The 72089-nt window shown below is 42.5% G+C and overlaps 1 protein-coding gene and 1 pseudogene across 8 annotated transcripts; both read right to left on the bottom strand.

The window, feature by feature from the left end:
* Positions 1–14277: 14277 nt before the first annotated feature.
* ZFP42 (ZFP42 zinc finger protein) lies at positions 14278–24030 on the bottom strand. Of its 8 annotated transcripts, none has more exons than XM_019025096.3 (4): positions 23904–24027; positions 20528–20695; positions 20118–20194; positions 14278–16788 (listed from the first exon to the last, which is right to left on the bottom strand). In XM_019025096.3, the coding sequence occupies exon 4, from the start codon at positions 16736–16738 to the stop codon at positions 15761–15763; it is 978 nt and encodes a 325-aa protein (XP_018880641.3). In that variant the 5' UTR covers positions 16739–16788; positions 20118–20194; positions 20528–20695; positions 23904–24027; the 3' UTR covers positions 14278–15760. The 8 variants fall into 8 exon arrangements, with proteins under 8 accessions (XP_018880641.3, XP_018880639.3, XP_055240156.2 ...); XM_019025094.3 differs by having other exon boundaries at positions 14278–16791; positions 23904–24013; XM_055384181.2 differs by having other exon boundaries at positions 14278–16806; positions 23904–24007.
* A 25734-nt stretch (positions 24031–49764) lies between these two features.
* LOC101148040 (peroxiredoxin-6-like) lies at positions 49765–51760 on the bottom strand (annotated as a pseudogene).
* Positions 51761–72089: the final 20329 nt, after the last annotated feature.

Here is a 72089-nt window from a genome sequence, read left to right as displayed (position 1 = left end):
TGATTCGTTCTAAGGCACCAACTGGTTTATCCGTTATTGCTTTTGCACCGTGAATGTCCATGTCCACACTGTGAAAAAGGCAAAGAATGCATTAGAAAGCTCCTATTCATCACTTAAGAAAATGCTTTAGAGGAATTTCCTTGCTTTGGAAAACTGTTCAAAAACATCCTTTAAAGCTGATCATATATACATCCAAAGAATGGGCAATTCTAGTTATATACAGAAGAGACTGGGCATGGTGACTCACACCTGTGATCCCAGCACTTTTTGAGGCTGAGGCAGGATGATCATTTGAGCTCAGGAATTCAGGATGTGCCTGGGCAACATGGCGAGAGAGACCCCATCTCTAAAAAATTTTTTCAAATTAGCTGGGTGTGGTGGTGTGTGCTTGTAGTACCAGCTACTTGGGCGGCTAAAGTGGGAGGATCACTTAAGCCCAGGAGATCCAGGCTTCCATGAGCCATAATCATGCCACTGCATCCAAGTCTGAGTGACAGTGAGACCCCTCCTCTAAAACAAAATAAAAACAAAAAAAACAAAATATTCATCACAGCACTGTTAGTAATAGCTGAAAACTGGAGACTTAGACGCCATCAACAGCAAATATGGCGTTAGAGGTTAGTAGAAAGATTATCTTTTGGGGTAGGGAAGGTAAAGTCTGGAAGCAGGTAAGGGGAATATAAGAGCATTTATGACTTATTTTTCTGTCTCTAATATTTCAATAAAGAATTTATATTAAAACGAATTTGATGAATGAATGGAGTTCTTGTACTATTTTAAGAATATTTGTTACTTCTTGTCTATACACGTTTCAGAATTGATCTTTCCCAAGTACATTCATTCCACATATGTAGTTAGTTTCTGTCTACTTACTACGTGCTAGACAACTTACATTAGGCATTGGGAAAACAGAGGTAAGCAAAAAGGTACAACTTCTCTCTCTTTATGTGGTTGGCAATGCAGTTTATTTACTTTGAGCAAAATAATATTAGTGTCACCACTTCTAAACAAACCTGGACAATAATTCATTGATGGAATGTTCTGTGACCCAGTTGTTTTTTTTTATTCCTTTCAAATATTTCCTTGATCAGGAAGTCCCTATATCCAGATAAAACTTTACATGTAAAAAATTCATCTTAATCTTTAGTGGTTAAAGATGTCAAACTTCCTGATTTCTTAGATATTTAGATTGGACCGTATTTAAGCTCCAAGAAAGGAAGCATTTCATTGAGACCACATTTCTTTTGAGCTTGTTTGTTAATGAGAGAGTGATCTGCAAAAGTGCATGCTCTACATTTTCTTCCTTTAAGACTTATGTGAGGCATTATCAGTTCCCCATATTTCTTTGGGAAGGACACAAAGAGACACCATTATCTCCTCCCCATCTTTAAATGTGAGAAGCATGTGTCCAATTAAATCTAGTACTTCCTCTTCATTGTTCTGTATGAATAATTAACCTTTCTAAGTGCTGACATCAGGAAGGTTTTTAATCTTCCCTTTTCTTCCAAGGGAAAAATAAAATGAGGAGCAGAACAGATTTTTTTTTATAGTTTTCTTTTTAATCACTTCTAAGGATATAGTTAATCATAAAATATGAGGGTTAAAATCTCAAATGTTGATCCTGAAAATGATTATTTTGTTTATTCTTTGGTTATAATGATTTTATTATTAATGTGGGCTTCTCTAAAGTAAGAACGTTCTCTAATGCAATCATTTAGAACAATATGGTCACCAGTCTACTTTCATTAGTCACATGGGAACACTATAAATCAACTTCTATGATCTTTGCAACTGAAACTTGCTGGATGCCAGCTGTGTTAATTTCTGTTAATTATCATCCTTTTAAATCTCATCCTTTCTGTAAGTGAGATATGCACTTTAGGACTTTTTTATAGTGTAAATTGTTCTGCTCCTCCTCCTACAGACCTCCGACAAGGTTTTTGCCCCTCTAAGTTGATTTATAAAGTAACCTTGAAACAAGGAGAAGCATTATTTGGCTGCTGTTTTAATACGTGGCTTGTCAGCTATTTTATAACTATTGTTATACAATTATTGGCTAGAGAAATTTCTAGATAGGAGGCTTCTGAATCTCTAATTATTTTGAAAGTTTAGCTGACCATTCTTGATCATATCGATCCTCCGTGCTAATAAATACTTGACTGATGGAGAGAAAACAGCTCTGATCTGTCCACAGGTTTTGATTTTGTCGTAAACTAGTGAATTTGGGGAGCGGAAAATGTGATGAAGTCATTTTGCATGTAACCTGTGAAAATACTGTTTTCCTCTCTGTTTATGTCTACCTATTTTGCAACACAGAGTTAAATTATCTTAAGCACTCAATAACATTTTGGAATGAGAGTTCTGTACAACTCTCAGTTTCCCTAGTCAAATTTGATCAGGCTCATTTCCATGGTGATTTATTTTTCCAACATGCACAATTGCCATTTCAGAATAATTCTTATCTTCAGCCGAATTGTCATGCAGTCTCCCCTTCTGGCTTCTCTTCCTGCATTCCCAGTTCCCATCTCCTTCAACCGCATCTCAATCCATTCACTCCAGCAAGCTGAATACCTCAGGATCCTCCTGCCTGTCTGCTCCTCCTCCTGCCTGTCTGCTCCTCCTCCTCCCTCCCTCACTCCGCATACGGCCCCAGTCTGATCACTTAACCTAAACATGTCCTTCCTCCTCTCTCCTCCTTATCCCGACAACTGTGCTTTTTCCAGGCTTTCCATATTTCTTATTTCCAAACCAACAATTCTCCAGTCTTTTCCTCTTTTCTGCTTCACATCTGCTTATATCCATGGGCCACACAATAGTGTCAGATACAGCATGCAAACCTGAACTTACTGCTCCTCTGATTAAACGCACTACTTTTTTGCAGAATGCATTCACCAGAATGGTTCCTTAGAGCTCGTGAATTTTTGGTGCTTATGCCTTTTATTTATGCTTTACAGGTTGATGTATTTCTTGAAAATGAGCTCAGTTCTTATGAGCAATTAAAAAAATAATACAAAATATTAGAGCTCTACCTTCAATGGCTTTAGGTTCTAAATGTGAGAAACCGAAGCTCCCACGCACAGTATGAAAGCCCCTTTTAGTGCAAGGCGCCTCCCAGCACCTGCACTCTTCCTTCCTTCCTTCCCTTCCTTTCTTTCCTTTCTTTTTCTTTTTTTTGAGACACTCTCACTTTGTCGCCCAGGCTGGAGTGCAATGGCACGATCTCTGCTCACTGCAACCTCCACCTCCCGGGTTCAAGCGATTCTCCTGCCTCAGCCTCCTGAGTAGCTGGGATTACAGGTGCCCACCACCATGCCCAGCTAATTTTTGTTATTTTTATTAGAGATGGGGTTTCACCATGTTGGTCAGTCTGGTCTCGAACTCTTGACCTCGTGATCCGCCCACCTCGGCCTCCAAAAGTGCTGGGATTACAGGCATGAGGCACCGTGCCCCACCTCTTTATTTTTTAAGAGATAGGGCTCACTCTGTTGCCCAGGCAGGGATGGCAGTGGCACAATCAAAGCTCACCGTGGCCACAAATTCCTGGGCTAAAGAGATCCTTCTACCAGCCTCCGAAGTAGCTGGGACTACAAGCGTGTGCCCCCATACCCGGCTACTTTTTTTATTTTTGTAGAACCGGGGTGTTGTTATATTGCCCAGGCTGGTCTTGAACTCCTGGCTTCAAGCCATGCTCCTGCCTCCGCCTCCCAAAGTGTTGGGATTATAGGTTTGAGCCACTGTGCTTGGCCTCAACATACTTTTCAAAAGTTAATATATGTGCTCACTAAGGAAACATAAACATGGCAATTTATGTCAACCACCTAGAATGTGCTATAAAACTGTAATACCTTCAGGGGGCTGGGTCATTGTCTTGGCACAGTAAAGAATAACAATACCCTGGATAATAATTCATGTCCGTACTTTAGCTTAGGACTTTTTTCTCTGTTGTCTCATGTCACCTTTATAACATGTCTGATAGGTATTATTTACATTTTAGAGATGATTAAAGGTTCAGAGAAGTTACATCATTTGTCCAACGTCACACAGTTTCTACGGGATGGAACTGGGTTTCCACTCAGTCTGCTTGATTTCAAAGTCTGTGTTCTTAACACAGAATGTGTAACCTCCTGGGTGTTTGAATTTTTGCGTTATTACTTCTGATGAAAGTGACTGTGAAATAGTTAAGAAGTCTATAAAAGTTTGCATAAATGGTTTTTTAAAATAACAGCTTTATTGAGATACAATTCCCATGTCATAAAATTGGCCCTTTTAAAGTATACAACTCAGTGGTTTTTACTGCATTCCCAGAGTTCTGCAATCACTGACACTACCTAATTTCAGCACATTCTTAACATGCCACAAAAAGTACCATGAGCGGTCACTCCCTATCGCCTCCACGCCCTCGCCCCGGCAACTGCTAACCTCTTTGGGGAACTCTTTGGGTTTGAGTTCCTTTGGGTCTGTCTGTTCTGAACATTTCACATAAATGCTACTTTATAATATGGGTACTTTTGTGTCTGGCTTCTCTCACTTAGCATGTCTTCAAGGCTTATCCAGGTTATCACACGTATTAGTGCTACCTTCTTATGGCTGAAATTTTCATTGTATGGACATACTACATTTTGTTTATTCATTAGTTGGCGAGCAGTTGGATTTTTTCTTCTTTCTGGCTATTATGTATTATGCTATTATGATCATTCATATATAAGTTTTTATGTGGACAGATTTTTTTCATTTCTCTTTGGTATACACCTGGGAGTGAAACTGCTGGTTTTATGTAACGATGTTTAATATTCTAAGGAACTATTAAACTGTTTTACGTTCTCACCAGCAGCGAATGAAGGCTCAAATTTCTCCACATCTGGCTAATACTTCTTGTTTTGATTATAGGCAGCCTTGAGAGTGTGAAATGGTATCTGAGGGTGGTTTTGATTTGCATTTCCCTAGTGATGAATAATGTTGAGTATCTTTTCACGTGCTTATTGGCTGTTTTTCTATCTTCTTTGGCGAAATGTCTACTCAAGCCCTATGCCCATTTTAAATGGGTGTATTTATCTTTGATTGTCGTGTGTCACTGACTTTAAGTTTAGTGCATCTGTCACTTTTCTATGTTTACTACTGCTTGGAAATCCTTTTAGTTTTGTCTAGTCAAGCATATATTCAAACATCTATAATCACTTACTGTGCTCTGTGCCTGTGCTGGAAACTAAGTCCAGAAAGACATGTCACCTCACCTCTAGATTATGGCAACAGCTTCATCTTTTCCTTCTCCCAATCCATCTTTAACTCTGCACCCTAAATGAATTTTCTAAAAAGTGAATTTGATCATGTCACTTACTTGCTTATTAATCCCTTCTATGCTTCCTCTATTGACTACAAGGCAAAGTTCTAACCCTTTACGATGGGTTACAAAGCCTGCAAAACTGCCCTTTGCCAGGGGCAAAGTTCTCTCTCTTGTTCATTCTCTATTCCCACCTTGGGTAACTTTAGAGGGGTCTTCTAGTTAAATACTCTAATACTTTAATCCCACCAGCAGATTTACAGAAAAAGTTCATAAAGAATGTATTCATTTCTTATCTACGTTTTGGGGCTGTTGAGTCGTTTACAATTGTTAGCGTGTTAAGTGAAATGTGAAGTCACACAATGCGTGGATATAAACTTTCATGAAGAGGTCAGTGAGACATACCAGGTAAGGTAGAATACTGAGTAAGGTAGATCCCAGCCAGAAACCTAAACCAGGTCTCAGATAGAAATGAACCATTGGAGCCTCTTAACTCTAGATCTTGAAACAGGTGCACCTCTCTTAAGCCTGTGGCCTGAGAATCCAAGCGGTATTATTTTCTTGCCGTTAATAGAGGCCTTTACATGTTCCAACCTCATCTCAGTTTTACTAAGAAATAAAGAAAGAGCTAGGTGCTCAGGCTTGGGTCAGAGTGTGAAGCGCAGCGTGGCCCTTTAAGGACAGTGCTTGTGGTGACAGCAATTAATGATATTCCTCCAAGAAGGTGACCCACCCAGGTGGCAGGACCGGTTCTTGAGACAGGGTCCGGCTCTGTCATCCAGGCTGGCCTGCAGTGGTGTGATCATAGCTCAATGCCGCCTCGAACTTCTGAGTTTGCACAGTCCTCCCGCCTTAGCCGCCTGAGTAGCTGGGACTATGCCTGGCTAATTTTTAATTTTTTTTGTAGAGACGGGGTCTTGCTGTTTTGTCCAAGTTGGTCTCAAACTCGTGGCCTCAAGCAGTCCTCCCATCTTGGCCTCCCAAAAAGCTGGGATTACAGGCATGAGCCACCAGGCCCAGCCTCAGAACTGGTTCCGTGAAGAAAAACTGTTCCTCACAAGTGGAGATTCTCCCTCCACCAATCTTTAGAGACTGAGTTTTAGTAAACTAAAGGCAGCTGCAGTTTCCTTAGATACCCCACCAAATAGAATCAGTCTTTAATGTTTAAGGAAGAGGGAACTCACTATTTCATTGTCATATGGCTGAAAATAAATCTAGTATATAAACCTAGAAATATAAAGACTTCCTTTTGAACTTGGGCACAAACTAGATATACGACAAAATCTTATCTATTTCTATATGTATATATGTACGTATGTATATAGTCATATGACAATCTATCTCTATACGTATATATATGTATGCACGTATACACACACATATAAAGCAGGGACTATAAAATTCAAAAACAAGCCTGAAGTGGGGTGTATGTAATTCATTGCTGCATAACAAACTAACCCGAAATTAAGCGGCTTAAGGCAACCTTTTTGTACTGTGCATCATTTTGTGGGTTAGAAACTTGGAAAGGGACCAACTCCTGTGGCGTCACCTGGGGTGATCCGGGCTAGATGGCTTTTCCAGTCGCCTTCTTCACTTGCAGGCCCAGCACCTCATTGCTCCTTAGCTTCTCTCTCCACATGACTTCTTATCCTACAGAGCCTCTGCCTGTGGCTGGCTTGGATTGTGCCCAGGAGGGTGGTCTTAGGGTAGTCATGCTTCTTAAATGGCAGTTGGTTTCCAAGGCAGCAGCAAACTAGCAGTAGGTTTCCAAGACAGCAAGGCCTCTTACAAACTAAGCCTGGAATTGGCATAACCATTGCAGCACCATTTACATTATACTGTACTCTACTGATCAAAGCAGTCACAGACCAGCCCAAACTCAAGGGGAAGGAAATAGACCCCTACTCTCAGTGGGACAAGTAGCAAAGAATTTGCAGGCATTTTTTTTTTTTGAGGCGGAGTCTCGCTCTGTCTCTCAGGCTGGAGTGCGGTGGCGCGATCTCTGCTCACTGCAAGCTCCGCCTCCCGGGTTCACGCCATGCTCCTGCCTCAGCCTCCCGAGTAGCTGGGACTACAGGCGCCCGCCACCACGCCCGGCTAATTTTTTGTATTTTTAGTAGAGACGGGGTTTCACCGTGTTAGTCAGGATGGTCTCGATCTCCTGACCTCGTGATCCACCTGCCTCGGCCTCCCAAAGTTCTGGGATTACAGGCGTGAGCCACCGCCCCCGGCCAGAATTTGCAGGCATCTTTAATCTGCCTAAGTGTAAGATCTATTGAGTACATACACATACTCCATAAAGCTTTCTAACGCTTTCCCCTCTACAAAAATATCACTACCATGTGGAGTCCTCAACAGTCTGCAAACAGATAAGAATGGGATGCTATTACACATACTGCATACAACTTTAACTTTTTTATATTTAATGGTGAGAATAATTAAAATTCCCTCAAGTTTTATTACTTCTTTGACTTGTATATGTGTATTTTATGACAAACATTTTAAGTTGCATGGAGCACACAGTATGCTTTTAATGACATATAACTAAAATCTTAGGAGCATTAAGAATAGTTTATTAATGCCCAGGGGATCATTCTAGTCTAATACCTTTGATTTACTAAAGTCACAAAAGTTATGTTGGCTTGTTTTATGAATATAATTTTAGCTACATGGTAAAGTATAGCTTTGTACAGGTGTTCTCACATGTCTGGTCCACTGACATCTAAGAAATTCAACTCTGGGGTTATGGAGAGAAGAAGCAGAAGACATAATAAAAACCACATGTTAACCATTAATGTTCATTTACCAAATCTTGCTTAAACTCTTGTACTCTCAAAGCTAATTTCATCCAACTGCCTTTTAATTATAGTCTCTTGCTCAGAGTTGCAAATATAATGGCTTTTTAATATGACTTGCACTGTTCTGTGTCCAGTGTAGGAGGTAATCATGCAATTTATTCAGTCAGAGCCAGTGCATTAGGTAATTAAAACACAAGCACATACAGATTCCTGCACGTGCATATAGCCAGCAAAAAATGATCTGAGAAACAAGAGTATTTGTCAACAATATAACAACCTGACAAATTTGCTTTCAGATAGAATTCTGTAAATCCTGTGTCCACAAATGTATATTGTAGCTATGGTGAAATACAGGAGTCGGATATCACTGGGAGAGCTGTGCACATATCGCAGGGTATAAAACAACTGATTTGAACAAGTAGGAATGTAAGTGATATCACCATCGAATACAGTCTTGGTAATAATTCTTCATACTGGTGAGTTCTTCATTATTCAAGATGCTGGAAGATGAACAGACCCTCAGTCCCCTGCCTCTTACAGAGAAGGAAGGCAGAAAGGAATGATAATGAGATTTAAGGTTATTTTCACTATTAATGAAGATGATCAAACAAAATAATTTAAGAACTCTTAGTGGAGATTACTTTTGGAAAATAGGAATAGATGTGTGCATGTGTTATATGTATATGCACACACAAACACATTTTCTTCTTTTAGTGAGAATATGTTAGTCTATTAAAGTTGTTTACCTTTATTTCAGAGTATTCATATTTTATATAAAAATAACTCGGCTGGGCATGGTGGCTCACGCCTGTAATCCCAGTACTTTGGGAGGCCGAGGCAGGCAGATCACGAGATCAGGAGATCGAGACCATCCTGGCTAACACAGTAAAACCCCGTCTCTACTGAAAATACAAAAAGTTAGCCAGGCGTGGTGGCATGCGCCTATAGTTCCAGCTACTCAGGAAGCTGAGGCAGGAGAATCGCTTGAACCTGGGAGGCGGAGGTTGCAGTGAGCCAAGATTGCACCACTGCACTCCAGCCTGGTGACAGAGCGAGACTCCGTCTCAAAAAAAAAAAAAAAAAAAAAAACAGTAACACTTTCCTTATTGGCCATTTTGAGTTATATTTTTAATTTAATTTTGATAATTTTATTAAGGTACTTTTTAAAGCATATTAAGCTCCATTTTTACACATTTATTCATTCCATAATTTACTAAGTGCCTCCTATTGCCTGTATTAGTGATACCAAGAAAGCAGTGGACTCTGCCTTAAGATTTTCAGTTTTTTAATCAGTTGTCATTCTTTACAGCAGTTACTGTCTATCAGAAAAAGAAACCAAGAAAACAGTCCCGTTTAGAATGAATCCAAAAGAATAAAATACTTAAGAATAAATGGAACAGAGGAAATGAAAGATACAAATGCCAGAAAGTGTAAACATTGCTGAGAAAACTGAAGACACAAATAAATGGAAAGATATCCTATGTTCACGGGTTGGAAGAATATTGTTAAAATGTCTGTATCGCCTAAAGCAATCTACAGATTCCATGCAATTCCTATCAAAATACCAATGTCATTTTCCACAGAAATGGTGCAGTGGCGGGATCTCAGCTCACTGCAACCTCCGCCTCCCGAGTTCAAGCGATTCTCCTGCCTCAGCCTCCCAAGTAGCTGGGATTACAGGCACCTGCCACCATGCCCGGCTAATGAAAAAATAATCTTTTTATTTAATTTTTCTTTTTTTTTTTTCCTTAAGAGAAGGGGTCTCACCCTATTGCCCAGGCTGGAGAGCATCGACAGGATCCACAGCTCATTGTAACCTTGAAGTACCAGGCTCAAGCAATCCTCCTGGCTCAGCCTCTCAAAGTATTGAGATTACAGGTGTTAGCCACCATGCCTGGACAGAAGATGCAATTCTATAATTTGCTTAGAACCACGGAAGACCCTGAATAGCCAAAAAACATTTTGAGAAAGAAAAATAAAGTTAGAAGCATTACATTCCCTTATTTCAAATTATATTACAAAGCTATAGTAATCAAAATATTACAGTACTAGCATAAAAACAGACACACAGATGAAAGGAACAGAACAGAGAACCCAGAAATTAACCCAAAAGCATATATAAGAATTTTCATCAAGAAAAACGAAAAGACACAATGGGGAAAAGGCACTCTCTTCAATAAATGGTATTGGGAAAACTAGATATTCACAAGCAAAATGAAACTGGACCATTATCTTACACCATACACACAAAAACCAACTCCAGGCAAAAATTAGCAAGTGGGGCTACATCAAACTAGAAAGCTTCTGCATGGCAAAGAAAACATCCACAAAATGAAAAGGCAGCCTATGGGTTGGGAGAAAATATTTGCAAATCATTTATCTGATAGGGGTTAATATTCAAAAAATACAAGGTACCCACACAACTCACCCCCCCAAAAAAACAGCTTGATTAAAAAAATGGTCAAAGGGTCAGGCATGGTGGCTTACACCTGTAATCCCAGTACTCTGGGAGGCGGAGACAGGAGGATCGCTTGAGGTCAGAAGTTCAAGACTAGCCTGAACAACATAGCAAGACCTCGTCTCTCAAAAAAAAAAAAAAACAAAAAAGAAAAAAAAAGGCAAAGGACTTGAACAGACATAGCGCAAAAGACACACAAATATATGAACAGGTGTTCAACAGCACTCATTGTCAGAGAAATGCAAATCAAACCACAGTGAAACACTCCCTCACACCTGTCTGAATGGCCACTATCAAAGAGACAAGAAACAGCAAGTGTTGACAAAGATGTGGAGAAAAGTGAATTCTTGCACACTGTTGGTGGGAAAGTAAGTTAGTACAGCCATTGTGGAAAGCAGGATGGAAATTCCTCAAAACACTAAAAGTACGACTACCATATGGGCCAGCAATTCCCTTTCTGGGCATATAGCCAAAGGAAATGAAATCACCACCGCACGAAGCTATCTGCACGTCCATCTTCATTGCAGCATCATTCACCACGGCCAAGAAATGAAACAATCCACATGTCCATCAACAGATGAATAAGGAAATCGTGGTGCACATACGTACAATGGAATATTATTCAGACTTAAAAAAGGAGATAACTGCCTTTGCTACAACATAGACAAACTGGAAAAATAAACCAAACATGGAAAGAAAAACACTACATAATCTCACTGATATGTGGAAACTAAACAAACAAACAAAAAAGGCAAATACATAGAAACAGCGCAGAAATGGTAGTGACCAGGAATGCAGAGGTAGAGGAGGGAGAAATAGGGAGCAACAGACAAAGGGTCTATGCTTGCAGTAAGATAGCATGGGTCTAGAAACCTAATGCACAGCATGAAGAAGCAGTTAATAATGTAGTATTCATTACTAAAAATATGCTGAAAGTAGATTTTAGGTGCTTACTACACACACAAAAGATAACTGAAAAAGGGGACAATGGGTTAATTTTCTTTTCTTTTTTCTTTTTGAGACGGAGTCTCGCTCTGTCGCCCAGGCTGGAGTGCGGTGGTGCGATCTCGGCTCACTGCAAGCTCCGCTTCCCGGGTTCACGCCATTCTCCTGCCTCAGCCTCCTGAGCAGCTGGGACTACAGGCGCACGCCACCACGCCCGGGTAATTTTTTGTATTTTTACTAGAGACGGGGTTTCACTGTGTTAGCCAGGATGGTCTCGATCTCCTGACCTCGTGATCTGCCCGCCTCGGCCTCCCAAAGTGCTGGGATTACAGGCGTGAGCCACCGCGCCCAGCCATGGGTTAATTTTCTTAATGACAGTAATCATTTCACTATATGCATATCAAAACAGTACACCTTTTTTTTTTTTTTTGAGGCGGAGTCTCACACTGTCCCCCAGGCTGGAGTGCAGTGGCACCATCTCTGCTCACTGCAACCTCAGCCTCCCAGGTTCAAGAGATTCTCCTGCCTCAGCCTCCCGAGTAGCTGGGATTACAGGCACGCACCACCACACCAGGCTAATCTTTGTATTTTTAGTAGAGATAGAGTTTTGCCATGTTGGCCATGCTGGTCTTGCACTCCTGACCTCAGGTGATCCGCCCACCTTGGCCTCCCAAAGTGCTGGCATTACAGGCATGAGCCACTGCGCCTGGCCCAGCACATACATCTTAAACAAACATGATAAAAAATGTAAAAAACCCTATACATGTAAGATTCTGTTTGTTGTTTATGGGCCACGAAGCCAAATGCCAGCTTGAAAACAGAAAAACATTTTATTCATTTATCAGGATTTGGGGTCTGTCAAATGCCAGTACCTGGAAAGGTGAAAAGCTAGATGAACTGAGACTTTTTTTCAGTTTTCTCTGGGTATGTGTTCAGGTATCTTGTGTTCGTTCTTACCTAAAACACAAATGTGGAGAGTCTATGTACATTTCTTCCTGAACCATAAACAAAGGATTTCAGGTGACATATCCTCATATATCCTCATTAGCTAAACTCCTTTTCCTTTTTTTTTTTTTTGTTTCCATTGCATCCACATGCTTTCTTCCTCTTACATTCTTAGCAGTTTTAGGGTTCCTTTTTGGAAGAAAAGCAGAAACAAGAACAGCTAAGAAGCTAGCTAAGTAGCACCCTATTCCTCAGTCAGGATTTAACTAAGCCTTGGGATCCAGATACACAAGCATTTTCTCAGATTGCTGTTTCTTACACATTTAAGCGTTAGAGTTGTTAACAGGGAGTTTTGGACCCTTCAGCTCTAGAAAAGAGCTGAACAGGAACAGCCATCTGAGAACAGCAAGAGGGATGGAGACTGGCTCCCGCTATGTCTCCAATAGGCTGATCTTCCTATTAGAAATGCTCATGGTTCAGGAAGAAGTATCTCCATCCATCCCTCTTGGTGCCCAGCATCTCGGCTCTCCAGCTTGCAGCCTAAACCCTGCCCCTGACTTCCTCTGGCCTTCAGGGCTGCTATTTACTCCTGCCTTTTGCCTGGTCTTCAGAGGTGCTCTGTCCTAATTCATCTCTGAAGTAGAAACCCACAGAAAAGCAAATCAAACACAGTGCTACGAAAACAAAACTAGCTGAGAATATGCTTTGTCATCTTGATCAAATACCAAATTCCCATCTCAAGTTCTATACTCAGGTGTTTGATTTGGAGGAAATTTCACTTACAAATGGATTATGTAGCCAATGTTCCTCACTCAGTACCCACATTCCTGTAAAAATGATACTAGAAATTCTAGACCAAATTAAGAAATAATTTCTATAGTCCATAGTAGCAATTAGCTCATACTGACGTCAAAATGTAAGCCTTTGATTTTTTTACATATTTTAGACTTTGGCATTTTAGAAATCAAGATTAATCTTAAGTTTGATATACTTAGTGTGGTATTGTTATTTCCTGAAAAGCCATTAAATTAATGGTACGCTTAGCACTACCTCCAGTGATGTCTTAAATCTTAACATCAAATAAGCATTTCAAGTTTGATGGCAGCGTATTTTTGGCCATTATGAGATGATTCCAATCAGGGATTCACTTAATAATGATAAAAATGAGTTAACCCCTGCATTAGATTTTATTTTTACCAGCTACCTTCAGACAATTTCTCCCTTTATCCGTATGTAACTACTTTCTCTGAATTTCCTTCCACAGCAAGAAAATACACCAGATCCCGTCTCATCTGTTAGTAACAAGAAACTTCCTCTTTGTGGCTTGCCTCCAGCTGTGACCCTCTCCCTGAAGGAGACTTGCACATTTGCTGTTGAACAAAAGTGGCATGAATTATGCAGCCCATATCCCCTTAATGAACATTTATGTTATGGGTGTATCACTATTAAAAATACTATTCAGTTAACATTCTTGAACAGATCCCTTTGTACATTAGTACAAATAACCTCAGTACCTCAGAATGTGACTTTATTTGAAGGTAGGGTCTTCAGAGTTTGTCAAGTTAACATGAGGACATCAGCACAGGTGATAATCCCACATGACTGGTGTCCTTGTTCGGACACAGGCAGAGGGAAGGGATGTGGGGATACAGTGTGAATGCCATGTGAACACGAGACAGTCACTTAAAGCCAAAAAGGGAGGCCTGGGCCAGTCCTTCCCTCCCAGCCTCAGAAGGAACCAACCCTGCCAACACCTGGGTTTTGGACCTCTAGCCTCTGGAACCGAGACAATACATTTCTGCTAAGTCACCTAGCTTGGGAGTACTGCTACGGCAGCTCTAAAAACGAATATAGCACACTTACAAAATTTATTTCCAAACTGGCTGTGACAGTTTATCCCTTATCCAACCACACGTAAGCCCAGCTTCCCGCCATATCTCACCTATACCGAACATCAGTCTGTTGAATTTCGCTAAGTTTTAAGAACAAATAAATGGTATCTCTTTTCAATGTAGACTCTTTGATTTTTTAAAATACAGACTTGGCATATTTCTGAAGTTTCATATTCTTTAATTGTGAAAGATCTAAAATGGATTCAAATGGACTAACATTATCAAATAATCACATCTAACCATATGATTTCCATATAGTTTGATACAATGATAAAAAGAAAACAAAAATTACAATGAAATACAGTTGACTTTAAGGAATATTTAACTACTGATTCATTTATTGACTATCTACTGCAAATTTTTCATTCTCTAGGGCTATGACATGAACCGTGAAGTATATTTTTAATTTTTACTTTTTTTAAAAGATGGGCTCTTGCTGTTATCCAGTCTGGAGTACAGTGGTGCAATCACAGCTCACTGTAGCCTCAAACTCCTGGGCTCAAGCTATCCTCCTGCTTCAGCCTCCTGAGTAGCTGGGAACACAGGTGTATGCAACCAGGCCTAGCTAAGTTTAAACATTTTGTGGGGGGCCAGGCACAGTGGCTCACACCTGTAATCCCAGCACTTTGGGAGGCCGAGGTGGGCAGATCACTGGAGGTCAGGAGTTTGAGACTAGCCTGGCCAACATGGTGAAACCCCATCTCTATTAAAAATACAAAAATTAGCCGGGCGTGGTGACACACGCCTGTAGTCCCAGCTACTTGGGAGGCTGAGGCCAGAGAATCACTTGAACCCAGGAGGTGGAGGTTGCAGTGAGCCAAGATCACGACCCAACACTCCAGCCTGGGTGACAGAGCGAGACGCCTACCAACAAAAATAAAAATAAAAATATATAAATACAAATAAAAACAAATTTTTTTGTAGAGACAGGATCTCACTATGTTGCCCAGGCTGGTCTGGAACTCCTGGCCTCAAGCTATCCTCCTGCTTTGGCCTCCCAACAAAGTGTTGGGATTACAGGCATCAGTCACTATGCCTGGCTGAAGTATAAATTTAAAAGGCAGAAGCTAAGAAATGGAAACTACACAATTAAAAATCAAAGTTATTTTCATATTTATAGTACATGAAAGTAAGTCTTATATCCAGTAATCCAACAGGTAATATATTAAAGGTTATGCTTTTGAAGGCAATTTATCACTGACCTTCCTGTTGGAAGCACACTTTAAAAATACACAAAGTTCTAAATAAAACAAATAAAAAAGTTCAAAATAAAACAAATAAAAGAAAAAAAATGCACCATGTCCTTAAAACGGTATCACAAAGTGTAGGAGCATCTTAGTAACACCAAATTATAACCGCATTTGGGGTTGCAATATTGATTTAAAAATTCCTTCCTAGAAACAATAATCACTCTTCTGTTAATCTGCTTTATCCTGTTGGAGGACTACTTTCCCTCTTGTTCATTCTTGTTTGTATTTGCATGCGTTAGGATGTGCGCTTTCAGGTTATTTGACTGAATAAACCTCCTGTTGCAGCCCTGAAAGGGACACACGAAGCGTTTCTCCCCCGTGTGGATGCGCACGTGCGTACGCAAATTAAAGTCCAGAGAGAAGCGCTTTCCGCACCCTTCAAAAGTGCACTGAAACGGCTTCTCTCCAGTATGAACCAGGAAATGTCTTTTTAGTTTTGAGCTCTCAACGAACGCTTTCCCACATTCCGCACAGACGTGGTCTCGGGGACCATGAATGAGGAGATGCTTTCTCAGGGCAGCTCTATTCCTCAACTTCCTAGTGCATCCACTCTGAGGACAAGCGATTGCGCTCAGACTGTCATATTCTTTATTTATGGGGGGCTTCTTTCTAGCAAATTCTGCGAGCTGTTTAGGATCTGATAAGTCAATGCCAGGTATTCCTCCAGGCGGAAGCTTCTTGCCTGTCATGTACTCAGAATACTCAAGCGAATTCTCTCCAACGATCTTTTGTGGAAGCTCTTTCTTTACCCCTTTTTTCATGTATTCCAAAGAACATTCAAGGGAGCTTGCTTCGAGAACCTTTTGAGAAAGCTGTTGTTCTGATCCTTTCTTTAGGTATTCCAAGGACTCAAAAAGTGAGTCCTCTTCCAGGATGGGTTGAGAAAACTCACCCCTTATGACGCATTCTATGTAACAGTCTGAGAAATCATCCCCTCCGAGAGCCTGAGGGCCAGGCTCATAGCACACATAGCCATCACATAAGGCCCACACCGCGCTGACAGGTTCTATTTCTGCCTGCAGGTCTTGGCTTGTCTTGCCTTGCCTGGGCTTAGCCCCACTGGGGGTTCTTCCACCCAGGCCTTTCTGGTGTCTCGTCTTTGCCCGTTTCTTCAGTTGCTGGTTCATGTTTTCCTGCCTGTGCCCTTCTTGAAGGTATACACCAGGATACATCAACCACCTCCAGGCAGTAGTGATCTGAGTAAGCTGTCTTCAGCAAACACCTGCTTTATGATAATAACCTTTAGTTAAAATAGATTCCAGTATTAGAGCCACTGTCAAAAAATGACCTAGGACACATTTTCCAATAATACATTTCTGTCTTCTCTGATAAACTAACCAAGAGACCAAGAATGAGCTCTGTGTAAGACACGAGTCATAAACAGATCTTATCTGGGTGTCCCCACAAGTTACCGGAACCATCTATATCTAATTGCTCACCTAACACGTGTTGGGTGGGACTATGTGCCAGCTCTATTTTAGGCTACACAGTTTGTGATCCATCAGTAAACAGGCATACAAACATCTATGCCTCCATGGAGTAGACATACTCATGAACATAGAAAATAAGCTATGTATGCCACGTGTTAGAAGGTGACTAAGTGTGAAAGAGTAAGCAAAGGGGCTGGTAGGAAACAGAAGCCTGCAATATTAAATAGGGCACTTGGGCAAACCTTCACTAGGGTGGTAAGTGGCAGTTGGTTAAAAGCCTGAAGGGGGTGAGGGAGCAAAATACTGTCTTTTCTTTCTCTTCTTTTTTTTGGAAACGGAGTCTTACTCTGTCGCCCAGGCTGGAGTGCAGTGGTGCGATCTCAGCTCATTGCAACCTCCAAATACATATAATACATATATCCAAATACATACATCCAAATACATATAATACAAACACATATAATAAAAACAAAATGTGTTCCAACTGTAGGGGAAGAGTTTAAGATTTCTTAAAATGTATTAAAAAATATGTAATACATATATGTTATATGCTACTGTTATTATTTTGTGTGTCATTTTATTTTATTTTATTTTATTTTGAGATGGATTTTCGCTCTTGTTGCCCAGGCTGGAGTACAATGGCGCAATCTCAGCTCACTGCAACCTCCGCCTCCCGGGTTCAAGCAATTCTCCTGCCTCAGCCTCCCAAGTAGCTGGGATTACAGGATTACAGGCGCATGCCACCACGCCTGGCTACTTTTTCTAGTTTTAGTAGAAACGGGGTTTCACCATGTTGGTCAGGCTGGTCTCGAACTCCAGACTTCGTGATCCGCCTGCCTCGGCCTCCCAAAGTGCTGGGATTACAGGCGTGAGCCACCGTGTCTGGCCCTATTGTTTTCTTATGTAATACTGTTATGAAATTCAAATTAAATAATGCATGCAAAGTGCTTAGCACAGATTATGGTGCACAGCAAATGCTGGCCGCTATGTGAGCTCGTGTTATTTTATTACCTTTTTATTCATTCTACAAGCATACGTTGCATCCTGCTACACGCCAGGTTCTTTCTAGACCAGGGTGGTAAACTATTTCTGCAAAGGGCCAGATTTTAGCTTTGTGGGTCCTGTGGTGTCTGTTGAAACTATTCAACTTTGCCGTCGTAGCACAGCACAGAAGCAGTCAGATAACACATAAAGGAATGAGGGTGGCTGTGTTCCAATAAAACAGGGAGACTGGCCCATGGGCCATCCTGTGCCCACTCATTGTTCTAAAAGACGGGGATCCAGAGAATAAGACACATGAAATTAATGGTGCTCCCACCTTTTAGGAATCCATGCCAAAATAAAGGCACAGGGTAGCTTGGCCCTGAAGACTTTCCTATCATTTCCTTAAACATCTAACAGCAATGACGTTATAAAAGTTATAGCATGAATATGTTATTGCTTTTACTATAAAAGTCTCTTACTTAATGTTACAATTGTGTGCCTGAGAAAAGATCTCCCTATTTATTGTCCTGATGTCTTTCTGTAGGAAGAAAAATTATATGCTTTTAAAAAAGAGGCAAAGGTAAAAGTTGTTGGATGAAAATTAATAGCTTGAAAATACTTTAAAATAACCACATTAAAAAAAAAAACACCAACAGAAGCATGTCATTTACTTTTGGTAAAAAACAAATACATATAATAAAAACAAAATGTGTTCCAACTGTAGGGGAAGAGTTTAAGATTTCTTAAAATGTATTAAAAAATATGTAATACATATATGTTATATGCTACTAACGTTATTATTTTTTGTGTCATTTTATTTTATTTTATTTTGAGATGGATTTTCGCTCTTGTTGCCCAGGCTGGAGTACAATGGCGCAATCTCAGCTCACTGCAACCTCCGCCTCCGGGGTTCAAGTGATTCTCCTGCCTCAGGCCCCAAGTAGCTGGGATTACAGGCAGGCGCCCCCCCTCCCCCCCACCACACCCAGCTAATTTGTGTTATTTTTTAGTAGATACGGGATTTCATCATGTTGGCCAGGCTGGTCTCGAACTCCTGACCTCAGGTGATCTGCTCTCCTCGGCTTCTCAAAGTGCTGGGATTACAGGCGTGAGCCACTGCGCCAGGCCTGTGTCCTTTAAAAAGGTGAAATTAGGGCTGGGTGCAGTGGCTCATGCCTGTAATGCCAGCACTTTGTGAGCACAAGGCTGGCGGATCACCTGAGATCAGGAGTTTAAGACCAGCCTGGCCAATATGGCGAAACCCTGTCTACTAAAAATACAAGAAATTAACTGGATGTGGTGGCGTACACCTGCAATCCCAGCTACTGGCAGGAGATCACTTGAGCCTGGGAGGCGGAGGCAGTGAGCCAAGATTGCACCACTGCACTCCAGCCTGGACAACAGAGCGACTTTCTCGGAAAAAAAAGAAAAAAAAAGAAAATAAAAATATAGAGGTGAAATTAACCAGGGAGATCTCAATATTTATGAAGCACGATATTAGCACCTTTGGAGGGTAATTACTAGGATTAAACACAGAGCTGCTCTCCCCAATTAGTCCATTTAAAAAACAGCTTGTGCATCCCAAATCTGAAAATCCAAGACCTGAAATGCTTAAAGTATGAAACCTTTTTGAGTGCCATCGCGACACTTAAAGGAAATTCTCATTGGACCATTTTGGATTTTGAATTTTCGGACTTGGGATGCTCATACTGGGTATTTTGCAAATACTCAAACATTCAAAAAAATCTGATGTCCATAATACTTCTGGTCCCAAGCACTTTGGATAAAAAATCCTCAACCTGTAACTGCAATTTAATTGACGCTGCTTTTCCCTCCAAGCTCACCTCCTGACATCTATAGCTCTTGTATTTCACTATTCAGCCATAATAAACTTTATCCAATAAAGCGTCAGATCAGTCCACTACAAATGTTCCTTTTTCTCACTAAAATACCGCCTATCCTCCAACAAACACAGAGGCTTGCTTCCCATCCATACTTCAAATGCGCAAACATCACCTCCTCAGGCAGGCTTCCCTGGATTCTTCGGCTCAGTTGAGTCCCAAAGCTAAACCTTCTCCTAGCTCCCTATTTCACACTGATCAGAGCTCTGGTGTCCCTTGCTTCAAGTCTGTCTTACCTGCTGGACTGTGAGCACTACTAGAGTGAAGGCCTCTTCTGTTCTGTTCACACAGGCTCCAGCCTCAGTACATTTGTCTAGTGAGATGAAATCATGAGTATGCATTAGTCATTGTGCTGTTGATCTCTGATTTAACAACCCTATATAATTACTTTACTAGGAATTTATTTGAGAGTTTAGATAACTTAATGTAGAAGTTTCAAAAAAGCTGGCTATTAATGATGCAGGGTGTTACATAGAAAGGAATTTCCTGAGGCCAGGCATGGTGGCTCATGCCTGCAATCCCAGCACTTTGGGAGGCTGAGGTGGGTGGATCCCTTGAGCCCAGGAGTTGGTGACCAGCCTCAGCAAAATGGTGAAACCCCATCTCTACAAAAAAGAAAAAATGAGTCTAATCAGACTACACCTACACTTCAGCTCAGCGATGGTTAGGTCTGAATTCCCAAGGGAGGTGGTGAGTGGGGTGGGTTTGCCAAGTGTGCTGGTGGTCAGCTATTCAGGAGGCTGGGGTGGGAGGATCGCTGGAGCCTGGGAGGCAGGGGTTGCAGTGAGCTGAGATCACACCATTGCACTCCAACCTGGGTGACAGAAAAAAAAGAAAGGCATCTCCTAAGAGAGGTGTTTTCTTTATGAATTTACCAAGGTTCAAGTATGGTCCTTACCTTTCTAAGCTAAATTCTTATTTGTCAGATCTCTGAGCATTATGCTATTTCTCATAGCAGTATACAAGCTTGTGAGGATGACATATAACATTGAAATGGTAATTTATTAATTTACCAAAACTATTTATATGGCAGCCAATTTCTGTTAGCAGAAATAACTAGTCATGCATCACTCAAAGACAGGAATATGTTCTGAGAAATGTATCTTTAGGTTGCTGTGTCATCCTGTGAACATCATAGAGTGTAGCTACGCAGACCTGAATGGCACAGCCTGCAACACACGCAGGTTACACGGTAGGGCCCATTTCTCCTAGGCTATAAATCTGCACAGCATGTTACAGTTCTGAGTACTGTAGGCAACTGTAACACAACAGTAAGTATTTGCATATAAACATATCCAAACAGAAGAAATACTGTACAAAAGATAAAAAATGGTACACCTGTGTAGGCACATTCCCATAATGGAGCTCACAGTACTGGTAGTGGCTCTGGATGAGTCAGTGAGTGAGTGTTGAGTGAATGAAGGCCTGGGACACCACTGTACACAACTGTAGGCTTTATAAGCACTGTACACTTAGGCAAATTTTAAAACTTATTTAAAAATTTGTCTTTCTTGAATAAATTAACTTTAGCTTACTGTAACTTTTTAAATTCATTTACTTATTTACTTTTTTTTTGAGACAGAGTTTTCCTCTTGTTGCCCAGGCTGGAGTGCAACAGCATGATCTCCGCTCACAGCAACCTCCGCCTCCCAGGTTCAGCCGATTCTCCTGCCTCAGCCTCCTGAGTAGCTGGGATTACAGGCATGTGCCACCACGCCCAGCTAATTTCGTATTTTTAGTAGAAATGAGGTTTCTCCACGTTGGTCAGGCTGGTCTCCAACTCCCGACCTCAGGCGATCCGCCTGCCTCAGCCTCTCAAAATGCTGGGATTACAGGCGTGAGCCACCGCGCCCAGACTCTTTTTAACTTTATAAACTTTAAAATGTGCAAACTTCCTGACTCTTTTGTAATAACACTTAGCTTAAAACACAAACATTTTTTCAGCTGTACAAAAATATTTTTTCTTTATATTCTTATTCTGTAAAATTTTGTCTGTTTAAAAACTTTTACGTTAAAAACCAAGAGACAAACACACACACGAGCCTAGGCCTACACAAATTCAGGATCATGAAGATGTCACTAGGCCATGGGGATTTTTCAGCTCTTTTATAATCTTATGGGACCACCTTAGTACGTGGGGTTGCTCACTGACTGAAACGGCCTTATATGGAACTTGACTGTACATGGAAAACATACTGGTAAAAGCGGATGTGGATGAAATCTTCATATACATTTAGTATTCGTTCTAGGTGCTGAACTTAGGGAAAAAGATGCAAAGTTCCTCGTTAACACAAAGTTTGGTGTGGGACAGACAGTAAAGGGCAAATAAATAAAAAATGTCAGATTGAGAAAAATGCTATTAAAAAAAGGTCGGGGCGGGGTGGGACCGGGAGCGGTGGCTCACGCTTCTAATCCCACCACTTTGGGAGGCCGAGGCGGGCGGATCACGAGGTCAGGAGATCGAGACCATCCTGGCCAACATGGTGAAACTCTATTAAAAATAAAAAAAATCAGTCGGGCTTGGTGGCGGGCGCCTGTAGTCCCAGCTACTCGGGAGGCCGAGGCAGGAGAATCGCTTGAACCTAGGAGGCGGAGGTTGCAGTGAGCCGAGATCGCGCCACTGCACTCCAGCCCAAGCGACAAGAGCAAAACTCTGTCTCAAAAAAAAAAAAAAAAAAAAAGAATGAGAGGGGAAGTAACCGAGGACGCCACCTTCATCATGAATGTCTGGAAAAGGCCCCCAAAGAGGGGGCCGTCGGAGCCAGATGTGGGCAGGAGGAAAAGTGCCCGGTGGTGGGAAGAGACGAGCGAAGCCTGCTGGTTCCAGGCTGCCGGCGGCTCCCGGGGGCTGCGGGGGAAGGAGGCCATGCTCCATGCTCCCTACAGCTATGGCGGGCAGGAAGGTGGGGGCTGGGGCGAGGCCCAGGCGCGGGGCTGACGGTGAGGCCCGGGACCATTTGCATTTCATTCCAGGTCCCAAGGAAACCATTACAGGGCTTCCAACAAGCAAACAGCAAGTTTTTTTAGGTTAGAAGATGGGCCGGACAGCTGCATGGAGAATGGATTTGGGGAGAACAGAAAAATCTACTAGATTTGGGAATCCCGCGAAGGGCTGCTAGGGGTTTGGAGCAGATGGCGGCAGAGGAGATGAAATGCAGGGAGAACGGGAAAACAGGAGAAAGAACCACCCCCTCGCCCTGCAGCTCGCTGGTGGATTGGATGAAGAGCGGAAGGGAAACAGGAATCAAGAATGAGTCTCGCCCGGCGCGGTGGCTCACGCCTGTAATCTCAGCACTTTGGGAGGCTGAGGCGGGCGGATCATCTGAGGTCACGAGTTCGAGACCAGCCTGGCCAACATGGTGAAACCCCTCTCTACTAAAATACAAAAATTAGCCGGGCGCAGTGAAGGGCGCCTGTAATCTCAGCTACTTGGGAGGCTGAGGCAGGAGAATCGCTTGAACCCGGGAGTCGGAGGTTGCAGTGAGCCGAGATCGCGCCATTGCACTCCAGCCTGGGGGACAGAGCGAGACTGCCTCAAAAAGAAAAAAGAAAGGAAAGATTCTCCTAGGTTTTCTGCTAGAGTAATTTGACTGGAGGGTTTTGCCATCTCCAGAGATAAGAGGAGAGGAAAAGAAAGGGAAGAGACTGGTGTCTTGATCACAATGTAAGCATGTTATTATAAAAAAGACCTAGCCAGATATTGTAAGGAAACATATTTACGTGAAATTTTGAAACAAAATAAAAAATGCAATTTAGGGAATCACCGCCAGACACTCGCTTTCTTGAGAGTGTATTACTTCCCCATCTGCCCGTTTTCAACATTTGAGGCCAGTGGCCAGCCACGGGTCACCGCAGGGCGAAGGCTACAAGTCTCCCGGCGAGGCCGGCTCCGGCCTGGTCCCAGGATGAGAACACGCTTCCCCTCCCTGACTATCTAACCCCTTTGACCGACACATTCCAAGTAGTGAGCAACACATCCCCCTTCTCCCCATTGGAAAAAAGTTCCATGAAACAAGACTCACCCCTGCTACCGCGAAGCACTCTGCTATTTTCAATGCCACCTCTTCCCAAACGTAAAACAAAGGAGAAACTGCAGTGGAAACGTGGACTGCCCTGCGCCCCCTCCCAAGACCCACCCTCCGGACTGACGCGGTCTAATCAGGCTACACCCACCCTTCAGCTCCGCCAGGGTTAGGGAGGGCGTGGCCCGGCCCGCCCTGGGGCGCCGCCCTGGAGCCACCTGGCCCGCGCGTTCACTTTCTGCCCGGAGCCGCCTGGCACCTGGGCGGCGCGCTCACCCTCAGCCCGGGGCCCCCAGGCACCCGGCCCGCACGCAAACCCTCAGCCCGGGGCCCCCTGGCCCCCGCGTTCACCCCTCAGCCCGGCCGCCGGGCACTGCGCATCCGCCACGTGGCAGCGCCTCCAGAGCCCAGACGCCCGGCGTTAGCACGTGGTGAGCACTCAATAAATGTCTGCTGAACAAATACGCGTCGGTGTAATCACATTTACCCTTTTAGGCCGGACGCGGTGGCTCACGCCTGTCATCCCAGCACTTTGGGAGGCCGAGACGGGGGGGATCACCTGAGGTCAGGCGTTCGAGACCAGCCTGGCCAACATGGCGAAGCCCCGTCTCTACCGAAAAATACAAAAATTAGCCAGGCATGGTGGTGCTCGCCTGTAATCCCAGCTACTCAGGAGGCTGAGGCAGGAGAATCGCTTGAACCCGGGAGGCGGAGGTTGCAGTGAGCCGAGATCGCGCCACTAAGCTCCAGCCTGGGTGATAGAGCGAGACTCCGTCTCAGCACAGAACAAAACAAAACATTCACGCTTTTGCAGATCGAGGAAAAAAATCAAGCGGAGGAGGCAATTTTTACCCCCCCGAAATAGAGGTTGACTCGAACGCAAACCCCCACACCTTTCCCACCCCGCCCTACCCCCAGTTGTTTCAAACACCCCCAGTGTTTGTTTTCTTTTTTCTTTTTCTGGCCATTAATGTGACTGTATTGCTAAAGGCAACACAACTCACTTCGAAAGCAGTGGTCAGTCAACGCTCACTATTGGCTACAGTCTAGTGAAATGTAATAGGTCGTGTAAGTACACCCATACCATTAGAACGAAACCCAGATCGATATTTAAAAACCTCCTAAATGTTGACTTGAAGCTTTTCTGCATATATATCTGGGAGCAGTTCTCCACTTTTTTTTTTTTTTAAATCTGTTTCTGAATAAGCTTCAATTTTGAGGTTGGCCAATAAAATATAATTTTCCTTCCTTCCTTCCTTCCTTCCTTCCTTCCTTCCTTCCTTCCTTCCTTCCTTCCTTCCTTCCTTTTCTTTCTCTTTTTTTTTCTTTTTTGAGACGGAGTCTTTCTCTGTCCCCCAGGCTGGAGTGCAATGGCACCGTCTCACCTCAGTGCAACCTCCGCCTATTTGGTTCAAGTGATTCTCCTGCCTCAGCCTCCCCAGTAACTGGGATTACAGGCATGCACCACCACGCACGGCTAATTTAGTATTTTTAGTAGAGACAGGGTTTCTCCATGTTGGCAGGCTGGTCCGACCTCAGGTGATCCGCCTGTCTCGGCCTCCCAAAGTGTTGGGATTACAGGCGTGAGCCACTGCGCCTGGCCAATAGGATATAATTTTCAATGAAGGAAATATGTATTATTCCCTGATCTCCTCCAGTAGGCATAGCAGGACCGCTCCATTTGAAATCTGATTTCAATAAAGCTTCCTTAGTTCCTTACCTTAGAATATATTATTTGCAGGCGAGGGTCAGAAAGCCGACTTACCAGTCAGAACGACTTCCCTCAACTTCCCTCCTTCTGTCTCTACGGCGCCTTGCTGTGGCCTCTTTAGAAACTACAGGGGAATTCCACCAGCCTTTTTTTTTCTCCCCCTTGGAGATAAAAATGTTAACATTTGGGTTTCGATAAGAAATACTTCAATGAACCGAAGAATGTTGAACAGAACCTTCTTTGTAAGCCTTTAAGTGGCAATGTCATTGAAAGCCCCATTCCTCACTAGATGGAAACACACACACTTAGTTCAAGCCGAGGATCCTTTCTTTGGGTTGTCGGAAACCACCCTTTATCACTCCCTTAACCATTCACACAGTGCATCCCATAGATTGATTTATAATCGCCTCCCCTACCACTGATTCCATTTGATCGCTTGGGTGTGGCTCTGTTTGGGCATTAGAGACAGCACGTTTAGAAAATCTAATTTTACATTTCACACTCCACCTCTTCCATAGATTATTTTTGCTCCCATTATCATTTAGCTTTCCTTTCCATGGGCCTGAAGAAGAAACCAAAACGAATGAACTCATCTGTTGTGATATGAACTCAGCTCAAAGGAAATTTAATTTCTCCTAAATGAGCTCGAGAACCAATTAAACCATGAAACAGAAGTGGGCTGTCTTTTGAAATTGACCACAAAGAGGGTGTGCATAGAAAAAATGTTGTCCATTGCTGGAATTTTAGTCATAGTGATTCTTCTGCCAATAACATCATGGTCACTTAAAAAACTTGTATTTCGACCATTTTATCTGTGTTACAAATCAATATTTTCCTTAAAACCCTTAAAATGCAAAAACTATAAATATGCGTTAATTCACTCTATACAGATTTGAGTTTCTCCCCTAGACAGGCGGAGGTTCTAGGCCCTGGTGGATAAGTATTACTGGCCTCCTGGGGTCTGAATGCAGAATGGCCAGGTCAGAACAGGAGGGTAAGAACTAGATTGAGGTGAGTAACTCACTTGTCTGCAGCAAATTTGAGGGGTGTCAAAAAAACAAAAAACAAAAAACACCCTCAGTAATCAGTATTAGTAATATTTTAACCTGGCATGTAAAAGAATCAAAATTAATGCAAAAATTTATAGAGAACAAAATATCCACATTGTAAATAAAGACAGTCAGAGGATACCAGCCAAATAATCATGATTGTAAGTGTCACAATGCAGCTATTATTAGCACAATGAAGGAGAGGTGTGTGGTGCTGTGGGAGCCACATAGGAGAGCCGGGAAGTTAGGGGAGGTTTCCCTGATCTGCAGGAATCAGCGTGGACGGCAGAGCCTCCCTGACAGGAGCGGGAATAGTTATGGAAGGACATGAGAGACGAGTGGAGGCGAGTGTGGAGAGGCTATGCAGGCCCAGACTCTGGGACCCCGTAGGCCATGGGAAGAACTTCGATCTTCAGTCCAGGAGCCCTGGGAATGGAATATTGTAAGAAAACATGCCTTATCTATAAATGCTTATTAACCTTAAACTTGTAAAACATTATTTCATTATTAGAGCTTCAGCTTATTTCTATTTGATTTAGCTAATATAAATTGAATACACGCACAGTCTCATTTTATCTGAAATCAAATTTCTAAAATAGTTATTATTACTGTTATTATAATTTCATTTGCGTTTTAAAATAACCCCGAGGCACAAAGAAACTTTATACAGGAATAAGTTTCTAAACTCAGATTAGAACCCAAGTGTTGGCTGGGCGTGGTGGCTCATGCCTGTAATCCTAGCACTTTTGGAGGCCGAGGCCAGCACATTGCCCAAGCTCAGGAGTTGGAGACCAGCCTGGGCAACATGGTGAAACCCCCTGTCTCTAATAAAAAAAAAAAAAAAAAAAGTCAGGCGTGGTGGCGGGCGTCTGTAGTCCCAGCTACTCGGGAGGCTGAGGCAGGAGAATTGCTTGAACCCAGGAGGCAAGGGTTGCAGTGAGCCGAAATCGTGCCGCTGCACTGCAGCCTGGGGGACAGGGCGAGACTCCATCTCCAAAGACAAACGAAAAAAATGAAACAAAAAGCCCTCTCCCTCTCTCCCCTCCCCCTCCCCCTCTCCCCACGGTCTCCCTCTCCCTCTCTTTCCACAGTCTCCCTCTGATGCCCAGCCGAAGCTGGACTGTACTGCCGCCATCTCTGCTCGCTGCAACCTCCCTGCCTGATTCTCCTGCCTCGGCCTGCCGAGTGCCTGCGATTGCAGGCGCGCGCCGCCACGCCTGACTGGTTTTCGTATTTTTTTGGTGGAGACGGGGTTTCGCTGTGTTGGCCGGGCTGGTCTCCAGCTCCTGACCGCGAGTGATCTGCCAGCCTCGGCCTCCTGAGGTGCCGGGATTGCAGACGGAGTCTGGTTCACTCAGTGCTCAATGGTGCCCAGGCTGGAGTGCAGTGGCGTGATCACGGCTCGCTACAACCACCTCCCAGCCGCCTGCCTTGGCCTCCCAAAGTGCCGAGATTGCAGCCTCTGCCCGGCCGCCACCCCGTCTGGGAAGTGAGGAGCCCCTCTGCCCGGCTGCCCAGTCTGGGAAGTGAGGAGCGTCTCTTCCCGGCCGCCCATCGTCTGAGATGTGAGGGGCGCCTCTGCCCGGCCGCAACCCGGTCTGGGAGGTGAGGAACGTCTCTGCCCCGCCGCCCCTACTGGGAAGTGAGGAGCCCCTCTGCCCGGCCGCCACCCTGTCTGGGAGGTGTACCCAACAGCTCATTGAGAACGGGCCATGATGATGATGGCGATTTTGTGGAATAGAAGGGGGGGAAAGGTGGGGAAAAGATAGAGAAATCAGATTGTTGCTGTGTCTGTGTAGAAAGAAGTAGACATAGGAGACTCCATTTTGTTCTGTACTAAGAAAAATTCTTCTGCCTTGGGATGCTGTTGATCTATGACCCAACCCGGTGCTCTCTGAAACATGTGCTGTGTCCACTCAGGGTTAAATGGATTAAGGGCGGTGCAAGATGTGCTTTGTTAAACAGATGCTTGAAGGCAGCATGCTCGTTAAGAGTCATCACCACTCCCTAATCTCAAGTACCCAGGGACACAAACACTGTGGAAGGCCGCAGGGTCCTCTGCCTAGGAAAACCAGAGACCTTTGTTCACTTGTTTATCTGCTGACCTTCCCTCCACTATTGTCCTACGACCCTGCCAAATCCCCCTCTGCGAGAAACACCCAAGAATGATCAATAAAAAAAATAAAAAATAAAAAATAAAAAAAGTAAAAAATAAATGAAACAAAAACAACAACAAAAGAACCCATCTTGCTCCTTTGATATGCGTCGCTGTGGTCTAATATAGCATTTTACATTAAGGTATTTTGCAAACTCTGTAGTTGTATTTTTCATTTAAGAAATCTCTCCATGTTATTATTGGCTATGATTCGTAATGCCTTTTTACATACTTGTTTGATCTTGATAGCACCTTAGGGATTGTTATTATCCATTTTATGGATGAGGAAATGTGAAGTCAGTAGTGACAAATGCCTTATTCAAAGCCCTATAGGTATTAGTTTACAGAGCAGAGTTTAGAACCCAAATCTTGCTATCCTGATACAAAACGTAAAGATAAAGTTAATTTGCCAAGTTCAGTCAGTTGTTTAAAGAGCTTGTTTTTTGTTTTTTTGTTTTTTGTTTTTTGTTTTGGATGGACTCTGGCTCTGTCTCCCAGGCTGGAGTGCAATGGCACAATCTCGGCTCACTGCAACCTCCGTCTCCCTGCTCCTGGATTCAAGCGATCAAGCGATTCTCCTGCCTCAGCCTCCCGAGTAGCTGGCACTACAGGCGCCCGCAACCACGCCCGGCTAAGTTTTTGTATTTTTAGTAGAGATGGGGTTTCACCATGTTAGCCAGGATGGTCTTGATCTCCTGACCTTGTGATCCACCTGCCTCGGCCTTCCAAAGTGCTAGGATTACAGGCGTGAGCCACCATACCTGTCCTAAAGAGCTTGTTAAACATATTTTTAGAGTTTCTGTGAAAAAAAGAATAACCCACCAGTCAGTAATGTATGTTTCCACTTGGAATTTGATATCTTAGTAGAGTATGATTTTTAAAAGGCATATTTAACTCTGCTTTTCAAAAAACAATCTAAGTAGAATCTAAAATCTACATGGAAGCTTTTTGGTACTTCACACTGAGAAGAATGAGACTTATCGTCCTGTTGTATATTTTCAAAAACTTTTGTGCTCTTTAGATGAAAGCTATAACCATATAAATATGGTCTCATTTGATTATCTGTGAGAATTTAGCAGTGGGTCTAAGTATAGGGCCTAAAGGCTATTTTTTAGACCCCAGATTCTCCTCAGACTTTGACAGTGATTTGTTAATGTTATGTTTGGCAGTTTCACAAGATTTTTCCTTCTTTTTTTTTAAGATGGAGTTTCACTCTTGTTGCCCAGGATGGAGTACAATGGTGCCATCTCGGCTCACTGCAACCTCTGCCTCCCAGGTTCAAGTGATTCTCCTGCCTCAGCTTCCCGAGTAAGCTGGGATTATAAGCGCGGTGCCACCATGCCTGGCTAATTTTGTATTTTTAGTAGAGACGGGGTTTCCCCATGTTGGTCAGGCTGGTCTCGAACTCCTGACCTCAGGTGATCCACCCGCCTCGGCCTTCCAAAGTGCTGGGATTACAGGCGTGAGCCACTGCGCCTGGCCAGATTTTTTCTTCTTTTTAAGAATGGACTGTTGCTATGGTTTACATGTTTGTGTCCCTCCAAAAGCCATGCATTGAAACCTGCCCCGATGTGATAGTATCAAGAGGTGTGGCCTCTGGTGAGTAGTTAAGTCCTGAGGGCTCCGCCCTGGTCAATGGAGTTGGTGTCCTTATAAAGGAGGCGTGGGGGAGCCCTTTTCCCCTCCATCTTATGAGGACACCCAGAAGGCACCGTCTGTGAGGAGTGGGCCCTCGGCAGACACCAAATCTGCTGGCACCTTGATCTTGGACTTCTCAGCCTCCAGAATTATGAGCCATACATTTCTGTTGTTTAAAAATTACTTGGCCGGGGGCAGTGGCTCACGCCTGTAATCCCAGCACTTTGGGAGGCCCAGGCAGGTGGATCGCCTGAGGTCAGGAGTTTGAGACCAGCCTGGCCAACATGGTGAAACCTTGTCTCTACTAAAGAGACAATCTTTTGTAAAAACACAAAAGATTAGCCGGGAGTGGTGGCAGGCACCTGTATTCCCAGCTACTCAGGATGCTGAGGCAGGAGAATCGCTTGAACCCGGGAGGCGGAGGTTGCAGTGAGCTGAGATTGTGCTATCGCACTCCAGCGTGGGTGATAAGATGGAAACTTCATCTCAAAAAGATAATAAATAAATATGAATTACTCAAATTTTTTTTATAGCAGGCTGAACAGACTAAGACAACTATTCCCATAACCTCCCTTTCCCCAAACACCCCTTGCCTTTCTGCTAAGAAACCTACTAAAATTGGGCTTATCTGGAGTAAATTTTCTGAGCTTGCTCCATCTTGTTTTAGACCATCACTCAAATTTTCCCTCAAAATCTTTTGAGTCAACCTCAGACGGTGTGGTCTTTTTTTAACTTTTTATTTTGACATACCTTTGGATTTATAGAGGAGTTGCAAAGATAGTACATTGAGTTTCCATATATACTTCACCCAGTTTCCGCTAATGTTAACATCCTACACAACCAATGTACATTTATCAAAATACAGAATCAACAATGGTGCAATCCTGTCAACCAAGCTCCAGACTTTATTTGGTCTTCATCATGCTTTTCCACTCATGTACTTTTTATTTCTTCTAGGATTTGATCCAGGAGGCCATTTTGCATTTAGGACACAGCTAATGCACAGAAATGAACTCCACAATCTCATTCCAGTTCTAGCCTAGAAAGTATAATTTACGCCTTGCAATATCCTCGCTAATATCACCCTTTCTATAAAGTTTACCACCCTCCCATTCCAAGTTTATACCTTTTACAAGACTCAAATCAAGAATCACCGCTTGTAAGAAAGCCTTTCTTTCGGAAACTTCAATATTATCCCTTCCTACATGGAATTACTTGGCTTTTAGGGATGTATTTTATATCATATCATCAGCCTTTAGATGTCTTTTGTATCCATAATGTGGATTTTAAACCAATACTTTAAAATGCACATCTGTCCAGGAAAATATCATTGAGGCACATTGGAGCCTCCAGGTTTTACAAGGTCTATATAGTCTAAATAGGGAAATCGTAGAACTGGTTATTGTTTTATATTATGTCTGAAATGATGAGAACAAATGATATCAGCCTGTAAATAATACAGGTTCCACCTTATTTGGGCAAAGAAAAAGGTATAAAATAAGCAGTTGTGGGACACACAGTTATGTATAGTTTTCTTTTAATTTTAGGATTTAAATCTATGATTTTCATTATAAGTTGGAACCAATTAGTGGGTAGTGACCAGCATTTTGTAATGGTCAGAAAGGTTTGAAAAATGTGTTTATGTGTATAATTGGAAATGGATCAATATGAGTAAATATGTGAGCATCAGGGACTCAAACCATATTTGATTTGGAACTTAAATATTTTATCTTCTTTTTTTTTTTTTTTTTTAGCTGAAAGAATCCACCAAATGTGCCTTAGAACAGGTTGACTTAGGTCATGTAGTCGATATGAAGAAACTAGTGCAGCCCCTCAGCTGTTCAGGCATGCCGTGCTGTCCCATCCCCAGGAAAGTGATGCAGTGAAGCAGTAATGAACTATGTCAGAATTTTCTCCACCTACATCCATCTTTCTAACTGGCAACAGGGTTTTTGCATTTGTCTTTCTTCTGTCTGAAATTCTATGCCCCAGATTATTCCAAGCATTCTGATCTCAGCTTAAGTGTGACATCGGGGCCAATGTGCCTGAGTTGACTCAGTCAATCTCTATCATATCCCCTTGGCTTATTTTCTTCGTGACCCTTTTCACTACAGATGGTATTAGTAGCCCTAATGTTGGGGATGAGTATAGGTAGGAGAGAGGGCAGCCCAGGATCAAACTCGAATTACCCAATTTACAAGTGCAGTCTTTGAACAGCAAAGGACAAAGGAGGAGGTAAGTGAGGAGCAAGCAGTAAATCAGAATGCAAGAGAGGCGCAAACAGGCTTGGAGGACCGTGCCTATCGTGAACTAAGAGGCAGGGACCTTGGTTTCAGTGGATTTTCTGCAGGGTACTGGTAAAGCTTCACCACTGCTGAGAGTCCTTTCTCTAATGAATGCAAACAAGGAGTAGGTATCCAATGGGGTTCTGGGTGTACCTTTATTCTTTTCTTAAGAAAGAGTCAAGAAAAAAAAAAGAGTCAAGAAACGACTATCATGGAAGGATGCTAAAAGTATGTCTTGCTGGCCCAGTCCAGGAGCTCTTCAGGACCTGAAATGCATCTCCCCTGTGCCTTCCCGGGTATAACCCCTAGGAGGCGATTCTCCTTCCCCCAGCCCCTAGGGTTTCACCCAGAAAGGTCAATCATACATTTCAAGAAGGGAAAGTGATTTTTGAAATTGTCATAGAAAAGAATTCTCAAATTCTCTGGTTCCATCTTGGACCACAACCCTCAGTCCTTTTTCTGAACTCTTCCCCTGTGTGAAGCCCCATTTCTTTACCAGCATCATATTCTTACTGTGTGAGTCCTAGTCCTGTGGGTTAAATCTCTTTAATAAATGTGTCTAAATATTCTTTTCCTTCCTGTCTCTGTGTCTTCCTTGTGTTTCTTTTACCTGCAAGCCTTTTCACAGGTCTATTTCAGGACATTAGATTGGCTGTTTTTGTTAATATGTTTTTCCTACTTACAGTGTGTTTGGAGAGAAAGTAAAATTGTATATTTAGTATCTTTTCAATGTTACCACTTTAGTTATTTCTAATAACATTCAATGGCTTATGCTTTCTCAAGCAAAGGGGTCTCTAGGCATTGATATGTCCCCCTATAGAAGTGCCAAGGTCTCTAAACTGACTCTTCACATCTAATTTCTTATCTTTCCAATCCATCATTTTTATTGCAACCACCTATTTTCCTAAAACACTAATGAGATTGTACCTTTTGCCTCCGTTAACAATTTTTAATGGATTCTAAAGCATACGTACCCACACCCCCCGTCCAAACACTTTAGCTTTTTTTTTGACAACCACACTAATCTGGTTCCAATCTCTTTTTCTGCTTTTCCCGCTAAATATTAAACTATGCCAGAGGTCTTCAATCTATGGCAGATGTTCCAAAGTTGGCCTGCCATGAGCTATGAAAAGTTTTTACATTTTTAAATGTTTGAACAAAAAATCAAAAGAAAAATAATATTTCATAACGTTAAAAATTAAAAGTTCAGTAACCGTAAATAAGATGTTATTGAACAGAGCCATGCCCATTCCTTTATCTATGAGATATATCTGCTTTTTTTTGTTTTCTTCTAGATGGAGTCTTGCTCTGTCACCCAGGCTGGAGTGCAGTGGCACAATCTCGTCTTACTGCAACCTCCGCCTCCCAGGTTCAAGCTATTCTGCCTCAGCCTCCTGAGTAGCTGGGATTACAGGTGCCCACCACCGCGCCTGGCTAGTTTTTTTTTTGGTATTTTTTAGTAGACATGGTGTTTCACCATGTTGGCCAGGCTGGTCTTGGATTCCTCACCTCGTGATCCACCCACCTTGGCCTCTCAAAGTGCTGGGATTACAGGCTTGAGCACCGCGCCTGGCCATATCTGCTTTTTTGCTACAATGGTAGAGTTGAGGAATTGTGACACAAAATCTAAAATACTTATTATCTGGCCCAGAAAGAGTTAACTGACCTCTGAACTACTCAATCTTATGAGTATGTCTAGCTCTTTTTGCAAAAATGCTGCTGTTACATATCATTAGGACTGAGCCAGTTACTCCATTTTACCACAGTCACGGCAGGTGGCGAGGCAGACACCCCCAGGTCATCCTCCCACACTGGAGTCTCATCCTGACATGGCTCTGTACATTTCCTGGGATGGCCCAGGCTCAAAACCCTGCAGAATCCCCCAAATTCTTCCTCTGTGTCTTCTGATCCCCTTGGCAGTTATCAGCAAAATATTTTGCATCCCTAAATTCTTCATCTTTTGGTCCTAACCGACCCGAGGACATGGCTTCCCCTGAAGCAGGGTCGGGTGGAGGCTGCTTTCTCTTTAGATGTCACCCCCATGGGTAAGTGTTGTTCCCATTGTTCACGCTTGACCTTTCTGCTTCCTACACCTGTCAGCAGGCAGCTCATCGGCAGCTGAAGCTCTCAGACGACACTGGCCACCACTCCCTTTTGAGGCAGTCACATGTTAAGTGCCCAGCGCTAATCTCACATCCACATGGATCCTTCTTCTGATAGATTGTTCTGGGTTTTTTTGTTTTTGTGTGTTTTTTTGTTTTTTGTTTTTTGGTAGAGTCTCTGTTGCCCAGGCTGGAGTGCAGTGGTGTGATCTTGGCTCACTGCAACCTCCACCTCCAGGGTTCAAGCGATTCTCCTGCCTCAGCTTCCCGAGTAGCTGGGATTACAGATGTGCACCACCATGCCCAGCTAATTTTTGTATTTTTAGTAGAGACGGGGTTTTACCATGTTGGCCAGGCTGGTCTCAAACTCCTTGACCTCAGGTGACTCACCCACCTTGGCCTCCCAAAGTGTTGGGATTACAGGCATGAGCCGCCATCCCTGGGCGATGGATTATTCTTGACGTCCTCACCTTGACATCCTCAGCTACTGTAGGGTCTGCACCCGTCATTATCTGTAACTGTACCCCATTCGGATTCTCAGTTGAAAGCATCCAGCTCTGTATCTCCCAGGCTTCCTGTCTCACTTCTAGCACTTCCACCCCACAATCTGCCATACAGGGACCCGGAATCCGGTGGCCCGATTTTTTTCACTGTGTCTTAACTGCTCAAGTCTTTATTTCCTATCTGACCTGCCTTGGCTTACCTGGCCCATCATTTTATTAATTCCGTTACATGTACATTTTATAATCCTTTATCCCAAGCTCTAAGGGCACAAATGTTTCCAAATTCAGATTTTAAAAAAATTGTAGAAAGATAATCGGTTCTACTGTTATGTAGTATCTCAAATAAGTGGGATCAGTAAAGGCTCTAAATAGCTTTGTGTCTATTCAGGCTGAGTTTCACTGCCAAAATGAGTTTTGGATAACCACCAACAACCAACTTGTATTTTCAAAGCTCTTTTGGATTTTGGAATTGCACATAGAGATTGTAGACCTGGACCTTAAACTTCCTTGCACCATTTTCAGTCCATTTACTCCCCAGTAAAGCTGCCAGCCTGATTAAATGCAACTCTGCCACCTCTGAGCTTGCATCCAAGCAGCTGAACAAAATGTACAACTGAGAGTCTCCCATGAAATCATAACCAGTAACTGCGGGTGGACCCTTAGTCACGGCGATGAAAGTGTCTCACCAAGCCTCAGAGATTCTCGCTGCCTTCTAGAAGCACTCACAGTGCTTGTGGAGATGCTTTCACCTTCCTAACACAACAGTACACTCACGCCTGAACGATTTTTCTTTTCTTTCTTTACATTACGGTGAAGAAATTATGTTGATTCAAAAATGTGTGTGTAGGTAGGTTACATAAACTATTATTTTATTTTCACAACGGTAGCAAGGGTGTTAAAAGCATGTGTTATAAAAAGGGTCATGGGCTGGGCACGGTGGCTCACACCTGTAGTCCCAGCACTTTGGGAGGCCGAGGTGGGCGGATCACCTGAGGTCGGGAGTTTGAGACCAGCCTGACCAACGTGGAGAAACCTCGTCTCTACTAAAAATACAAAATTAGATGGGTGTGGTGGCTCATGCCTATAATCCCAGCTACTTGGGAGGCTGGGGCAGGAGAATCGCTTGAACCCGGGAGGCGGAGGTTGCAGTGAGCCGAGATCGCATCATTGCACTCCAGCCTGGGCAATAAGAGCGAAACTCCGTCCCAAAAAACAAAAACAAAAACAAAACAAAAAGGGTCATGGGTCTCATGGGGTTGAGGACCACTGCCCTAGTCAATTTACTTCCTCATGATTCTTTCATACTGCTGCCTCTTCTTCTTCCCAGTCCTAGCAGCTAAGTGCCTTACTGCATTGAGAAATAACAACAGAAGAGGACCCCTGTGCAGCGTCCAGCTCACCTGCCTCTATGCGCAGGAGCTTTCTGCTGCCCCTGGTAACATGCACGAACTGGCTGGGCTTCCCTCCAGAGCTGCCCCTTCACTGATCACTGGGTGCCCCTTTCTCCACGCTACTCAAGGACGATGTTCAGTTATCCCGCTCCTCATTTTGACTTTCCCCCTCTCAAGGCTGAATCATCCCCATTGGCATACAATGCTGCGATAGCATGAATCTTAAAAATAGTATCCTTGATCCCACATCCTCCTCTAGTTAGTTTGCTCACCCAGTCCCTTTCATTGCTCCTTTTAATATAAAACTCCTCTACCTCTACCTACGTCTACCTCTACCTCTACCTACCTCTACCTCTACCTACGTCTACCTCTACCTCTCTTTCCACGGTCTCCCTCTGATGCCGAGCCGAAGCTGGACTGTACTGCTGCCATCTCCGCTCACTGCAACCTCCCTGCCTGATTCTCCTGCCTCAGCCTGCCGAGTGCCTGCCATTGCAGGCGCGCGCCACCACGCCTGACTGGTTTTCGTATTTTTTTGGTGGAGACGGGGTTTCGCTGTGTTGGCCGGGCTGGTCTCCAGCTCCTGACCGCGAGTGATCTGCCAGCCTCGGCCTCCCGAGGTGCCGGGATTGCAGATGGAGTCTCGTTCACTCAGTGCTCAGTGTTGCCCAGGCTGGAGTGCAGTGGCGTGATCTCGGCTCGCTACAACCTCCACCTCCCAGCCGCCTGCCTTGGCCTCCCAAAGTGCCGAGATTGCAGCCTCTGCCTGGCCGCCATCCCGTCTAGGAAGTGAGGAGCGTTGCTGCCCGGCCGCCCAGTCTGGGAAGTAACGAGCGCCTCTTCCCGGCCGCCATCCTGTCTAGGAAGTGAGGAGTGTCTCCGCCCGGCTGCCCATCGTCTGAGATGTGGGGAGCGCCCCTGCCCCGCTGCCCCGTCTGGGATGTGAGGAGCATCTCTTCCCGGCCGCCACCCCATCTGGGAGGTGAGGAGCGTCCCTGCCCTGCCGCCCCGTCTGAGAAGTGAGGAGCCCCTCCGCTCGGCAGCTGCCCCGTCCGGGAGGGAGGTGGGGGGCGCCTCTGCCCGGCCGCCCCTTCTGGGAAGTGAGGAGCGCCTCTGCCCGGCCGCCACCCTGTCTGGGAGGTGTACCCAACAGCTCATTGAGAACGGGCCATGATGACGTTGGCGGTTTTGTGGAATAGAAAAGGGGGAAATGTGGGGAAAAGAAAGAGAGATCAGATTGTTACTGTATCTGTGTAGAAAGAAGTAGACATAGGAGACTCCATTTTGTTCTGTACTAAGAAAAATTCTTCTGCCTTGGGATGCTGTTGATCTATGACCTTACCCCCAACCCTGTGCTCTCTGAAACATGTGCTGTGTCCACTCAGGGTTAAATGGATTAAGGGCGGTGCAAGATGTGCTTTGTTAAACAGATGCTTGAAGGCAGCATGCTCATTAAGAGTCATCACCACTCCCTAATCTCAAGTACCCAGGGACACAAACACTGCGGAAAGCCCCAGGGTCCTCTGCCTAGGAAAACCAGAGACCTTTGTTCACTTGTTTATCTGCTGACCTTCCCTCCACTATTGTCCTATGACCCTGCCAAATCCCCCTCTGCGAGAAACACCCAAGAATGATCAATTAAAAAAAAAAAAATACATATATATATATAAAACTCCTGAAATACTCTCTTCCTTTGCTACTCAAATTGTGATCCATCAGTGACATGATGTCATCAGGTGACATTGAATGTCACCTGCCATTGTGGTAGAAATTCAGACTCTCAGTTTCCACCCAGGACCTATAAATCAGAAACTGCACTCCAGCAGGATCTCCAGGATTCATAGTGACTTTAAAGTTTGAGAAGCCCTGGGCCGTGGTGCCAATTTTCAGTTCTTCTTGCATATTTCTCTTGAATCCACTTTGATAAACCTTTTCTTTCTCTCCTTCGCGGAAACATCTGTGCTCCCAGCCACCACACCACCTCCACAATGTTCAAACCAAAGGTCAAGTTTTGTTGTTCATCTTGCTGGACCTGTGCGTCCTTTGACATGGTTGAAATCTGCATTTCTTGTGCATCATCACCGTCAAGGCCATTAACCAGGTTGTGCAGGGGCAGAGTCCTTGAGCCTCTTCTTTCCTCCACTTCCTCCCTAAGTGTCTTACCTGGTTCTATGGCCTTTCGTACTGTCTATGGATATGGCTCCTCATGTTTCCTATTTCAAGCCTTAGTTCAAATACAGACTGCTCATGGGAACATTTACAGATTCTCTTGGCCGAGATCAGTCACCCTTCCTTCAAAGTGATTATTTTCATTACCTTGTACTTCCAGTTTCTTACTTTTTCCATTTTACTTTGTGTTTATTTGTAAGCTCCTTGACAACAAAATCCATGTCATATTCATCTCTACATACCCATATTTCATCTGTTTATACACATATAAACATTTATTCTCATGTTACAAGTGCTCGGTAAGTGCTTATCAAAGAAAATATTCCCTCCTTTCCAGGAATAAATGATTCGTTTTAATGTTCTACAGATAATTTTCTCCTGGATCATGGAAATCTATACTGACTATCTGCCCTGTATCCCCGATAAGCCAACCCTCATGCAGGCAGTCTCCATCAATCTTTTTTTGGAAAGAGCTAAAAATGATGACAAAAACAGGAGGTAATTGTGCACCACTGTATTTGCAAAGTGGCCTTTTCAGACACGCTCAGTGAGACCCAGGGAACACGGAACACACAACTACAACTCTCAAGAAAGCAGTCTACAGAGCAAATCATGACTATTAGATCATTAGAACCTCTTCTTTCAGACCTTTCTGAGGCTGGCACCTTCTTGCCATTTACATCTCAGCTCTGATGAGATCCCTCCAGGGAGGCTTTCCCCAGTTACCCTATCCAAAGTAGCGCTTCTTAGTCCCATTCTATTGAATTATGCTGTTTTATTTTTGTCATTTACTTTTGACTCTCTGAAATTATTTATTTTTTATGTTTTTATTGTTCATTTCCTACCCTTTTGGGGTCTGAGCTTTGTAGCTGCAGGGACCTTGCTTGTCTTGTGTTCTATGCTTATCAGTAAACAGTACACGAAACAGTGCCAAGTATGTAGTGTGTGCTTAGTAAATATTTATTGAATGAATGAATGAATGTAGCTTGAGAACACTGGAAATGTTCTTTGGCTCTGAAGCCCATCTTCAGACAATTGAATTATAAATCTTATATTAAAACTTAGTAGGCCAGGGGTGGCGGCTCACACCTGTAATCCCAGCACTTTGGGAGGCTGAGGTGGGCAGAACACTTGAGGCCAGGAGTTTGAGACTAGCCTGGCCAACATGGTGAAACCCCATTTCTACTAGAAATACAAAAATTGGCTGGGTGTGGTGGTGCGTGTCTGTAGTCCCGGCTACTTGGGAGGCTGAGGTGGGAGCATTGCTTGAGCCTAAGAGGTGGAGGCTGCAGTGAGCCAAGACTGCACCACTGCACTCCAACTTGGATGACAGATTGGGACTCTGTTGCAAAAAAACAAAAACAAAAAACAAAAAAACCTTGGTGATGAGGAGATAAGGAGAAAGGGGAAGAATACTGACTGCCTATGAAAGGTTTAGAGATAAGTCTTTTAGAACTTGAAATGGTGGCTGGGTGCAGTGGCTCAAACCTGTAATCCCAGCACTTTGGGAGGCTAAGGCAGGCAGATCACCTAAGGTCAGGAGTTCGAGACCAGCCATGGCCAACATGGTGAAACCCCATCTCTACTAAAAACACAAAAATTAGCCAGGCGTGGTGGCACACGCCTGTTATCCCAGATACTCGGGAGGCTGAGGCTGCAAGAGAATCTCTTGAACCCAGGAGGCAGAGGTTGCAGTGAGCCGAGATCATTCCACTGCACTCCAGTCTGGGCAATAGAGTGAGACTCTGTTGCAAAAACAAACAAACAAACACTTGAAATGGTAAATGCTTTCGAAACTATCTACCAAACTAAGAAGAAAATATTTTACAGGGAACTTTGGAGTAGGTATTCAACAAATATTCATTGATGGATTGATTTGGCTATTTATTTGGCAGAAGTGATATATAAGTTACTAGTATAATTTAACTCCCAGAGCCTGTGTTTGGAACCTGAAAACCCTACAAAGGGTTACAATAGACTATTTTAAACCAATGTACAATTTCAGATCAGCAACACTGACATTACCTGGGAGCTTGACAGGAATGCAGAATTTCAGGCTTCACTCCAGAATTACTGAAGTAAATATAAATTTTAATAAAATACCCAAGTAATTCATTTGCACATTTAAGTTTCAGGAGCCATGCAGTAGAAACCATGTCTATGGATAGAGAAGCTGGATCCAATGAAGTGAAACAAATGGCTGTTAGTAAGAGTGGATAATGAGAGTGGTATGGGGCAAAGATTGAAGCTGAGAACGGGGGGTGTCCTTTAACCCATAAAGAGTGGGTTAAAGGAAACAAGTTACCTAAACAAGGCTTATATGGTACTTATTTTTATTTATTTATTTATTTATTTTTTGAGACAGAGTCTCCCCCTGTCGCCCAGGCTGGAGTGCAGTGGCACGATCTCGGCTCACTGCAAGCTCCGCCTCCCGGGTTCACTCCATTCTCCTGCCTCAGCCTCCCAAGTAGCTGGGACTACAGGCACCCACCATCACGCCCGGCTAATTTTTTGATTTTTAGTAGAGATGGGGTTTCACCGTGTTAGCCAGGATGCTCTCAATCTCCTGACCTTGTGATCCGCCCACCTCGGCCTCCCAAAGTGCTGGGATTACAGGCGTGAGCCACTGCGCCCAGCCTATGGTACTTATTTTTACTGCATGGTGAAAATAAGCAACTTGGTTGAAGAGACATCATTGAATCTGTTACCAAAACGCCAGGGCTTCAGTCTAGGTCCTGCTGTTCGCTGTACAGAAAGCCAATGACTGAGACGATGAGTATCGCCAAGGAAGAAGCTTTAATCAGGTGCTGCAGCAGAGGAGATGGGAGATCAGCCTCAGATCCGTCTCCCTGACCAACCAAAGCTGGAGGTTATATAGCAAGGAAGAAATGTAACCCTGTATGGGAGAACAGGAGTTAGGAAAGGATAAGTAGAGAGAGTTGGTCAAGAGGAAGCCGGTGGCCATTTAGGTAGTCATGATGGGTGAGTGGTCTGGCATCTCATTGTCCAGAGGCAGTGATCTGGTGAGTTTCAGCTCCTTGATACTATCTAGGAAGCCTGATGGTTGGTTTCCTGAGAAAGGAACTCAGAAAAGACAAATGGGACTGTCTCAAATTTTAAGACTGGGAAGGTCAATTTCTATGTGGATTCAAAAGAAACCGTAAACATCAGTTCTATAAGACAATTGGGCTAGTTTCAAGTCCTGTGACTAGTCTAAGATAGCACAGGTGTTTGGCATTCCATAGAGAAAGGAGGACAGCAAAGCTATTCTCTCAGTGGATTATAGTGAGCCACCCTGCCCGGCTAATTTTTGTATTTTTAGTGGAGATGGGGTTTTGCCACGTTGGCCAGGCTGGTCTCGAACTCCTGATCTCTAGTGATCCACCTGCCTTGGCTTCCCAAAGAGCTAGGATTGCAGGCATGAGCCACCGTGTCTGGCCACATTTTTTTTTTCATATTGACATTTTTAACTGAGTGTCTAATGATGCTTCATGAATCTTCTTAAGGCTTTTCAGTACCTTTATGGGAGAATGTGAGTCAGAAGGTGACAGGTCTGGTTCTAGGCAGTACGTTAATTTTAGCCACAAAGGAGGCAGAAGGAAGGCAAAGGCTTGGAGAAAGGGAGAAAAAACTTCACCTGAGGGGAGCCTGTGAGTGGAGGAATAAGGGTTGTTGAAATAGTATCAGAAGAGTTTGGCTTTCTTCTTGTTGAGGAAGAACATAAATTGTTTTACTGATGTTATTTGGGAAAGAAGAAAAGAACTGAAACTGTGTTCAAGTAGGCCTTTGGATTTGGGCAGAGGACTCATATCCTGAAAAAAAATGCAAGAATAAATAGATCTATGCTTATTTGCCTAGATCTGGGGAGTTGCGGTGATTCACTAATGCACTATATTGCCATGACATCTTCATGAAGTCACTTGAAGCTTTCCTATATTTTTAATTAGAAGTCATTTAGTCGGTCCCTCATTTTCTTGGCAGCAATAGACTTAAATGGCTATAGAATGAAAAATGCATGAGGAGTGGTACCTTCTCCTTCAAACATCCCAGAAAGACCAAGGAGAAATAATCACTCTCCGCATATCAGAGATTTTCTGAAGCGGTGGTTGGAGAAATGGGAAAAGCCTTCTCCCAGTGTTCCTTCTGTTTTAAGAGTTCGCCTGACACAGGTCCCTATATAGTGCTTTGTATGAAGCCAAGCATTTCTTGGCTATTCAGACCCTGCAATGACTGCGGTCATTGAATCCTCCTGGCTTTGAATCAAAACATGGAGAGTCTCAAGTTAGGAGGGCCAGCTTCAAGCCTCCGTTGCTGCTGCCGACTTTCCACTCAAGCCCACTGCTGTCAACCTGGGTGGACTTGCACTGGGGAGGGGAAGTGAGGGAGTGGAGAGGACCTTTTGTGGGCCTAATCATGGTGCATCCTTTCCCGATAATCTCACAAGCATTTACCTCTGACTTTTCCTATAAATTATGAAGGTCTAGTGGCGAGGTGTTTCAGTCCCCCCTGCTGCCATAACAAATTACCACAGACTGGGAGGCTTACATCACACAATGGCATCTCCTCACAATGCTGGAGCTGGAAGACTGAGGTCAGGGTGTCAGTAGGGTTGGCTCCTTCTCCAGCCTCTCTCTTTGGCCTGTAGATGGCCAAGTTCTCCTTGTGTCTCCACTCAGTCCTCTGTCTGTGTGTGTCTGTGTCCCTGTTTCCTCTTCGTATAAGGATGCCAGTCAGATTGAATGAGGGACCACCCCAATAACCTAACTTTAACTTAATTACTTCTTTAAAGATCTTATTGCCAGATGCAGACACATTCTGAGTCACTGGGAATTAGAAATTTTACTTTCTTTTTTTTTTGTAGAGACGAGGTCTCACTATGCTGCTCAGGCTGGTCTCAAACTCCTGGCCTTGAGCTGTCCTCCCACCTTGGCCTCCCAAAGTGCTGGGATTACAGGCGTGAGCCAGTATGCCCAGCAGATTAAGACTTCTCCATGTAAATTTGGGTGAGGGGATATAACTCAGCCATAACACAAGGCAAACACTGTATCAGGTATAAAGACCAGACACCAAGGGGCAGACGTCCAAGGCAGAGTCAGGGAAAATGGAGCCCCACGTTGCGCCACTGTCAGCCTCTCCGCCTCCCTGAACTCCCGGCACTCAGGCTCTCTTGCCACCAGAGGGATTAGAAAAGCAAATAAAAAGACTGCTTCCTGTGAACACTTGCCTCTAATTTACTGTCCATTTTCTACAAGATTTCCTTATTAGTATGAGCTGACTGGGAGAGTTTTAGATGGGCTGCCCCGGTGGTGGTCAAATGGTGCCCTTCACAAATCCAACCCAAGCTCTGCTCTTTGAGCTGTGGGCCAGGTACACTTGTGAGGAAGGGCATCTTTTTCTTCGTGTAAAGCACTGAGGGAGAAGCAAAGGAAAAATCAGTTAGGTAAACAGTTAAGGCTGGTCCTCGGAGAAGCAGCCTGCCTGAAAAATCGCAGCTACAGGCAAAAATAGAGCAGCCTGGGGAAAACTGAGGCTGCATCTGCACAGGCAAGCACGCAAGGTCCAGCACAGAAGCCTTTTGTTCTTCGTGTGATTAACCAGCTCCCAGGGAAAAGTTTCCCCTTCTCTTCAGACAGGTACACAGTGGGCTCCGTGGGAACTTGCACAGGGAGGAGGGGGCTTCCCTAAAACAAACCCACAGTTACACGAACAAGAGAAGTGGTGCTTTGTGCTTGCCTAGAGACATACCCACAACTACATAGATAAGGGGTGGGGTTTACAGACAGCTTTCCACATAAGAGAAGTTACTCAAACAGCTACGTAGATGAGAGGAGTTTCTTCTAAAAGCTTTTGGACTCAATTGTAAAAACGGCAGCCCACTCAGGCTCCCCTTTGCACAGTGGAGAGCTTGCTTTTTTTGCTCATTAAACTTTTGCTCCAACCTCACTCTTTGTGTCCACGCTCCTTAATTCTTTTGGTTGTGAGACAACGAGCTTGGATAACACCTTGGACAATGAGACCAGTGTCCCTGACCTGTTTCAGCACCAACTATCCAGGGGCCTCATCCATCCAGAGGGCGCACTTTTTCTAATACTTGCCACGGGGGGGCCCACCTTCTCGTTTTTTTTTTTTTTTTAGAGGTAATTTCTCACTCTGTCACCCAGGCTGGAGTGCAGTGGCACAATCATGGCTCACTGCAACCTTGACCTCCTGGGCTCAAGAGATCCTCCCACCTCAGCCTCCTGGGTAGCTGGACTACAGGTGCATGCCACCATGCCTGGCTATTTTTCTTTTTCTAATTTTTTAAACTTTTATTTTAGATTTAGGGTAGATGTGCAGATTTGTTACATAGGTAAACTTATGTCACGGGGTTTGTTGTACAGATTATTTCATCACCCAGGAACTAAGCCGAGTACCTGTTAGTTATTTTTCCTTATCCTCTCCCTCCCACTCTCCACCCTCAGAGTCCCCAGTGTGTGTGTGTTCCCCTCTTTGTGTCCACATGTTCTCATCATTTAGCTCTCACTTATAAGTGAGAATATGTGCTATTTGGTTTTCTGTTCCTGCTTTAGTTTGCTAAGGATAATGGTGGGGGGGTGCCCATCTTAATATTCCTGCAAAATCATCATATAGGCTCTGCTCAGAGGTTCATTTAGTCCTTTTTTTTTGCCTTCTGGAAGCAAAACATCTAAAAGAGAAAAAAATGATTATGGTATTCAGGAAATCCTCTGAAGCCATTCTCACTGAAGCTTCAATTTGGTCTGTGAAGAGCGGTGTAGCCGAGGTTCAGGAGAGGAAACTTTCTTTTTTTTTTTATTGTTAAATATATTCCTAAGAATATTTTAATCACTGTTATGTACATCTTTTGTTACATCATTATATCTATCATTTGATTGTTTGTATATTGGAAAGCTACTACTTTATTTTACACTTTTTTTTTTTTTTAGTATTTATTGATCATTCTTGGGTGTTTCTCGGAGAGGGGATGTGGCAGGGTCATAGGACAATAGTGGAGGGAAGGTCAGCAGATAAACACGTGAACAAAGGTCTCTGGTTTTCCTAGGCAGAGGACCCTGCGGCCTTCCGCAGTGTTTGTGTCCCTGGGTACTTGAGATTAGGGAGTGGTGGTGACTCTTAACCAGCATGCTGCCTTCAAGCATCTGTTTAACAAAGCACATCTTGCACCGCCCTTAATCCATTCAACCCTGAGTGGACACAGCACATGTTTCAGAGAGCACAGGGTTGGGGGTAAGGTTATAGATTAACTGCATCCCAAGGCAGAAGAATTTTTCTTAGTACAGAACAAAATGGAGTCTTCTATGTCTACTTCTTTCTACACAGACACAGTAACAATCTGATCTCTCTTTCTTTTCCCCACATTTCCCCCTTTTCTATTTGACAAAACCGCCATTGTCATCATGGCCGGTTCTCAATGGTCACTGTCTCTGTTGGGTACACCTCCCAGACGGGGCGGCCGGGCAGAGGCGCTCCTCACCTCCCAGACGGGGCGGCCAGGCAGAGGTGCTAGGAGAGGAAACTTTCATGGTGAGCATGATAAAAGCTTCCAACTCAAAGGCAAGATTCCTACAGAGGGCCTGTTACCGCTCATCTTACCCATGTTTTCACTCAGCTGCCTGACTCTTAGAGAATACTGGGGTTTCAACAAAAATTATTTCACTTGTATAACTTTTGCTATTTTTTGGATAGGTAGTATAGTTACATGTATTCAAATTTTCAAAATCTCATGCTTGAAATTTCAAAATGTATGAAAGACTCTGCAGCCAGACACCACCTGAGGGGCTCAGCCCTGCTAAAAGTGTGGGTCATGGCCCAGCTGTGTCACCATCACCTTGTTGGAAATGCAGACCCTGCCCTCAATCTGTGGAATCAGAATCTGCATTTTAATAAAATCCAGGCGATCCATAAAAATCCAGGACTGTTGTAGATGCGTGAGGGTAAACATGGCGAACCCGAGTCTTCGTGGGCGTAAACATGGCGAACCCGAGTCTTCGTGGGCGTAAACATGGCGAACCCGAGTCTTCGTGGGCGTAAACATGGCGAACCCGAGTCTTCGTGGGCGTAAACATGGCGAACCCGAGTCTTCGTGGGCGTAAACATGGCGAACCCGAGTCTTCGTGGGCGTAAACATGGCGAACCCGAGTCTTCGTGGGCGTAAACATGGCGAACCCGAGTCTTCGTGGGCGTAAACATGGCGAACCCGAGTCTTCGTGGGCGTAAACATGGCGAACCCGAGTCTTCGTGGGCGTAAACATGGCGAACCCGAGTCTTCGTGGGCGTAAACATGGCGAACCCGAGTCTTCGTGGGCGTAAACATGGCGAACCCGAGTCTTCGTGGGCGTAAACATGGCGAACCCGAGTCTTCCTGGGCGTAAACATGGCGAACCCGAGTCTTCGTGGGCGTAAACATGGCGAACCCGAGTCTTCCTGGGCGTAAACATCGCGAACCCGAGTCTTCGTGGGCGTAAACATCGCGAACCTGAGTCTTGGCTACAGCGCTTTCTCAATACCAGCATGGGAAGGCAGCCCAAGTTCAACTACGTCTTATTAGCACCCATGTCTTAGGATTGCCTAATTTACAAATCCGTAACACCTACAGCCACATGGGTTAGTCAACAGAGCTGGCAGGTGGATGGATGTCTAAGATCAACGCAATAAGTTTCACTAGCTTTGTTGCATAGAGCTAATCTGAGCAAGTGTATGAATACAACCCTCCACCCCACAAAAAAACTGATCACATGAAGAGGCCTACTTCAGGGGATACAAGTGGCCACAGTTTGAAAGTTCTTGCTCACTTAGAGGAGTGTGAGTTAGGAGAGAGAGAATATTGTCCTACTTTTCTTCTACTATTAAAAGGTCACTTATACTTTTTGAGTTTCTGTTTGAAGGCTCTAGAACTGATTCTGACGAATGTCCTATAATAACTCATCCTCCATTTGTACAAGGGAAGAAAAAAATACTACAAAGCCTCTACCTAGAAGTTAGAGTATCACGGCCTAACCTCTATCTCAAACAAATACGTGTGTGTTGTGGTAGGCATTAATAGATTTAATTTAGTACTGGATGCTCCTTTTGCTAATTTGGATAATCCTTCAAGGAATATAAGTAAGTTGAAAAGCAAATTATGCTTGGTTTCCACTTATTAAATGCAATCCAGTGCTGTGAATATAATGTCAGCTACTGTAGGTCTTAGGCATCCATAATTTCAAAGGACTGTTTCTGCATATATGAGTAAATACTTATGTATTCTGTCCCCTCTCTGTCTCACGAAAGGGAGCTTGTTCAAGGCTGTGGGTCCCTTGACCCCAACCTTTCCATTTGTATACATTCTCTCATTTCTGCTGCAAGGACTGACTGTGTGGACGCTCAATTGTGAAGCAGTGTCAGGCATAGAAGCTTTGTTTAGCTGGACTTTGAGCTCCATCAGAGCTGACTGGGTGAGACCTTCAAGGCTTAAATTATGATAAATGAGACAAAAATGTTATTTGCTGCTCTTTTCTGAAGTCACAAAATAACTTATTTTAAAATTATTATGAATCTGTTTTCTAAAAGGGATAATACATGTAAATGGTACAAACAGTAAAATGAAACAAGGTCAATGGTAAAAGGAAGTCTCTTACCCTTGACCTCGAGTCATCTAGTTTTCTTCCCAAGGGCAACTAATGTTACATTGTCTTCTGCAGCTTTTGTAGTCCCTCATCCAGGTGTCTCTTGCTTTGCTTCCAAGAAGGCAATTTATCACAAAAGAGCAACAGATTGCATTAAACAGTTATATTTTTTACAGTGGGAGACTTCATAGCTTTCTAAAATTTCCAGGTCTAAACCTGGGAGACAGTGCCTGCAGACTGGCTTTTTAGGAATAAAGGAAACTCCACAGATCCTTGCATGCACTGGGTTGTTCCATATAGAATTAATCCTGCTTCTATTGATGGAGCAAATGTTTATTTACAAAATTCCTCTGCTTCTTACTGAGACAGGCATTGAGAAACAGAATGATAACGGCCCCTTAGGGCTACCAGTAAAAACCGGTGAGTTCATGGAACATTTCTCATCCTTCACAATGACCTCTCATGTCTTTTTTAGAAGTATCCTCTAAGTTCCTGATTCCAAATTAGTTTGGGTAACACATACAGAAACTGAAAGTGATTTAGGCAACCGCAATTTTAAATATTAACATTTACATCAAAATAGACATTGATACACTGTGTATTTTTTTTCAGTTTTAACAAAGGATTTTATTTGTTGTTCCCTAAAAAGTAAAATCCAGAAAATAGCAAAACCCACTGCAAGAAGAGTTCTACAATAAAACATTTTCAGTCATTCTCTCTTCCTGTCTCATGGTGTACTCTTTCATGTACACGTCATCAGAAAGCAGACTGATAAAGGCAAACCCTGTGTGAAAGGCACATGGCACTAGGATTGCTCACCCCTGCTACACCTCCTTGGAAGCTAAGGGAAGCCTTTTCTGCAGTCTCCCCATTTTGATAGAAACTTATCACAATTTTTTTTTTTTTTTTTTTGAGATGAAGTCTCACTCTGTTACCCAGGTTGGAGTGCAGTGGCGCGATCTCGGCTCCCTGCAAGCTCTGCCTCCCAGGTTCACACCATTCTTCTGCCTCAGCCTCCTGAGTAGCTGGGACTACAGGCACCCGCCACCACGCCCGGTTAATTTTTTGTATTTTTAGTAGAGACGGGGTTTCACCGTTTTAACCAGGATGGTCTGGATCTCCTGACCTCGTGATCCACCCCCCTCTGCCTCCCAAAGTGCTGGGATTACAGGTGTGAGCCACTGCGCCTGGCCACAAAAAAAATTTTTTATAGCAAAATATTTAAAGGTCTCTTCCCCTGTTCTTCACTTCAGTTATCTACTAGAAAGGTACAGAATTAAAAAGTTTTTTTTCCCCCGGCTATGATCCAAACAATATTAAAGAACATCTGGGTTACTCTAAGTTCCTGGGTTTTATACTTGGATATTTACAGAGGAGTTGAACCTGAAGTTCTGCCACTCTTCAAAATGGGTGACTGAAGACAGGTTGTAATAGGACAGTTAAAAAAATTGATAGTCATTCTCTGATGGAGGGAAAGATTGATAGTCATTCTCTGATGGAGGGAAGCAAGCTTTCTCAACCATCAACAAATATGACCTCATTGGTCACAAGCCCTGCAGAGATCCAACAAGATTTGAGTTTTAAATACAGAACATATTTCAAAGAGAACCAGTAGAGAGTGCTGATATATGAACAGAATTGAATGCTGGTGAAGACAGAGTGTAAAGAATCCCAAGAAACTTTTAGTGCCAGTTTTCATTTAATAAGCCAGTAGTATAGCAACCTAAAAACCTTGGTGTGATGACACCAGGATGTTTTCATGGAATTGCAGCAGGAAAACATGATTGGCAGCGGATGCCCTCTGGCTCACAGCACCAACTTCTCCAAGAGGCTGGGGTGTGGGGCGGAGGTATTTCTTGCCAGATGGGAGCTCCTTGGTGAAGACTCCTTTCAGGAAAAGTTTTTTGGCCTCCTCTTCAGGAATCACTGGAAGGACCATGACACTATCCCCACCTTCCAATCAACTGGGGTGGCAACCCTCTTTTCTGCTGTCAGCTGGAGAGAGGTGACTACCCTGAGAATCTCATCAGAGTTCCTGCCAGTGGTAGCCGGGTAGATGACAGACAGCTTCGGCTTCTTATCAGGACCAATAACAAACACCACACGAGCTGCCACAGGCATGTCCTTTTCATCCTTCTCCGCTGGATCCAGCATGCCCAACAGGATGAAAAGGTCCCGATTCTTATCATGGATGATGGGAAAAGGTAACTTTTCTGTGGGTTCTTCACCACTGTAAGCATTGATATCCTTGCTCCAGGCAAGATGGTCCCCAGCACGGTCTATTGAAAGGGTAATCCGCTAGGTGCGGTGACTCACACCTGCAATCCCAGCACTTTGGGAGGCTGAGGTGGGCAGATCACGAGGTCAGGAGTTCAAAACCAGCCTGACCAACATGGTGAAACCCCGTCTCTACTAAAGATACAAAAATTAGCTGGGCGTGGTGTCGCACACCTGTAGTCCCAGCTACTCAGGAGGCTGAGGCAGGAGAATTGCTTAAACCCAGGATGCAGAGATTGCAGTGAGCCAAGATTGCACCACTGCACTCCAGCCTGGGCGACAGAGCAAGACTCCGTCTCAAAAAAAGAAAAATAAAAAGAAAGAAAAAAGAAAGGGCAATCAACTTAACATTCCTCTTGGCAAATTCCGGTGCCAGTTTTGCAGCTCTGCCAAGCTCTGTGGAGCACACTGGGGTAAAGTCCCGAGGGTGGGAGAAGAGAATGCCCAGTGAGTTTCCCAGGAAGTCCTAGAAACAGATGCGGCTGGCGGTGGTATTGGCCTCAAAGTTGGGAGCCACGTCCCCAAGAAGCCGACCTCCGGGCATAGCGGTGGCGGTGACGAGGAGGCGCAGCTTAGACGGCAACCAACCCGGTGGTTCTGGCGAAGAAGACGTTGTGTATTTACATACAAAAGTCATACGGGGTTTTAAGATAAAATAGAAGCCTTCAAAGAAGAATTAGGCCTGTGATAGCATATTTTACTGTACCACTAGAGGAAATCCTTGGAAAATTTGCCAAGCATTATAAATAGATAAGTCGCTGTGGAAGTTGAATGATGAACTAACCTTGGCATATACAAAATGAAGAGCAAAGAGCAGGTGTTAAAACTGGGATGTGGGAGGTTACAAGTTCTTCAACGCCTCAATCCAGTGAATACAATTTAATGATGTAACCGTCCATGATTTAAATAAAAAAAAAATTGATAAAACCCTATTGCATCTAACAATATGTCCTATGTTAATAGGATGTTTTTTGTACATGGTGCAATGAGAATATTTTTCCTATACTCCTAAAATTAAGATAATTGAAATTCTACTGTCAAACAAATGTTGATTTAAACATTTTTATTGCCTTTATCAAACACAGCATTGTAATACATGTTTTAAAAAAAGGTGAGCTCTAGGATGGGTGCAGTGGCTCATGCCTGTAATCCTAGCACTTTGGGAGGCCGAGGCTGGTAGATCATCTGAGGTCAAGAGTTCGAGACCAGCCTGGCCAACATGACAAAACCCTGTCTCTACTAAAAATACAAAAATTAGCCGGGTGTGGTGGTGTGAGCCTGTAATCCCAGCTGCTTGGGAGTCTGAGGCAGGAGGATCGCTTGAACCCGGGAGGTGGAGGTTGCAGTGAGGCGAGATTGTACCACTGCACTCCAGTCTGGGTGACAGAGAGAGAATCTGTCTCAAAAAAAAAAGAATAAAAGAAAAAAAGGTAAGTTCTATTGCGTACAGACAGCCAATTTGCTTTGTTATTAGAAAAACTAGAGTGGTAGTTAGAGAATAGTTATTAAGAAATGGTAAAAAAAAAAAATGTGAAAAGAAAATTTTTTACCCCAATGTTGGTTTGTTGAAAATCTCATGATTTCTGATTTCCTTTTGCTAACATAAATTTGTTTGACTGCTCTGAGCCTTTTCTCATCCCAATGCATGCCCAATTCTATTATGAGATTTTTTTTTTGGTAAATTGATTTAAATTATTTTAATATATTTTAGCATACTGATTTATATACTGCTGATTCATCTGATGGAATGTATTGATAATTAGTATAGAGTGTGGCATATGTGTCAGTGTGAATTAACTTTAATCTACACCTTATAGATGGCTGATTAGCATTTGAACTGCCTCAATTGGCAATCTACACTTGAGAGGTAGACTCAGCAAGACTTCAAATATTGATGTCTAAATCTAAACCACAGGCATTGTGAATTAGCACAAGGAATAGAGGAAAAATGATTTCATTGGTGAAATTAGCAAACTTCTAGACATGTGGTGGGAAAGAGAGGTTTTACAGGCTCTACTACCCTTGAAGAAAGGAGTTATAAGAATCTGTTTAAGAACCACATCCAAGTAGCCCCTTGGGGTCAGGCTCCTTCAATCCTGTGATCCCACCCTCAATGGATGACTATTGAACCTCAGGAAGTTTTCTGATCCTATCAACAAAATATCATTGCATCTGCCTTGGAGTGAACCTTTTGTGTGATGTGCTTGTCAGGGCATCTGAGGACTGAGAGTGGTTAAGAGGCTATATGGCTGTCTTACTGCTTACTTGCTATTAGATATCTGTCGGAGCAACCAAGCATGTCTGAGATTTGCTTTACTTGTAAGACCACTTGGAAGCAAAGGAGTAAAGGTCAAGATTGGTAGAAACAACTGGAATCCAAGGATATTCATCATCGGTTGCTGTTGTCCAGTGAACAAATACTTTTCATATCAGTATTGAACATTTAGGTTTAAATACCCGACCACAGTTGGAGAGGCACTGCTCATCTATCTTGGTGCATGTTCCATGTGCGTTTGAAAAGTATGTGTATTTTGACATTGAGTGGAACCTTCTACCCAGACACCTTAGGTCAGGTTGGTCAAGTTACTGCCATTCAAATCTATATCCTTAGTGATTTTCTGTCTGCTCTATCAATTACTGAGATGAGTGCTGAAGTCTCCAGTAATAACTGCATTTGCTGACTTCTTCTTTCATTTTTATCAATTTTTGCTTTATTTATTTGGAAGCTCTATAATTAGTTGACATATATTTAGGGTTGCTACCTTGTCTTGATGAATTGACCCTTTTTATCATCATGTAATGTCCCTTTTTATCCCTGGTAATATTACTTATTCTGAAGTCTACTTTGTCTGATACTAATATAGCCACTCCAGTTAGTTATGATTAATATTTACATGAAATATTCAGTTTTTCCTCTTATAAAAGTCCTATAAACCTTTAGATTCTCTGTGACAAATGAGCATCTCTAATGGCAGAAAATGGGGGAGTGTTTGGGTGGAATTTCAATCCCAGATATTTTACTGTCACTAAATTGTATGCCATCTATTATAATAAGTAATATATAACTTCATAGAACAATTGTTAGAACTGTCTCAGAATCCATTTCTGAGATGTATTTTGTAAATATGAGTATGAACCTCTTCTTTTCTAAATATAATGACTCTAAATATTAAAGTCCTTATAAAAAATAATACCTTTAAAATACATTCCTTTAAAATAAATTCATTTTAAGTGTTTTAAAAATGAACCTAAGGCTGGGTGCAGTGGCTCATGCCTGTAATCTCAGCACTTCGGGAGGCCAAGGTGGGCAGATCACCTGAGGTCAGGAGTTCGAGACGAGCCTGGCCAACATGGTGAAACCTCATCTCCACTAAAAATACAAAAATTAGCTGGATGTGATGGTGGGCACCTGTAATCCCAGCTACTCGGGAGGCTGATGTGGGAGAATCGCCTGAATCCAGGTGAGAGAGGCTGCAGTGAACCGAGATGGCGCCACTGAACTCCAGCCTGGGTGACAGAGCAAGACTGTCTCAAAACAAAAAACAAAACAAAAAACTAACCTAATATAAAAGATATAGCCATGATATAGAAGGTATTCTTTTACACAAACTTACAAAACCTAATATTGATCCTCTTTGCTAAAACTATTGAATGGCCTTTAATATTCTCTTGTATGTTCAATAATGTATCTGTCCAGTCTAATGAAATATTGTGCCTCAATTTGTTCAGGGATAATGGTACAATAAAATGTAGGTTTAAGCATGAAAACCTTGTCAATACAATTTATTCTATGTTTTTTTTTTTGTAGGTTACAGTGCTGCAAAAAATCATGACATTTTAAAGCTGTACTTATAAACCATCCAGCATATAACTGTGCTCCTTTCTGAGCTAAGAAAGTTATTAAAGAAAAAAATATTAACAATAATTACAGAAAAATATTTATTTTTAGAAGAATTGGTATTCACCTGTTAATTAAAACATTATTGCTTTCATTTTTTATGAAAGCAACATTTTCATTTTGATTTAAATGCTGATGTAAAACAAACGTAATTATTGCCTTTTTCTTCTAAGTCCTTAAAGTGAATCCTCTCATTCTCCCTTTGCAAAGTGGATTTACAAGTAAACAGCTGTTGGTTTATTTCTTCTTCTCTAAGGAATTTTGATCACAGTACCAGAAATTTTTAAATCTATTAGTAGGAGGCAACAAAAGGAGGTTAAAAACCACAAAATACAAAAATATGTTGATATGTTGTAACAAGGGTGTTTAAAATAAAATTCTTTTTTTTCTTTTTCATTTTTTCTTTTTTTAAGAGACAAGGTCTCACTCTGCTTAGAGTGTAGTAGTGCAATCATAGCTCACTGTAGCTTCAACTTCCTGGTTCAAGGGATCCTCCCTCCTCAGCCTCCAGGGTAGCTGGGACTTCAGTGTGCACCACAGTGCCCAGCTAATTTTTAATTTTTCTGGAGACAGACTCTTGCTACGTTACCCAGGCTGGTCTCAAAATCCTGGCCTCAAGTGATTCTCCCACCTCAGTCTCCCAAAGTGCTGGGATTACTGGCATGAGCCACTGTGCCTGGCCTTAAAATGAGATTATCGGAGTGGCTAGGCTTTTGGACAGAGGAGGATGAATACCCTTAAATGTCTTTATTTCAAGCAGAGAACCACTAAGAAACAAAACCAAACAAAAAAATCAATTGCTTTATGGGTTTGTCAAGAGTTTAGCTCTGTTAGGGCAGCCACAGTGAGAAAGTTCAGCTACTAGGTCATAGAATGGCAAAGATAAGCTATTGGGGCTTAGATGCTGGTGGTGGACTAGAGACCCATAACGCTAACGAGGCGTTGAAGGTCAAGTCTCTCATAAGGCAGCAAAGCGTAGGCAGGTCCGCAGACGGCGAAGGACTGAGATCTGCACGCGAAGAGGTCATCTTAGGCCTTCCGAGGTAGAATAAAACAATCGGAATGTTACAGCTGGGAGGGAAAAGCATTATCTTAGCACAAACAATAAGCACATTGTTCATGAGTTTAGAGGAGAGATTGTCCCATAAAAAGAAGACACTCTGTATCACAGTATTAACTGAGGAAAGAAATGGAAAATATCATGCAATTAGCCACAAATGAGATGTTACATTAAACTTGAGTATCACCCACAAGATACTGAGCATGATGTGTTTAAGCATTAATGTCCTAAGCTACTTGTGCTGGAAGAACATTCACGGTATTATACATGATGTGCCAGAGTACTGCATAAAAGAGGCCCCTTTTCATTTCTAACGAACAGCCGAAAGTGGCAAAGGGTTGTAGAATCTCTCATACACCATTTCAAGTTTCCAGTGATATTCATTTCTATGGAAAGGGTGCAGAGAAACCAGCATTTGTTTTGATGGGACAGAAAATTGCAGCAATCTATATCCAATGGCAGACACAATGGTAAAGATATGTTGGAGGCAATATATCCACAGAAGCCAATGGATCAAACCTCTGTGCACAAAGATTGTATTTTGAGCAGTATTATAGGGCCAAGATGATAGCTCTTAAACTGCCCTCATGCATTGCTTCTTTCCTTTTTCTTCCTTTTTTTTGAGAGAGGGTCTCACTCTACCATCCAGGCTGGAGTGCAGAGGTGCCATCTCAGCTCACTGCAGCCTCAACCTGGAGAGCTCAAGCGATCCTCCCACCTCAGCTACTTGAGTAGCTGGGACCACAGGTGCATGCCACCACAGCCAGCTAGGCTAGACTTGAACTCTTGGGCTCAGGCGAGCCTCCCACCTTGGCCTCCCGAAGTGCTGGGATTACAGGCACACACCACTGCACCTGGCCTCATGTATTGCTTCTAATTTCCCTGTACGATATGCATCTTTCCCCAGTCTTATCCCCAGAGCATTTTGCCCCCAACAACAAAATAGCCTAGTGAGGAATATGACTGCATCCCACTGACCTCAATTATCGGCCTACGGGGTGGGCGTTCAGGCCAGCCAGGGCCAGCCAGGGCTTTTCCGGGCATCTTTCTTCTGCGTTGCTAAGCTGGGAGACTGTAAATTTGTTGTCACCAGCACTCGCTTTTCCTGTCATTGGAAAAAGTCAATCTACATAAAGCCAAGCAGAGATGTGAGGTGGATGCACCAGATAACAGCTCCTGGCCATACTGAACTCTGCCTTCCAAGCCTCGATTTTTGGCAGGGCTTCTTCCAGTTTTGTGAGCTTCATCAGTATTCCTTTTAGTCCTGCAAACCAACCAACTTCCATTGTATTGCTTGAACTGGTTTAATGTATATTTCTATCCTGTGCTGTCTAAGGAGTCCTGAATAATACAGAAAGGAAGCAAAGATGGAAAAAAGAGCATATAGAATTGACCAGCATGAAGGTTATTTTGTTATAACCAGAGTAGCTAAGTATTGTTACTAGCTTCTTAGAATGAAGGAACTATAAGTTGAGATTATAAATAACTTTAAATCCAGTCTATTTATCGTGGAAGACGGCATGCAAGAAGCTGTACATAACCGTCAGTACAGAGACAGTGTTCAGAATTCTCAAGTCTTTTTGCCCCAATTAAAGCACCCCAGTCATGCATTGTAATAAGAGATGAATACTACTTGAATATTGTTATTAAGGTTCCAGTAATTATAATGATCGAAACAAGATTATCATAAAAATTTCTCACTGAGTGTAGGACACGTCACCTGGGTGGGATTGATCCTAGGCTCCGGCAAAGTTAATCCAGCTCCTTTGCATAATTTGAAGATTTCAGGACAGCTTTTTGATAAATTGTTCCCTTGTGTAGTAACATTCTCTCTCTCTCTCTGGCTATATATATCTTTATAAAATATACGCCAATCAATAAATATTTGAGTCTTTATCTGAAAGTAGGAGAAAAGCTTATAGGCTATCTGATATGACCTGCCTCCCACTGTGGACCTCTCCTTGGCGAGCTTTCTCTCAGGTGGTTAGCCAGCATCAGGCCAGCACCAGCTTGAAAGCTGACATTGACTGGGCTGTTGCTGTCTCAGAGAATGTCTTACTGCTGCTGGAGAACCTTAATTGTCTCTCCTATACTGAGTACAAGGTTAGCACATTAAATTTGACATGTATTATATTAACTGGCTCATAGCAGATAGACAGTTAACACTTCGAAAGACTGGAAAACAAACAGGTTACATTCTCAGTGAGGAAGTAAAATTTTTAAATGATTAGAAGTTGAGATGCTTCCAAGGAGACCATACACATTTAGTCTCCCCTTTGCTTGCTCAGAGAACAATATTATAATTACAGGATTCATTACAGAATTACAATATTGTTCTCTGAGCAACCAAAGGCTAGTCACCGGGTGACTGCTAGTTCCCCAAGAACCGGAAGGGTAACTGTTCATACAGAACATATTCCGACAATTTCACCTTTTTTTTTTTTTTAGCTCATATCATTTCTGAGTATGGGCATGTAAGTTATAATTATTCTCATCATTCATTTCATTATTACCCTTGTAATAAATGAACATCTACTCCCGTGTGACCCCAGTCCTTTCTTCTCTGTTTGTCAAGAGGATTGTAGCTAGACAGAATGAGGGAAGGGAAAGAAAAGCTAAACAGCCAGGGCATTTGGCAGAAACCTTTGAAACTGGATGTTCAGAGGTTTTGCTTGCTAGTTGAATGAATAAAGCTAAAGAAAGAAAACTCACAACATTTAAAAAAGGGAGGTTTAAGGGAAGACTCCAGATGTTTCCTGCTGGAATAGACTTCAGTCTTGTGGGATGAAGCTGATCCTGGCATTCTTTTCTTCTGTTTCTGTCTCTGTAAGTTCATTCTCTCTATGTAGCTGTGTTTATGCTCACAGGAAAACTGTAGAGCTTCAGACACGAGAAAGGCATTTGCTTGATTTTTTTGGGTTCCAAACAAACAATTCTGGAAAAGGGCTTTCTTGATACAGTTTAGCCTAAGTTCCCATCGCAAGTCCAGTCAACGAGGACTGAAGTATTGTGATTAGCCCGGCTACAGTCAGTTGCCCATACTGCTGTCTTTGAATTCTGGCCAGGGTTTTGGGTTTTCAAAGAACACAGTAGCACCTGCGAGCCGCATAAGAATGGGAGGGGAAGGGAGTGCAGTTCCCAGGGGAGTGAGACAACTTACTGGGTGCCCACTACAGAAAATGGTAGGTTTAACCTTGTACTAGTTCCACGAGAGAAATAAGGAGAAACACCCTCTCAGTAAGTAGTATATTGTGGAACAGTTGGGAAACTGCATTCTTTGTTAGCATAACATAAACAGAAAGTTTAATGATCTTCAGAAAATCCATTTGATTAAACACTTTGCCTGGAAAAGGCCACACATATCCAACTCTACAGAGATAAAATGTTTTTGGAAAATTTTCTCCAGCGTCCACTTTCCTCTCATTTTCAAACCCTTCCTTTTGTGTGGAACGTCTCCCACTTTCCCACTGAGCTAGCGGGTGATTTCTGCTCAAGATACAGATTTGGTATCATTTCCTTCAGGAAGTTGCTACTGATTTATCTTCTTCCCACATGTTCATGTTTTTATAACACCCTGTACATATTTTTATACCATTTATTACATAGTACTATGATTGTATGTTTATGTGCTGGTCTTTAGGTTATTATTAGACTCGTGAGATCTTTAAAAAGAGAATTATATCTTATTTGTCTGTAATCTGTTGTCCTTAACACTAAGAAAAATCATTCCATAAATATTTGTTGAATAAGCACTTTTCTCTTTCAGTATTCTAGACAATTATTGCCCTATTTAGTTTGAATTCTTCTTATTCTAATTCTTCAACTAAAATACCACTTTGGCAATAATAAACTTAGTTATTGAGAAGACAAATCCTATTTAAATTCAATATCTTCTTTTTTTTTGAGATGAAGTTTTGCTCCGTAGCCCAGGCTGGGATGCAGTGGCGCGATCTCGGCTCACTGCAACCTCCGCTTCCCGGGTCCCAGTTCAAGCAATTCTCCTGCCTCAACCTCCTGAGTAGCTGGGATTACAGGAAGGCGCCACCATGCTCAATCAACTTTTGTATTTTTAGTAGAGACGGGGTTTCACCATGTTGGTCAGGCTGGTCTCGAACTCCTGACCTTGTGATTCACCCGCCTCGGCCTCTCAAAGTGCTGGGATTACAGGCGTGAACCACTGCCCCCAGCCAAATTCAATATCTCTTTAACTATTATTGCTTTTACAATATTTTCCCCCATTTGTCTAATTTTATAGCTGAAGGTTTTAGTTCAGATATTCATGTTTATGAGTATTATTAAAAAGGATAAATGGATTTGTACTTTGATGCTAGAAAACATTAATACAAATATGAATATAAAAGCACCAGTTTCATTTAAATTCCAGAAATAAACCAGAAACATTTCTTTTGTCAGGATTGTTATTGCATAGATTAAGCTATGTAATTCGTAGTAAATAGCAAAACAAAGTATCATTTAGTGAAGTAAAGCAGCAGCATTTCCAATGCCGGATCATTGCAGGGCTGGCCTTAAGGGAGTGGGGATAATGTCACCACTGTTTTCTGTCTTCAGTGTTACCTCAGATTTGAACTGTGGAACAAGGGATTATTCAGAGTATATCTTCAAAACAGATACAATAAACATATTACTCTATTATAAAGATAGCCCCTATTATATATTTTTTGCAGTACAATTTAAAGAGATAAGGGGTCAAATGTTTTTTAGTTCTAGAATTTCATACAAGATAAATATTTATATTTTGGACTTTTTTTTTTTTCCATTTCACATATTGCTGGATCTGGTTTGTTACTTTTTTTTTTTTCTTCTTTTTTTTGGAGACAGAGTCTCGCTCTGTCACCCAGGCTGGAGTGCAGTGGTGTGATATCGGCTCACCGCAACCTCCGCCTCCCAGGTTCAAGCAATTCTTCCTGCCTCAGCCTCCTGAGTAGCTGGGACTACAGGCGCATACTGCCATGCCTGGCTAATTGTTTTGTATTTTAGTAGAGACGGGGTTTCACAATGTTGCTCAGGCTGGTGTCGAACTCCTGAGCTCAGGCAATCCGTCCACCTCTGCCTCCCAAAGTGCTGGGATTACAGGCGTGAGCCACTGCGCCCGGCCTTTTTTGTTATTGTTACGTGTAGTTTTGCGGGGGGATTTCTAATCTGAATTAGTGACTAAAATTGGCTGCTAGTTTTTGAAACTGTCATTTACTGGCCTTTGCATAGGTTGACTTTTGCGATGATCAGTTTCACATATCCACTTGGCCAGTCGCTGGTCCCCGGTTATTCCATCAAACACTAAATCAGGTGATGCTGTGAAGGTATTCTGTGGCTGTGACCGAATTCTACAATCAGTCGACATTACTTAAGAAGATTATTGTAAAATATTTATTGTCTCACTATTCTAGATTATCCTGGGTGAGACTGATTCAATCAGCTGAAAGACCTCAGGAGCAGAACTGAGGCTTCCCTGAGAAAACATAAATTCTGCCTATGGACAGCAATTTCAGTTCGCCCCTAAAATCCCACCCTCCTCTTTCTGATGGCCTGTGCTGTGGACTTCCGACGTGCCTTGCCAGCGCCCACAATCATGTAAGTCAGTCCCCTGCAATCAACCTCTAAGTATACATCTCCTACTCATTTTGTTTCTCTGGTTAAACCCTGATGGATACATCCTTTATAAAATGAGTTTCAGGGTAACCATTTTTTTTTTATTCTTTTAACTAATTTGTGTAAGATTGCAATTAAAAGTTGGTAGAACTTGCCTTTAAAGCTCTTTGGGCATTGTCAGTCATATAACTAATAAGAGATTGATAGCTATCCAGAATAGATAAAGAACTCCCACATCTCAACAACACAAATATCAAACAGCCTAATTAAAAATAGGTAAAGAACACACATTGACGTTACTTCAGTGAAGATACACAAATAATCAATAGGCACATGCAAGGATGTTCAACATTACTAAATTAGGGAAGTGCACATCAAAACTACAGTGAGATACCACTCTATACCCATTAGGGTAGCTACTATCAAAACCCAGAAAATAACAAGTGTTCACAAGGAAGTGGAGACATTGGAATCCCTGTGCACTGTTGGTAGGAACGTACGATGGTACAGCTACTGTGGAAAACTATATGGCCATTCCTTAAAAAGTTAAACACAGAATAACCACCTGATCCAGCAATTCCACTCCGAGTATACATCCAAAAAAAGTGAAAGCAGGGACCCAAACAAATATTTGTACGCCCATGTTCATAATAGCATTATTCACAATAGCCAAAAGGTGAAAGCTGCCCAAGTGCCCACTGACAGGTGCATGGATATACAAAATATAGAATATACAGATAATGGAATATCACTCACCCTTTAAAGGAAAGAACATTTTGAGACACGCCACAACACAATGGATATACCTTGAAGACATTATGCTAAGTGAAACAGGCCAGTCACAAAAGGACAGATGTTGCAGGAGTCCATTCATAAAAAGTTCCTAGAGTAGTGAGATTCATAGAGAGAGTAGAATAGGGGTTGTCAGAGGCTGGGAGACGGGAGGACGGGAGTTGGTGTTTAATGGGTACAGAGTTTCAGCTGGGAGAGCTGGAAAAGTTCTGGATGGTGGTATACTTGCACAACAATGCGAATGTGTCTAATGCCACAGAAATGTACACTTAAAAAGGATTCAATTATAACTTTTCTTTCTTTCTTTTTTGAGATGGAGTTTCGCTCTTGTCACCCAGGCTGGAGTGCAATGGCACAATCTCGGCTCACTACAACCTCTGCCTCCCGGGTTCAAGCGATTCTCCTGCCTCAGCCTCCCGAGTAGCTGGGATTACAGGCATGTGCCACCACGCCCGGCTAATTTTGTATTTTTAGTAGAGATGGGGTTTCCCCATGTTGGTCAGGCTGGTCTCGAACTCCTGACCTCAGATGATCCGCCTGCCTCAGCCTCCCAAAGTGCTGGGATTATAGGCGTGATACTGTACCCGGCCACCGCACCCCAGCCAAATGGTAACTTTTCTTACGTATTTTACCACAGTAAAAACAACAACAACAAAAAAAGCTTTTTGAGTCTAACTTTTTCATTGTGATAAGTTTTTCAAAAATTCCACATTTCCTAATGGTCATGGGACCACCCAGGCATTATATTTCTTTTTGTTGTTTCACTATCCCCTTACTAATATTAATAAAGTTTAAAACAATTTTATTATATTAGTCTTCTCAAGGAATTAGTGTTGCCCCACTGTCTCTGCTAATTATATCTTGGCTTTATATTTTATTACTTTCTGATTTTAGTGTTATCTTCTTTCTTTCACTCTCTTTAGGTTATTTCTTCTTCTTCACTTAATTTCTAAATTTCAACATTTAAAGTAATTTACTTACAGTCTCTGATTCTTTTCTCATCTCTGTATTTGTTTCTGTGTTTGCTTTTTTTTGAGACAAGGTCTGGCTCTGTCACTCAGGCTGGAGTGCACTTGCACCATCTTGGCCCACTGCACCTTCTGCCTCCCAGGCTCAAGCCATCCTCTGACCTCAGCCTCCTGAGTAGCTGGAACTACAGGCATATGCCACCATGCCTGGCTAAGTTTTGTATTTTTTGTAGAGATGGGGTTTCACGGTATTGTCCAGGCTGGTCTCAAACATGTGAGCTCAAGCGAGCCACCCTCCTTTGCCTCCCAAAGTGCTGGGATTACAGACGTGAACCACCACACCTGGCTTGTTGGCTTCTTTTGAGACAGGGTCTTGCTCTGTCACCTAGGCTGGAGTGCAGTGGAGCAAACTTGGCTCATTTCAGCCGCAACCTTGTGGGCTCAAGCAATCCTCCCACCTCAACCTCCCGAGTAGCTGGGACCACACGCACATGCCACAATACCCGGCTAGTTTTATTTTTATTTTTTAATTTTTTTTCATGGAGACAGGGTCTCACTCTCTTGCCCAGGCTGGTCTCGAACTTCTGGACTCAAGCAATCCTTCTGCCTTGGCCTTCCAAAGTGCTGGGATTACAGGTGTGAGCCACTGCACCTGGCCTCGTCTCTGCGTTTGAGTGCATGAGTTTGCCTTCAAAGTCTGCTTTTGGCTGCATCCCACCAGTTTAGATATGTATTCTCATTATTTTTATTCCCACCAGTTCAGATATGTATTCTTATTTTTATTTGTTTGTTTTAGAGATGGGGGTCTCACTATGTTGCTCACACTGGTCTTGAACTCCTCACCTCCCAAACTATTGGGATTACAAGTGTTAGGCACTACAACTGGGCCTAAATGTATACTATTTTAAATGTGATGGAAGAGCAAACAATTTTCTTATTTTCTGTGTTAATAAAACTTTACCATTTTCTCTGGGAAATTCATTCCCCAGAAAGATAAGTCTGCAAACCAATAAATAACTTCACTACTTGCTTTAGGAAATTATTTCAAATCAATTTATGTGGGCAAATAATTTGTTTGTCAGAAAAAAATCCTTTGCTTATTAGGAAAAACAGCTTGATTCTCACCAAAACAGTGTGTTCATCAATACTAAAAGACCCTTGCCTTGCTTTCTGCACCAGTCCCGAAACACACGTCACAAGGTTTGTCCGGTTCCAACAAGTTCCTGGATAGAAAGTTCTCCCTTAAACTATTTGAGCCCAGACTACAAAATCATATACCCTTCCTGAAGTCTTCTAGTTTGGAGGCACTGTCTTGTTTCAGCTCACTATTTTTTCTGTAGGCCCCTGGAACTTTCCCTTACAATTTCCAAAGACCAGCCATTCATTAAAAGATAGTTTGTGTCTTTTATCTAGTGTCTATATTACTGAATACAAAATTTTTAATTTAATTTTAAAAAATTATTATTATACTTTAAGTTCTAGGGTACATATGCACAATGTGCAGGTTTGTTACATAGGTATACATGTGCCACGTTGATTTGCTGCACCCATTAACTTGTCATTTACATTAGGTATATCGCCTAATGCTATCCCTCCCCTCTCCCTCCACCCGACGACAGGCCCCGGTGTGTGATGTTCCCCACTCTGTGTCCAAGTGTTCTCATTGTTCAGTTCCCACCTATGAGTAAGAACATGTGATGTTTGGTTTTCTGTCCTTGTGATAGTTTGCTGAGAATGATGGTTTCCAGCTTCATCCACGTCCCTGCAAAGGACAGGAACTCATCTTTTTTTATGGCTGCATAGTATTCCATGGCATATATGTAGCACATTTTCCTTTTTTTTTAAGTCTTTCCTTAATTATTATACTTTAAGTTCTAGGGTACATGTGCACAACGTGCAGGTTTGTTACATATGTATACATGTGCCATGTTGGTGTGCTGCACCCATTAACTCGTCATTTACATTAGGTATATCTCCTAATGCTATCCTTCCCCCCTCCCCCCACTGCATGACAGGCCCCGGTGTGTGATGTTCCCCACCCTGTGTCCAGGTGTTCTCATTGTTCAATTCCCACCAATGAGTGAGAACATGCGGGGTTTGGTTTTCTGTCCTTTCAATAGTTTGCTCAGAATGATGGTTTCCAGTTTCATCCATGTCCCTATAAAGGACATGAACTCATCCTTTTTTATGGCTGCATAGTATTCCATGGTGTATATGTGCCACATTTTCTTAATCCAGTCTATCATTGAAGGACATTTGGGTTGGTTCCAAGTCTTTGCTATTGTGAATAGTGCCGCAATAAACATACGTGTCCATGTGTCTTTATAGCAGCATGATTTATAGTCCTTTGGGTATATACCCAGTAATGGGTTTGCTGGGTCAAATGCTATTTCTAGTTCTAGATCCTTGAGGAATCGCCACACTGTCTTCCACAATGGTTGAACTAGTTTACAGTCCCACCAACAGTGTAAAAGTGTTCCTATTTCTCCACATCCTCTCCAGTACCTGTTGTTTCTTGACTTTTTAATGATGGTCATTCTAACTGGTGTGCGATGGTATCTCATTGTGGTTTTGATTTGCATTTCTCTGATGGCCAGTGATGGTGAGCATTTTTTCATGTGTCTGTTGGATGCATAAATGTCTTCTTTTGCGAAGTGTCTGTTCATATCCTTCTCCCACTTTTTGATGGGGTTGATTTTTTCTTGTAAATTTGTTTAAGTTCTTTTTAGATTCTGGATATTAGTCCTTTGTCTGATGGGTAGATTGTAAACATTTTCTCCCATTCTGTAGGTTGCCTGCTCACTCTGATGGTAGTTTCTTTTGCTGTGCAGAAGCTCTTTAGTTTAATTAGATCCCATTTGTCAATTTTGGCTTTTGGTGTTTTAGACATGAAGTCCTTGCCATGCCTATGTCCTGAATGGTATTGCCTAGGTTTTCTTCTAGGGTTTTTACGGTTTTAGGTCTAACATTTAAGTCTTTACTCCATCTTGAAATAATTTTTGTATAAGCTGTAAGGAAGGGATCCAGTTTCAGCTTTCTACATATGGCTAGCCAGTTTTCCCAGCACCATTTATTAAACAAGGAATCCTTTCCCCATTTCTTGTTTTTGTCGGGTTTGTCAAAGATCAGATGGTCGTAGATGTGTGGTGTTATTTCTGAGGCCTCTGTTCTGTTCCATTGGTCTATCTCTCTGTTTTGGTACCAGTACCAGGCTGTTTTGGTTACTGTAGCCTTGTAGTATAGTTTGAAGTCAGGTAGCGTGACGCCTCCAGCTTTGTTCTTTTGGCTTAGGATTGTCTTGGCAATGTGGGCTCTTTTTTGGTTCCGTATGAACTTTAAAGTAGTTTTTTCCAATTCTGTGAAGAAAGTCATTGGTAGCTTGATGGGGATGGCATTGAATCTATAAATTACCTTGGGCACTATGGCCATTTTCATGATATTGAGTCTTCCTATCCAAGAGCATGGAATGTTCTTCTATTTGTTTGTGTCCTCTTTTATTTCATTGAGCAGTGGTTTATAGTTCTACTTGAAGAAGTCCTTCACATCCCTTGTAAGTTGGATTCCTAGGTATTTTATTCTCTTTATAGCAATTGTGAATGGGAGTTTACTCATGGTTTGGCTCCCTGTCTGTTATTGGTGTATAGGAATGCTTGTGATTTTTGCCCACTGATTTTGTATCCTGAGACTTTGCTGAAGTTGCTTATCAGCTTAAGGGATTTGGGGTTGAGACGATGGGGTTTCTAAATACACAATCACCTCTGCATCAAATCTCCTTCTGACTTTCTCTTATAAGGACACCTGTCATTGGATTTAAGATCCATCTGGATTATCCAGGATGATATGATCTTGAAATCCTTAATTGCATCCTCGGACTCTTTTCCCAACAAAAGTCACATCCACAGGTTCTAGCAGTTAGGACATGGACATATCCTCTGAGTGGCCATCATTCAACTCATTACACTTTCTCAGAGGGCCATTATGAGGATTAAATAAAATAGTTCATGTAAAAATGCTTCACATAGTCCCTGAGGTGTAGAGATTTTCCAGTAAATAATAGTTATTATTTTTACAGGAGCTCAAAACAGACAAACAAACAAACAAACAAAAAAAACTAGCCAGGTGTTGTGGCATGTGCCCGTAGTCTCAGCTACTCAGGACGTTGAGGTGGGAGGTAAAAGTAAAAAAATTAAATAGTAAAAGGAAAGGTCCTACCAGAGATTAGAATACGCTGCAAGACAAACATAATTAAAATACTGCAGCATTGGTACAAAAATTAATAAATAAATGAAAGGAAGACAATAGAAAGTCTAGAAGAAAACTGGTATAGACCTATACATTTTGGCAGCTGTTACGCATTATATTTCAAGTCAATAAGGAAAGGTTATGATTGAGACTACTGGTTATCAATTGACACAAACAAAAAATTAAGGCTAGATTCCCACCTCAAACCAGAAAAACTACAGATGAATTATAGAGATAAAAATAGATTACAAAATTATAACAATGTTAAAGGAAATTTCATGAGAATAGAAAATATTTTTAATTTCAACATTGGAAAAATCTATGCTAAACATAGGCTAAGAATTCATAAAGAAAAAATGACAGATATGTCTCTATAAAAATCTAAAGCATCTATGTCAAAAACCCACATGAAAAAGTACAATGAAAAATCATGGGAAAATTATTTACAATACAGCATTAATCTCTATGATAATATCAAGCACATAAAGATCAATAAAAGATAACAAATCTGATAGAAAACATGTAATGACAGAAAATTATACTTAGTATCACATAAAACTAGTTAATAAGGCAGATTAAATTAAGACAGAAATGTAATTTTTATTCATGAGATGAGGACAAATGAAAAAGACTGATAATATTCAGCATGGAGGAAGAGGTAAGAGAATAGGAACTTTCAAAAACTGATAGTGGGAATTCAAATTTCAGGGCTTTTTTGGTGGGGCATTTGCAAGTATATGTCAGATTTAAATATAATGTACCCTTTCACCCAGTAATTTTACGTATGAGTAGGGAGAAAGAGCACATATATGTACAAAGGATATTCATTATAGTCACATGTATATACAAAGATTAATGTAAAATAGTATTCTTTAACAGTGAAGAATTGGATTTAACAAAAATATATACTGTCTGAAGCCTGGGGGTGGTGGCTCACTCCTGTAATCCCAGCACTTTGGGAGGCCGAGGCAGGCAGATCACTTGAGGTCAAGAGTTCGAGACCAGCCTGGCCGACGTGGTGAAACCCCATCTCTACTAAAAATAAAAATTAGCTGGGCATGGTGGCAGAAGCCTGTAATCCCAGCTACTTGGGAGGCTGAGGCAAGAGAATCACTTGAACTTGAGGCAGAGGCTGCAATGAGCTGAGATCATGCCACTGCACTCCAGCTTGGGTGACAGAGCGAGACTCTATCTCTAAAAAAAAATTATGGTACACATGATATGTAATACACCACAGCAATTAAAAAGACCGAGGCAGATATATACATGTGTGTGTGTGTGTGTGTGTGTATAAAATGCATATATATAATGTATATATATATAATGCATATATATATAATGTATATATATATATGTATTGACATAAAAAGTTTTCACAGATAAGTGGAAAAAAGGCAGGTCATTTAATAGGATATGCTCACATTTTTGGAAAAAGCAGCATTTTATATTTGAACTGTGTGTGTGTGTGTGTGTGTGTGTGCGCGCGCACTGATATCTAGGAAAATGTTTGGAAAGCACAAACAGTGCTCACATATGGTCAGGGAAGTGGAATCGAAAGAAGATATGGAGGGAAAGAAAGTGTAACTGGGTGCTCAAGGAGGTTATTTTAACTTAAAAAAATCTAGACATTAAATATTTGATATAAATATATATATTATTCTCCCATAGAATGTATTTATATCAAACTATTATGTAAAATACATTTTTAAAAGTGAAAAATCTGTCATGTGAGTTCTTATTGTTTTTGTGATCATTTTTCACGTAACTAGTATCTCCTCAGCATCACTATTTTAGGGCTACCCTTTCTTTTGGGTATTATGTAATCTTAGGTGTAATCTTATGTAATTTTGGGTATTATGTAATCTTAGAGGGGGCATGGGGGAAGCCCATCCCTGACAAAAATTACATCCTTGCTCACAACAGTATAGTATTTAATGAACCACACAGAGTTGGACGTTTTTGCTAGTTTCAACTTTATTGTTATAAAGGACACTTAGCTTGAATGATGTGGACAAGTCAAAACTACTAAGAACAGAGAGAAAGAAAATGTTCTGGAAGGTGAAGCCACTGTTTATACACATTGCCTCACTGTAGGCTTCAGGCATCAGCAAAGGCCGTGGGTCATCCCCACTAGAGAGGGTCAGACAAGCCCTATCCTTCTTTTCACGCCATGGGCCATCCCACACTTGTTGAAGTTAGAGACCACTAGTCCTAAACACCACTGAGTCAATTACATGAAGAATAAAACTAATATCTAATGATTCAGGATGATTAAGGGACATTTTTATTATTGTCAATGTTTTTACTTGAAAAGGCAGGAAAATGTTTATTTTAGAAAAACATCTGTCCAAAAAGAGGTAAAAATTTAAGCTTCTGACTCTTACATTTTTTAAAGTTTTAGATATCTATTACACATTCGTTTTTCCAGCCTGATTTCTATGCTAAGTGCATCAGATATCAAGGTTTTAGCAAATAGGATACTTCCAACAAAATCTGATTTTATAAAGAGAAATTAGGGCCAGGAGAGATGGCATGCTTGTAATCTCAGCACTTTGGGAGGCCAAGGCAGGTGGATTGCTTGATCCTAACGGTTTGAGCCCAGCCTGGGCAAGATGGTGAAACCCTGTCTCTACAAAAAATACAAAAAAATTAGCTGGGCATGGTGGTGTGCCCTGTGGTCCCAGCTACTTGGGACAGGCTGAGGCAGGAGGATTGCTTGAGCCGGGAGGTGGAGGGTGCAGAGAGCTGAGATCATGTCATTGCACTCCATCCATGGTGACAGAGCGAGATCCTGTCTCAAACAAAACAAAACAAAACAAAACACAAAAAGAGAAATACATTAAGAATAAAAACTAATATAGTAAAAAGTTATCCATTCATCTTTAATTTTAGATATGGAGCTTTAGAAGTTAAATGCCCAAAGCCTTGGGAGCCCACCCCTAGCATCAGTGCGCCCTGGATGTGAGGGATAGAATCAAAGGAGATGATTTTGGAGCTGTAAGAGTTAATGACTGTTGGGTTTCAGACTTGCATGGGGCCTGTGGCTTCTTTCTTTTGGCCAATTTCTTCCTACTGGAATGGGAATATTTACCCAATGCCTGTACCTCCATTGTATCTTGGAAGTAGCTAACTTGTTTTTGATTTTACAGACTCATACATGGGAGGGACTAGTCTTGTCTCAGAGGAGACTTTGGACTTTTGAGTTAATGCTAGAATGAGTTAAGACTCTGGGGATTATCACAAAGGCATGATTGTGTTTTGAAATGTGAAAAGGACATGAGATTTGGGAGGGCCAGGGGCAGAATGATATGCTTTGGATCTGTGTCCCCACCCAAATCTCATGTTGACTTGTAATCCCCAATGTTGGAGGTGGAGCCACGTAAGAGGAGACTGGATCACGGGGGCGGATTCTTCACGAATGGTTTAGCACCATCCTCTTCATACTGTCTTCATGGTAGTGAGTGAATTCGCCAGAGATCTGGTTGTTTAAACGTGTGTAGCACCTCCCTCTCCCACCTCTCTCTTGCTTCTGCTCCCACCATGTGAGATTTCTTGCTCCCCCTTTGCCTTCCACCATGATTGGAAGGTTCCTGAGGCCTCCCCAGAAACAGAAGCTGCCATGCTTCCTGCACAGCCTGCAGAACTGTGAAAGTACTTTGCTTGAAAATATTTTAATTACTTACACAGAGAAGATGCTTCCAAAGAGACAAATGGAGCCATGATTATATAATAACTTTAAAAGGAAAGAACGTCAAACATCCCTGTCTGACAGCTTTGAAGACAGTAGTGGTTCTCCCAGCACAGAGTTTGAGATCTGAGAACGGACAGACTGCCCCCAAAGACAAAAACCACATGATTATCTCAATAGATGCAGAAAAGGCCTTTGACAAAATTCAACAGCCCTTCATGCTAAAAACTCTCAATAAACTAGGTATTGATGGGATGTATCTCAAAATAATAAGAACTATTTATGACAAACCCACAGCCAATATCATACTGAATGGGCAAAAACTGGAAGCATTCCCTTTGAAAACTGGCACAACACAGGAATGCCCTCTCTCACCGCTCCTATTCAACATAGTGTTGGAAGTTCTGGCCAGGGCAATCAGGCAGGAGAAAGAAATAAAGGGTATTCACTTAGAAAAAGAGGAAGTCAAATTGTCCCTGTTTGCGGCTGACATGATTGTCATGACGATGAAAACCCCATCGTCTCAGCCCAAAATCTCCTTAAGCTGATAAGCAACTTCAGCAAAGTCTCAGGATACAAAATCAGTGGGCAAAAATCACAAGCATTCCTATACACCAATAACAGACAGGGAGCCAAATCATGAGTAAACTCCCATTCACAATTGCTATAAAGAGAATAAAATACCTAGGAATCCAACTTACAAGGGATGTGAAAGACTTCTTCAAGTAGAACTATAAACCACTGCTCAATGAAATAAAAGAGGACACAAACAAATAGAAGAACATTCCATGCTCTTGGATAGGAAGACTCAATATCATGAAAATGGCCATAGTGCCCAAGGTAATTTATAGATTCAATGCCATCCCCATCAAGCTACCAATGACTTTCTTCACAGAATTGGAAAAAACTACTTTAAAGTTCATACGGAACCAAAAAAGAGCCCACATTGCCAAGACAATCCTAAGCCAAAAGAACAAAGCTGGAGGCGTCACGCTACCTGACTTCAAACTATACTACAAGGCTACAGT

The sequence above is a fragment of the Gorilla gorilla genome, chromosome 3, assembly GCF_029281585.2.
Source record: "Gorilla gorilla gorilla isolate KB3781 chromosome 3, NHGRI_mGorGor1-v2.1_pri, whole genome shotgun sequence".
NCBI classification, from domain to species: Eukaryota; Metazoa; Chordata; class Mammalia; order Primates; family Hominidae; genus Gorilla; species Gorilla gorilla.
This window is presented reverse-complemented; position numbering and strand designations above follow the sequence as displayed.

Bases quoted from the DNA above. Each gene is read 5' to 3' on its own strand.
- ZFP42 (XM_019025095.3), bottom strand. From the start codon at position 16,738: ATGTATCCTGGTGTATACCTTCAAGAAGGGCACAGGCAGGAAAACATG.